This window comes from Lutra lutra, chromosome 14 (assembly GCF_902655055.1).
Source record: "Lutra lutra chromosome 14, mLutLut1.2, whole genome shotgun sequence".
NCBI lineage: Eukaryota > Metazoa > Chordata > Mammalia > Carnivora > Mustelidae > Lutra > Lutra lutra.
The window spans coordinates 8,058,677-8,130,100 of record NC_062291.1 but is presented as its reverse complement, the minus strand read 5'-3'; the positions used below and the strand labels follow the sequence as shown (position 1 = coordinate 8,130,100).

Below are 71,424 nucleotides of genomic sequence, written 5' to 3'. Positions count from 1 at the left end.
GCCGGGATCATGACCTGAGCCGAAGGCAGATGCTCAACCAACTGAGCCACCCAGGCGTCCCCAAAAATAAGATTTTTAAAAGATTTTATTTAGTTGACAGAGATCACAAGTAGGCGGGGGGGGGGGCGCGGTGTAGCAGGCACCCTGCTGAGCAGAGACCCAGATGCGGGGCTCAGATCCCAGGACCCTGAGATATTGACCTGAACCGAAGGCAGAGGCTTAACCCACTGAGTCACCCAGGTGCCCCAAATAAAATCTTTAAAAAAATATATCAAATAATGGTAAAGATAGGATTTAGCAGTAACTTCTATCTGCTGTTGGTAGGATTGGGAAGTGGTATACCTATTTTGGAAATGAGCTATAGTAATTTCGCTTGTAAGCATATAAGCTGGAGAAACTCTTATAAATATACATAGGGAGATAAAGAAAAAAGTGTTTGTGTAGCATTGTTCTTTAACTTAATCAGGGAACAACCTAAATATGGATTGCATTAGTTTCCTGTTGCCGCTCTAACAAATTACCACAAATTTAGTGGCTTAAAATAATACAAATTTATGATCATGTAATGCTGTAGGCCAGAAGTCTGAAAATGGGTTTTACAGGGATAAAATAAAGGTATCAACAAAGCTGTGTTTCTCCTGGAGGCTCTGGGGGAGAATCACCATTCTTTCCCTTTTCCCGGCTTTTAGAGGCTGCCGGTGTCCTTTTCCTTTGTCTTAAAAGCCAGTAATGTAGCACTTTCTAGTCCGACTCTGACACTGTCTTCCTCTTACAAGGATCTTATTATTGAGTCTGCTTAAATAATCCAGTATTAACTATCATGTCAAGATCTTAATCACATATGCAGAGTCACTTTTGCCATGTACTGTAACATATTCACTGGCTTCTGGAATTATGGCATGGATATCTTGGGGGGCCATTATCCTGCCAACCTTACAGGTCAACAATAGAGTAAATACACTGTGATATTTTCATATAATACAACATTTACAGCAGGGAAAATGAATGACCATAAAACTCATTATGGTGGGTAGCTGTCAAAATGTTAGCAAAAGAAGCATGTCATTAATATTAAAGTTCAAAAACCAAAAGAACCCTCTATATTGTTTAGGGATATATCCTATGTGATGAAATTGCAAGGAAAAGTAATTAACAGAAATAAGTTATTCTACCTCCAGGGGGAGGGAGATGGCTATAATTAGAAAGGGACTTAAAAGATAATAGCCATATTCTATTTCTATTTTTTTAAAGATTATTTATTTTAGAAAGAGAAGGGGTGGAGGGTGGGGAGAGCGGGAGAGCAGGTTCCCTGCTGAGCAGGGAACCTGCAGAGACAGCCTGAGGCTCCATCCCAGTACCCTGAGATCATGACCTGAGCTGAAACCAAGAGTCAGATGCTCAGCTAAGAGGCACTTGAATGTTGTCAAGTGCTTTTTCTGCATCAGTTGAGATGATCATGTCACTTACCCTTCCTTTCATAATGTGACCTATGACACTGACTGTTTCTTGTATATTGACTCATTCTTGCATTCCAGGAATGAATCGCACTCAGTAATGGTGCATAATCCTTTTCATATGCTACCAAATTCAGTTTGCTAGTATTTTGTTGATGATTCTTGCACTGGTCTTAATCAGGGATGTTGGTTGGCAGTTGTTTTTTCTTGTAGTATCTCTGGATTATGGAGTAATGCTGGCTTCATTGAATGAGTCAGGGAGTTCTCTCTCCTCTTCATATTTCTGGAAATGTTTAAGAGGATTGGTGTTGGCTCTTCTTTAAATATTTGGTAGAAATCACCAGTGAGGCCATCAAGTCCAATGTTTTTCTTTGTAAGGAGACCTGATGACTGATTCAGTAGCCTTACTTGTTATGGATCTGTTCATATTTTCTATTTCTTTTTGGGTTAGTCTTGGTGAAATTTCATATTTCTAGGAATTAATCCATTTCATCTCAGTTATTTTTTACTACTCAGTGTTCACAGTATTCTCTTATAACCCTTCCCTATCTATAAAATCTGTCGTAATGACCAACTTTCATTGTTGCCCTTAGCTGTTTGAGTATTCTCTCTTTTTTTAATTAGTCGGTATCACTAACGGTTTGTCAGTTTTTGATTTTTGAAGAGTCAACTCTTGATTTTGGGGATTTTCTCTGTTTCTACTCTCTATTCTGCTTATCTTGTTTTGTTTATCTTATTTTTATTCTCTATTTTGCTAATTTTTATTATTCTTTTCCTTCTGCTAGCTTTTGATTTCATTTGTTCTTTTTTTTCTAGTTCTTTATGGTGTAAAGTTAGGTTGCTGACTTGGAGATATTTCTTCTTTTTCAATGTCAGCATTGATAGTTATAAATTTCCCTGTTAGCACTTATTTTGCTATATCCCATAAGTTTCGCTAGGTTGTGGTTTCATTCCCATTTGTCTCAATAAATTTTCACATTTCCTTTGTGATTTATTCCTTGACTCATTTGTTGTTTAAGGTAATGTTCAATTTCCACATATTTGTAGATTTTCCAGTTTTCCTTCTGAAACCTTTCTGGTTTCATTTCATTTTGATCAGAAAAGATAACTTTTCACAATCCCCATCTTTCTAAATTTTTTAAGACTTGTTTTATGGGCTAACATCTGGTCTATACTGAAGAATGTTCCATGTCTTTTTGAGAAAGTTGTGTATTCTACTCTTGTTGGATGAAGTATTTTGTAAATCTCTGTTGTGACCAATTGGCTTATAGTCTTGTTGAGGTCCCCTAATTTTTACTGATCTTCTGTCCGATTATTCTGTTTGTTATTGAAAATGTGGTATTGAAGTCTCCTTCTTTTATTCTACATCAATCTATTTCTCCCTTCAGTTCTGTCAGTTGGATATGTAGGTGCTCTGATGTTGGCTGCACATTTATTTATAATTCTTATATCCTCTTGGTGAATAGACCTCTTATCATTGAATAATGTTCTTCTTCATTGCGTGAAACACTTCTTGCCTTAGTCTGTTTTATCTGATATTAGTATACCCAACCCTGGTCTTTTGGTTACTAATTGCATGGAATATCTTGTTCTATCCTTTTAACTTCCAAGTCTATGTTTGTGTCCTTACATCTCAAATGAGTGTGTTATAGAGAGAATAAAGTTGGATCCTGGGTTTTTTTGTTTTGTTTTTTGTTTTCGTTTTTTGGTATCATTCCGCCAGTACAGGCCTTTTGATTGGGGAACTTAATTCACTTACATTTAAAGTGGTTACTGGTAGGATGGCCTACTATTGGCATTTTGTTATTTGTTGTCTTTATGTCTTAACTGTTTTGTTCCTCCTTTATTGTCTTCTTTTGAATTTAATTTTTTTACTCATTTTGATTTATACATTTTGATTTAACTTTCATTTTCTTTTCTGTAAATTCCATAAATATTTTCTTTGTGATTTCTATGGGGAATTGCATATAATATCTTAAAGTTATAATAACCTGTTTTTATCTGATATTTAACTTTATTGCATACAAAAACCCTTCTTTTAGCTCTTCTCCCCACACCTTATTTACTTGTTTATTTATTCACCCACACTTTACCTTATTGATGTCACAAATTACATCTTTATATATTTTGTACTTAGTAACATAGATTTATAAGCATTATATATACTTAAATATTTACTTATGGCTATTTGTTGTTAATCTTGTAGAAGAATAAAAAAGTGGAGTTATAATGGATGTCAGTAATTTCTCAATAAAAGTGGAAAGGAGTAACAATTCAAAATTACAATAATACTTTGCTAGTTTTTGTATTTGTCCGTGTACTTGTCTCTCCTGGAGAATCTGATATTTTCATATGGTTTTGAGTTGCCATCTAGCATCCTTAATTCCAACTTGATAGACTTTCTTTAGCATTCCTTGTTGGGCAGGTCTAGTGGTTATGGACATTCTCAGTTTCTGTTGTTGATCTGGGAATGTCTTTCTTTCCCACTCATTTTTGCAGGACATTTGCCTAATGTTGAATTCTCCCTGACCTGCCTTTTTGCCTCAGGAACCCACTGATAGTTTTACAGAGGCTGCCCTGTATATGATGAGCCACTCTTCTTTTGGTATGGGTCTGTTTGTGTTCATCCTACTTGGCATTTGTTAAGCTTGTATTGCTATATCCACAACTTTCCTCAGACTTGTGAAATGCATGGCCATTACTTCTCTGCCTTTTTCTCTGTCATTTCTCCCCTGCATGTCCCATAATGTTATATTGGTCAGCTTGATGTACTCCCATCAAAAGTCTCTCAGGCTTTGTTCACTGTTCTTCCTTTTTCTCCATTTACTCTTCAGTCTCAATAATTTCAAGGGACCTGTATTCAAGTTTGCTGAGTCTTTCTTTCTGTTTGCCTCTGCTATTTAACCCCTCAAATGATTTTTTTAAATTCAGTTTTGTATTTTTCATCTCCAAAACTTCCATTTGATTGTTTCTTTTTTTTTTTTTTTTTAAGATTTTACTTATTTATTTGACAGACTGAGATCACAAGTAGGCAGAGAGGCAGGCAGAGGGGGTGGGGAGAGCAGGCTCCCTGCTGAGCAGAGAGCTGGATGCAGGGCTTCATACCAGGACCCTGGGAACATGACCTGAGCCGAAGGCAGAGGCTTTAACCCACTAAGCCACCCAGGTGCCCCTCCATTTGATTGTTTCTAATAATTCCAAATTCTTTGTAAATATTCTCATTTTGCTCATATATTTTCTTGATTTCCTTTATTTCTTTTGTCCATGTTTTCCTTTAGCCTTTAGAGCATATTTAAGGCAATTGTTTTAAAGCCTTTCTCTAGTAAGTTCAAAGCCATTGTTCCTTTAGGGATGGTTTCTGGAGATGTATTTTGTTCCTTTGAATGAGCCATATTTTACTTCTTCTTTGTATAGCTTGTGATCTTTTATTGAAAACTGGATATTTTTAAAAACAGCCCCCTCCCCCAGGCTTTGCATGCTGGCTTCATGCAGGGGAGACCCTTGCTAATCAGCCTGGCATGCGCTTTTCTCATGCCTGTGTTGTCCCTACATCTGTGCACATGCTCTCTTCCCAGGTCTCCCACTGGTATGGCTGCTTTTAATGTCTTCCTCTTTATAAGGCTCACACCCTTGCTCATTTTAGGGATGTTAGCTGTTCTATTTGTATTCCTCAATCAATAATCACTTGCTCCAGATGTCTGTGTCTGTAATTACCTTTAGGATGGTTTTCGCAAGTCGTACCTGCTGCTTCCAGTGATTTCTCCCCTTCTGAGCTGTGAGCCACTTTTGGTTGTCTGAACTCTGTGTCAGGTGTCCCAAGACCAGTCCCTCAGGTATCCTCTAGACAGGTTAGAAATCAAAGGGTCGCAGATTAGTCCACTTTGCTCTCTCTGGTTTGCAAAGGGGACTAGCTTATGGCGACTACTCTGCTCCAGGTGTTCTGCCCAGAACGGTCACGGCATTTCTGCCCTGCCACATGTGGCTCATTCTTGACCAAGCACTCACTTGGTTGCTTTGACTCTTTGGCCATTCCCATAGTTCCCAAAGGTTATTTTGGTCAGTCTCTAGTTGTGTTTTTGGTGTTTCTGTGGAGGGAACAGGCCTGGAGTTTTCTTGTGTGTCATCTTGCTGACATCACTCTCCTGAATTTTTAAGTAAGTTTTTAAAATATCCAGTCTATTTCAAAATATACTGGTGCATACATGTTCATGTTCTGTTATTTTCGTCTCCCAGTTTCCATATTTTTAAAATGAAAACCGTGTGAGTGGGTTCCAGTCACTGCTGGAAGAAGTCTTTACCCTGCCAGCCTGATATGTGTGATGCCTAAGAGGACCCTTAAACTGATTGACCGTGTGTGAGTGGAGAGGCTCCTCCTTGCACACAGATGCACTTCCTGCACTGAGGGCTGGTATCCTTCTCTCCAGATGCTGCTGGAAACACCACGTGTCTGGACACTCATGGCATGAAAGGGCACTGCCAAGGGGTTCCAGTGACTTTCCCCCTTCTGTGGCGTGAGCCACTTTTGGTTGTCTGAACTCTTGTTGAATGTCCCAAGGCCAGTCCCTCAGGTATCCCCTAGACAGGTTAGAAATCAAAAGGTTGCAGACCAGTCCACTCTGCTCTCTCTGGCTTGCAGAGGGGACTAGCTTGTGGTGACCACTCTGCTCAAGCTGTTCTGCCCAGCACGGTCATGGAATTTCCTGCCCTGCCACATGAGGCTCATTCTTGACTGGGCACTCACTTGGTTGCTGTGACTCTTCGGCCATCCCCATAGTTCCCATATGTTATTTTGGTCAGTCTCTAGTTGTGTATTTGGTGTTTCTGTGGAGGGAACAGACCTGGAGTTTTCTTATGTGTCTTCTTGCTGACATCACATTCCTGAATTTTTAAGTAAGTTTTAAAAATATCCAGTCTATTTCAAAATGTGCTGGTACATACATGTTCATGTTCTATTATTTTTATCTGACAGTTTCCATATGTTTAAAATGAAAACACAGTGTTAGTGGATTCCAGTCACTTGTGGAAGAAGAGGTCTTTACCCTGCCAGCCTGGTATGTGTGATGCCTAAGAGGACCTTTAAACTGCACAGGGATAGGGTCACTTCTACAGGGACCGAGTGACCGCCATATAAGTGGAGAGGCTCCTCCTTGCACACAGATCTGCTTCCTACACTGAGGGCTGGTATCCTTCTCTCCAGATGCTGCTGGAAACACCACGTGTCTGGACACTCATGGCATGAAAGGGCACTGCCAAGGCTCCCGGGTACCAGGGACCATCCCACTGGTGCTCAGGCCATGACAGTTACTGTAATAACACACTGGCAACCAAAACAGCCTTCCCTCCTCAGGGGAGGTTTGTGGGAAGTATGTGACACTGACAGAGAGCTGGAACCCCACCTGGGACGCAACACTCAGACAGGCTCCTCCCATGTCCCTGCTGACCTCCAACCATGTCCTGTGTGCCTCTATCACTGGCTCTGCAAAGCCCCTCTGCCCTTCCCTCCTCCAGCCCATTTTCAGGCACCCACACTTCCCATTTCCTATGAGATATTTCCTGAGGGCCAGCTGGATGTGACCATCACCCAGAGGGGAAAGCAGTGCCATCTTGGGGACTCACTAAATTACCCCTTCTGTGGGGCACATCCTCACAGCCCAGGGACCCCAATAAATGGCAGCAGGGAGGCCACTGTCAAAGAAGGGACAGGTCCGCAGGCCCCCTCTCAGGGCCCTCTCCAGGGCACCCCCTCCAGAGGAAGGAGGGACAGTCCTCTCTCTGACCTCAGCCTGTGGAGGGTCAAGGACTCGGCATCCACGTGAGTCTCTCAGGGTGCAGGCCCTCCCCCCGGGGAGCCCTGGGTGAGCTGCATCCACACGAGAATATGTGGACCCTGCTTCCCCTGGTCCCCACCCACGCCCAGCTAGTCACTGGAACTCTGCCAGATGCTGACTTCATGGCAGCTGGTTGGAAAAGAAGGGAAACCCAACAACGACAAAAGCCAGGCTGGACACCAGGAGGCAAACCACCTTGCAACTTTCCAAGAACTGGTCTCACTCCATTTCACTCAGTCCTGATCACTAATTAGCTCCATTTTCAGATACAGTCTGTAAAGATAGATTCCCAGCCCAGGTTCACAGCAGCCCCACTCCCTTCCCCCACTCCAGGCCCTGCAGGGTCATCCCACTGGAGCAGGTGTGGTCTGCACCCCGAAGCCTCCCTGGGTTCCCCTTGCCTGGGGACCGTGTCGCCCTTCCTGGCTTGGACACTCAGTACCCCTCACAGTGCGACGTCCTGACCCAGTTTGCAGGCTTGTCCCCTGGCCAGCCCATGTCCTAAACATCCTCCTGTGTCCTGGGGGCAGCCTGCCAGCCCCCTGTGTCCTCCTTCCAGCTCGGTTTCTTCCCTGCAGGTGTGCCCTGCCCACGTCGTCCCTGCTCTGGTGGCCTCCATCTAAACTCTGTGCTGTGGAAACCCCGCATCCACTGCCTCCTCCTCCAAGGAGCACTCCCTGACTTCGGACGAATGCACCTACTACATTTCACTCTGGACTCCAGGCTCTGGGGCTCCCGATCTGGTGGTGCTGGTTCCTGGCCCGCAACCCCAGCCTGCACAGCCCTGAAAGCCTGGCTCCGGCCCCTTGCACTTGATGTCCGGTATGTTTTCTCACCCGTCAGTCATTGGAATCTTGTAAGGAAACTATTTACTGCATTTTCAGGTGAAAGCAGCTGTCATCTCATAGAAAATAATCCTTTTAAATGATTCTTTGTATATAGAGCATATCGTAGTTTTGTCACTGGTGGGTGGGCAGGTCTGATGTAAAATATTTTACAGGATTCCTAGTGCCCAATCACAAGAGTGATGACAGAGGGCAAGGACAGCTATGACAGCTTCTGCAGAATAATTTTGAATTCATAAAACCCATTCATTATAAGACTGAAATGTCATGTATGACATAAGCCTATGGTGACATCTACAAGCACATTGTTCCGGATCCCCTGCCCTTAGATCCTCTCTGCACGGGTTAGCCTTTCAGCTGCATTCAGGACTTCTGAATTGTTCATGCTACAATATCCCGTAGCTTTATGGTTCATCTCATTTAGTAAAATGAGGCTTAAAAATCACACTTGAATAAATACTGAGCAAAGGTCAAACTAACTCTTTTCTTAATCATAAAAAGATAATATCAGGAACTCTGTCCTTTTTGTAAAGCATTCCAAAATTATATAAGTTAAATTATGTTTACTTTTTACACACTGTCTTTTTAAAATCAGTCATAGATGGTGAGTGATCTGAGGGACTGGCCCGCTCAGACAGAGCTGCATAGCCTCCTGTGCTAGATATCCTGACATCTTCTGATTCATGTTTTAAGAAGTTTCTTAGTGTTTTAAGAGGCAGAAGTATGACTTCTTGTGTCTCAATCATTTGTCATGCAAGGTCCTCCTTCTAGTGTATTTTATATAACTGGAATTGACTAGTCATAAGCCACGGCTGAGGGTCATGAGAACGGGGTCAGTCATGAGCAGGGAAGCAAGGATTTGGGGCAGAGAGGAACTGAGCTGTTGTCATCCACTGTGTAGGAAACGGGCTCTCTGAGTTCATCAGGCATCTAGGATGCAGGACACCTTCTAGAAATCTGGTTTAGTAATTTGCTTAGCTTTCCCAGACCACATGTATTTGTAATGAAGATTCTGTTTTCTGCCAATACCACTGTGTTGTGAGTGGGGGAGGTTAGTCCCCCTTGTGGGGTCTTTAAGGAACATTCCAGCATGGTTGTGGAAGTCACACACAGGAAAGCTAAGAAATGACTGGACTTGTTACGCTCACAGGTGCTAGGGCAGGAGGCACAACCGGCACTCCTTGCTGGTGGCTGCATGGCAGGCGGGCCCAGGAGGTGACCGTATCCAGCAGGTGCAGACCTGAACCACTGAGAACCCCTGGGCAGCTCCCTGTATTTCAGGTTGGGATGGCCACAAAGACTTGAGGGCATTTCACTGTTATGTCTGGAGTCCCTGGGTCACAGGGGAAAGTGAGATGGGGAACTTGTGACAGGAGCCAGCCTGACCACCCTGGTGGGCCCAGGAGGGGGCTCACAGCCTCTGCCTGGCGATGTTGAGTCATCAGGGAGAGAGGAAATGCTAACAATTTATGATCAGTCTTCACTCTTTATTCTCATTTTCAGCCTTATTTTCCTTCTCAGGTAAGAGAACCAAGACTCTGGTACTGCCCGGGACAGTTCCAAAATATATAAACAGTCTTTCATCACTGAAACTGACAGAGGGGAAACATTTCAGTTCATTAATGGTGACATGGAACTGAGATTTGTGCATTCTGCTGAGGCTCAGGGGTCCGTGGTGTCCGCAGGGCCCTGGACCCCAGCTCTTGGCCACCTGTCAGATTCTGTGCATCTGTTACTACTCTCTGAAAGAAAAGGACACTGCACCTTTCTGTTTTGATTCCTTTTACTTTTTCCTACCTGGCCTGGTTCAACAAATCATTGACCATGGGATTCCTGTGCTTTCCTCTCAGTCTATAAATCACAAGCACCCCTTCCCTCCTCCATAGTGGGGGCTAGCCAGGACGTCACTGTCCCTTTAATTTTGCATGAAAGAGTGGAAGTCCATGAAGAGTCAAAGATGTAGGCATGGACACTGCAGGACAGTCGAACTCTGCATTAGAGCTACTTAACAGATACTGTTTTCTTCCCTGGTTCGCCACTGTCTCACTAAGATGACATGTATGTCACATGTGGGCAGAAGGCTCTTATGACCCTCATTTGTAGCAGCCACCACTGTGTCCTGGGAGTGGGTGGCCAGGAGCTGAGGTGGGTGCTGCCCTGGCGAGGGGGAGGCAGGGAGCCCAGGGGAAGCAGTGCTAAGCATTCTCACAGCCCTTGATCTTCCCTCTTACTACCCTGGGCCATGCTAGGACTCTGTGGGCAGATCATGTGGTCTCCAGGTCTCTCCCAGTGGGTCCAGGTGAGAAGCCAGGATCCTAGAACACAGACCCCCAGGAGTCTGGTAAACTGGTGGTGGCACAGAACAGGGCAAGTAAGCCCAGTGATGGGACAGGCAGAGCCCCCACAGAAGCAGCAGAACATGTCAGCAGCTCCTCTGGGCTTAAGTGAACCTTCGAGAAACAGGCTTCGAATGGAAAACACCACCCTTGTATCAGGACACCCAAGCACACTTACATCCCTTTCAGTGCACAGCGTTCTCAAAAACACAAACTAAAAGGATTCGAGGTATGAGAACGGAATGAGAGAATTATATCTTTTAATATTTCCACAATATTTGAAGTGGGTTTGTAGAGTGAAAAAAGGTAGTCAAAGTATTTTTTTCTAAATCACTGCTTAAGCAGCTATAAACACTTAGAAGAAAAACAACCCAGGACAGAAATATAATAGAGACTGCACACATTCATGAATCTGTCTGACCCCTAACAAGCTTAGCTTGGGAGGTATGGAGCATTTCCTACATTAGAAGTGTAACTATAAGTTGTTAAAATGCCTACTTGAGCACAGTACAGAACATTTTTATGGCTTCACTTGAATGCTCACTTAAGAATTTTCTCTGAAATGTACTCAGAGCAGAGACAGTTAAACAATAAAAGTGAGGTATTCTAAGACCATAATACTAACTCAGGAATAGTTGGGGTAGAAACCACTGCCCCTGGCTCAGCCTTTCCGCATGTTACGTTTGTTTGTTCGTTTGTTTTTGGCGGGGGGGGTGGTAAGTTTTGAATGAAGGAAGGACGGTCTTTCAATGCTCACGGGAAGGAGTGCCAGAATTTTCTGCCTTTCTTTCAATGCGAAGCAGGCCTGTGAGGTACTAAGCTGTACCTTTCTCCTCCAGATCCTGGCTTCTTCTGATGTGGAATCTTGGCTCTCTCTGCTGTCCTTTAAACTCTTGGACATTGGTGAAATCTTGTCATGGGGTCTTTCTTTTAGTCAGAGTTTGTAGGGCTTCTGAGCCCATCTGTCCGTACCCTCCACATGCTGACATGGGTAGTTGTGGTATGAGACAAAGGGTAGTTTGAAGGCATGAGACAGATGAAGGGTTGACTTAAGACAGTCACTCAGCACCCTAGTCTTGATGTTTCTTTCTTGGTGTTTCCCCTGAGAATTCCTACTTAGTGTTTCCATGACTCAGCAGTCCTATTTGGTAGGAAAACCAAGGAGTATGTGTAGATAAAACCTCCTGTCAGTAAGTGCATTCCTCCCAGCAAGTGCCCTAGTGTGGGGGACATTGTTCCAGAAACTTCCCACCCTCAGTCTCAGCCTCTGGGGGGATGACCCCTTGGCCAAGAAACTTTCCAGACCTCAACCTCTGTTTTTCTTTCTTTCCACAAAAAACAGCCTGATTAACCTTAACACACAGGGTCATGGCATGGATTTCTTGAGATCCTGCTTATAAAAAAATCACATTTAGTGTCCTGGAAACAGATCTCACCACAGGTGAGACCTTTTCTTTAGTTGTCTGTCTGTATGGTTCAAGCCAGCAAAGAGGCTGATGGGGGGGTCCTCTTCCAGGCTCCATGCTGACCCTGGCTGTTCAACAAATAAGTTTGGATGAAGAAACGAAGGAGAGAACCTGACTTAAAAGAATGCCACAAAAGGGCGGTTCCATTTCAGAAAGGGACTTCTCCAGATTGAAAAGCTTTTATGGCTTATGGTAAATCAAAAGTTTGAGGCCTCGCCGGCCTCTTGGGCTCTGTGGGGAAGAATAGGAGGGATGTTTTGAGAGGCAGTGACCATTTCTAGGACTTTTCAAATCCTACATCATAGTTTTCCCGTGATTGCAAAGTCGACGTCGCTTACGTGTATCTTCCTTCTCCGTAGCTGAATCAACTGCAGGTCTCTGCTCATCTGCGTAAGCCTCAGGTGTGAGGCTTCAATCACTAATTCGCTGTCTTGCTTTCTTAGCATTTACATGAATGAGATAAATCTTTGCTTTTATTCATTTGTAGAAAATATCATGTATTATATTGGCATTTCTGAAATGTTTGTAGGAAAGGTTTGTGATAAAACGTGGGAAGATCCACTCTCCTAGATGAGGGAGAACTTTCTTCTAAAGGTTTGTCTAATGTCTGTGAAATAATCCAGAAGAGAGGTGGCAGCAAGCAACCTTGCTTTACGAAGCAGACAACAGCAACAGACTTTCCTGCTCTTCATCAGTTACATGGATTGATTCCTGGGAAGGTGGGAGTGGTTAGGGGAGTGGCTAGAGGAGGGGTTAGAGAAGTGGTTGGGAGAGGGGTTAGGGGAGGGGTTAGAGGAGGGGGTTGGGGTTGTGAGCGAGGTGCTCTAAGCCAAGGTCCTGACTCAGGGATTCATGAGGAGGAAACCCTCCACAAGCACAGAACATCACCATCATTACCATTTTGTGAATACTTTGGTAACGTATTTTCTCCTCTCTTGCGTACTTGGAAAGTTACTTCAAAAATCTCAGGAGCACCCAGCTGGCTCAGTCGATTAAGGCACCAACTCTCGGTTTCAACTCAGGTCATGATCTCAGGTCCTGAGAACCGGTGGGCCCAGGCTCACCGCTCAGTGGGGAATCTGCTTGTCCTTCTCCCTCCCTCCTTTACTCCTCCCCCTCTCCTCCCCCCCAATAGATAGAGTCTAGAAAACAAAATTTTCAGTTAATGTAAATTTCATGAAATTTTGGAAACTGATGGTCTTTCATTACTTAAGTGGCCAAACACCATCAGAAATGGATTGCGAGGATGCGTAGTAAAGCTCCTCTGTCACGGGGAGAGGCATGGTTCATAGTTGTGTGCACACAGGCTTCCGAGGGAGACCCCCATCATAGGAGTCGGCAGTGCAGGATACCTGCCCTCAGGGCGCCCTCCCCACTCCCCTGTTCACACTGGGGCGTTCATGGCCCCTGCCATGGTGTTTGTCACAGCCCAACAGCAACAGCTGCTGGGCATCTCTCAGTATGGGTTGGGCTTGGTCTCTGGGTGTTTCTGAGAAGGCCTTGCTGTCTACAACATGGATGAGAATAAGTAATGGTATCATGATAAGCAGAAATTTAGCCCCTGCCCCTGTGAGTCTCTGGCAGAGATCTCTGTGTAGGATCGTGCTGAGGGGTCTCTGTGGAGTCTCTGTATGGGTCTCCATCAGAGGTCTCTGTGTTGGGTCTCTGTGTGGGGTCTCCATCAGAGCGATGTGTGGGGGACCCTGGAGGACAATGTTGGGCTGGGAGTGGGACACGCGGCCGGGGGCGCCTTCTAGACTCCACCCTCCTTCTGGACACATCCCTTCCAGCCGGGGATGGGAGAAGCCCCACTTGAGGGCCTCCTGCCCCTCGGGGCTCTGGGGTAAGCAAGATCAGGAACCAGGCCAGTCCTTTGGCCTCTGAGTCCCCACCAGTCCCCTGGGAGCCATCCTTGGGCCACACGTGTACTTAAAGGTCACAGACCACAACTCCGTCTGGGGCCCCCAGTCCTCAAGCTTATCAAATTGTGCAATAATTAACTTCTCTGCCTGAAGGCCTTGCTGCCTCTGGGCACCTGGCCATCAGTGTGGGAGCTCAGATGGCTTCTGTACAACCCCCACCCCACTACCTCCAACCCCCCACCCTGGAATTGGCAGCTGGAGTAGGGTACAGACCCAGGGCCTCTAACTTCTTCCATCTTGGCCCGTCGGTGGCAGTGGGACACCAAGGGTCTTCAGTCGTCACATCAGGTATGGACACACTCCGTCCCTTGGCCTCCTTCCTGGCGTCCCACCCTAAGTGCAGGGTCCCCCTGTCCACAGCCACACTCCCTCAATCCCCCAAGAGGGGAAGGGGGTGCTGGTGGGCAGGCCCCTTCAGTGCCCTGGGCCTGGGCAGGCAGGTCCCTGGGGATCTCTGTGGCACCCCCCACACACACACCCTCAGCGCCGGGAGTGAGCTCGTCCCTTGCGGCTCTGAGTGTGAGAAGAGGGGCTGAGGGAGCTAAGACAGGATTCCCTGGGGTGAGAAGGCTCCTGGGGTGGCCCTCCTCTACTCTCCGCAAGAGACTGCGAGGGGTGGGGCAGGATTTCTCACCTCTGCCCTCAAGGCCTGCCTTGTGTCTCCCAACTGCAGGCCCCACTCTGACCTGGGATTCTGTCTTCCTGAAGTCTGAGCGGGATTTCTGCCTCAGCAAAACCTCCCTAAAGCCACACAAGCTCCACGTGGAGGGAAAGCAGGAGAGGATGGGTAGAGCGAGGTCCCGGTCTGGGTCTTGTCCACCTTGTCGTGGAAACTGAAGAAGAGGGAGGAAGGGGGCGGGGTGGACCCCGAGATAACCTGTCCTCCAAGGCCCCATTCATTCTGGAAGCCAAAACAGGTCCTTGGGGAGACCCTGATCCTTCCCTCCCATCACAGCAGGGCACACACAGAGGCTAGCACCACTTATGAGGGGAAAAAAAAAAAAAAAAAAAAAAAAAAACATTTATTTTGGGGAAGCAAAGTAATTGTGGCACGGAGAAGATATTAGCCCATAGAAGATGTGCTAATGTGAGAAAAAAAATATTTTCTCTGCACCGTTTGCGTTTTTTCTTGGAGGAAATTTGTCCTGCCAGGAAAGGCATGAGAAGCACACAGTGGCTGGCCAGGTGAAATGTCTCTTTGAAGGAGGCAGTGCCTGGGGCAGTGGGCCTGCAGGGTGCGGCCTGAAGGGCCCGGCACCAGGGACCGGTTCTGGCAGGGTCTGCTTGGGCACTCTGGCACCCTGGTGGGGAAGGGCCACCCGATCCACTCGGTCTTGTTGGCATAGTTGTGGCCCCTGGGGGTGCCCTGTGGACTGGCTGTCTCCCTCATCACTCTCCTCTGCTCTTGGTAAGAGAGAACCCTGTGGTAGGAGACATTGGGGTCTGCCGAAGCCTGGAGATCCTTTTTGCACCGGCCGACCTCCGGGACCCTGAGTCCCTGGTAAGGCAATATTTTCTCCTCTAGGATCCGCTCCACAGCCCTCACGACCACCTGAGCCTCGGCAGAAGCTCTCTCCATGGCTGACCTGCCCATGACTTGTCTCCGGCCCTGGGATGATGAAGGCTTGCCCTTTTGAAGGGAATCTTCCAGTCCTCTGCCTCTACTGGGAAAGAACCACTGGAACAAGTGCGTCATCCTTCTCCTGAAGTAGCTTTCCGGCGGCGCCTCTTCCTTCTTCAGCAAGATCTCACAGGCCTTGCTTCCCGAGGCTTCTCCTGACTCCTTGCTCTGGACTGGGTGTTTCACCTCACTGATCTGGAGGAGCTTCAGTTCGGACAGCTCTTTGGCAGGCGCTCTCGAGGGGGACCTCCTGGAGCTCTCTCTCTCCTTGGGGGTGATCCGTGACCTGCTCGGGCTCTTACATTGGTGCTGCAGTCCCAGGTGTCCTGGCTGCCTGTAGGGGCTCTGGCCATGGGATCTTTGGCCATGCACCACCTGGGAAGTAGATGTGTCTTCACTGGACCCGCTCTGGAAGCCAGACAGAGATCCCTGAGAAGCCAAGATGTCGGCAGCGATGAACATGTTGGACTGACAGTCTTGAAGGAGACGCTCAGTCGCACAGTCTTGAAGGAGGACCCCAGTTTCACAGTCTTGGAGGAACATGGTGGGGGTGGGATCACAAGGCTGGTTCTCTGACTCCATCAACTTCCGGGGCTCTGATCTCCTGTGCCATGCCTCAAGGCATAGCTCTTTGGGGTCTCGGGCGACCAACTGTGTATGTTGCAGGGGGCTGTCACTTTTCCCTGAAGACCCTGATCTTCTCCCCTTGCCACGGAGGCCTTGGTTGTTGGCCAGCACACGGGGTTCTAAGGTGACTCCCCAGGCAGGGGTCTCCTTGACCTCTCCCACCTCCCCGGGCTCTTTGGCACTCAAATCCTGGGCCTCTAAGTTCAGCTCTAGCACGGTCACATCCCGTGAGACCTGACCCCCATTGACCCTCCTTGGCTCCTTTGTGGCCATTGCTGGACTTGGACTTGACTCCAAGTTGCTGTTCATAAGAGTCCTAGAGGGAGTTTCACTGTGCCAGATTCTACCCACAAAGCCGTATATGGAGGTCCGAGAAGGTGGACTGGCCCCCTGTCCAGCCAGAGGGCCACCCCCAGGTGAGGACCCTTCCAGAGCCTGCTGGATTTCCTCACACGTAGGCTGGGGAACACCGAGGGCCCCCCCCCAGGGGGGGTAAGACTCTTTCATCACCTCTCCTTGATAGGGCTGAGGAGGATTTCCCAAGAACTTGGTGCCTGAGCCAGCCTTGGATATGCAGGTTGCTGAGCGGGGTGGGAAGGACTGGGAGAGGAGGAAGCCCTTCTTCAACTTGAAGAGGTTTATAGTCTTGAGAACCTTGAGGGGGAGGCCCCACCGGTGCTTCACCCTGAGCCTTATGATATGTGCTTCTAGCATCCGCTGAGCATATGGACTGAGGATGGAAAAATCATGGGAGGATTCCCAACACTTGGAAAGCACTGGCTTTCCAGGGTTCCCATGAGGGCTTGGCTTTCCGGGAAGGTCCGAGGCGTGGTGGGCAGCGAGCCTGGAAGGTTGAACATCCAAAGGCATCTGACCCTCTCTGAACTGCCCCAACTTCCTGAAATGGGCTCTCAGGTCCTTCTCTGGGCGCTTCTTTTCTGTGCTGCTTGTGGAGGGCTTCAAGTCTGTGTCTGACTCCTCACGATTTCTTCCTGGAGCCTTCTCTGGAGAGCCTGTTGCGCCCCTGTGTAGATCTTTCCAGATCCTCCCTGCACTGGACCTTGAATCCTTGCCCAGTCTTTTTCCTGGCACGGTCCTTCCTGGGTACCTGGACCCAGTCTTCTGTGTGGCCTGGCAGCTTCCATCCGTAGACTCAGACTCAGATGTGGGACTGTGCCAGCTGTGTGCCTGGGGCACCTTCTGGAACTCTTGGTGAGGCTGTATGTTCAGGTGGACCCTGCAGGAAGGGTCCCTTTCTTGCTTCATGAGCCTCTCCCAAAGGTGCCAGTCTGGTTGCTCACAGAGCTCAGAGTCGATCAATTCTCCAGGAAGGACAGAGACTGACCTGTGGCCCTCGGGGGCTTGGCCACCCTGGGGAAGGTCAGGAGGACCTTGGCTAAAGACTTCCTGAGATCTTTTCACCACAGGGGGTAACTTGCCCCTTTCTAGTTGCTTCTCCAGAAAGTGACATTCCAGGTTTTGAACAGCAGATGACATGTAAGACCATGTCTTCTGGGCTACAGGGCAAGACACCTCGCAGCTACCCATCTCCGGTGGTAGAGAAGAGGGTCCCACTGGGACAGAGGGTGCAAGGCTTGCCTGGGTCTGGGGCTCAGTTAGAGGTGGGAGCTGAGGCTGATCCAGAGGGAGGGGCTGAGGCTGAGTCAGAGGGAGGGGCTGGGGCAGGGGCTGGTCCAGAGGGAGGGGCTGGGGCTGAGTCAGAGGGTGGGGCTTGGGCTGAGTCAGAGGGAGGGCCTGGGGCAGGGGCTGATCCAGAGGGAGGGGCTGGGGCTGAGTTAGAGGGAGGGGCTGGGGCTGAGTCAGAGGGAGGGGCTGGGGCAGGGGCTGATCCAGAGGGAGGGGCTGGGGCAGGGGCTGAGTTAGAGGGAGGGGCTGGGGCTGAGCCAGAGGCAGGGGCTGGGGCTGAGTCAGAGGCAGGGCCTGGGGCTGAGCCAGAGGCAGGGGCAGGGACTGGGACAATCTCAGGGTCAAGGATTGGGGCCGGGCCAAAGGGTCAAGTAAGTCGTGGGTCAGGGAGAGGCGTGGAGCCACATTGCCCTGAATCTGGAGTGGCAAGGCATGAGAGAGCTCATTGAATATGACAGAGGGGAACTCCAGTGGGGGATCGGTCACCCTGACAGTGGCCATCAGGGACTCGCTGTGCAGAAAGGGGAGACCCCAGAAGAGCTGGAGGCATTTCTGCTCCAAATTGTCCCTTGGAATCTTGGGACGTGGGGGCTTGTCAGGACCGAGCAGCTGTTTTGCTTTGTCACTCATGCTCCAGAAGGACGGGCAGCCCATGGTGTCCTGCCCATCACCTGGGGACTTGAACGTTCTCCCGAAAGAGGTCAGCTGGTATTTTGACCTTTCTTTCTTTTCCTTCTCCCTCCAAAACTTCAGTTCTTTTCTCTTGGCAGTGAGTATCTCCAGAAGCTTCTGGACATCCGGGTTGATGGAAGGGGGAATGCTAGTCTCTTCCTGTCTGTGTGTGGGGTCTCCCCAGAACAAGGCCTCTGGTGGGCCATGGGACAGAGGCGCTTGATGGGACTCCAAGCATGTTGAGGTGGACAGGTTCCAGGCATTGGCAGGCGCCTGCCACCAGGACAGGGCCGAAATGGGGCAGCGTGAGCGGCCCAGGCCCAAGATGGCTGGGACAGGAGAAGCTGACCTGTCAGCTGGCCAAGGTGTGTGTGGAGCCGGACTCTGTGGGATGGGGCATGGTGGGGGTGCCCTTGAGTCACACTGAGGGAGAGTCAAAGGAGAGTCCGGCTGCTCTGGGGCCAAGGAGGCTTTCAGAGGCCCAGGAGAGGCCTCCGAAGGAGGGAGACATGGCGGGGAAGGGGGAAGAGCAAGTGGCTGGTGTGAAAAGCCATCCGGGGGGAGGAAAGGCTCCGCTAGCCAGGAAGTACTCAGGGAGGAGTGTGAAGCAACAGAAATTGAGGTCATTGGTCCCGCTGGCAGGGTGGAGGCCAGAGGCCGAGGGGACCCCGTCAATGGAGTTAGGGCAGGTGATGGGGCCACGGTGGGAGCAGCATCTTCCACAAGCTCCCTGCATGGCTGATGGGCTCCAGCTGGCACCCCTCGGCGCACCTGCCCAGGGGCTGCTTGATGTAAGAAGCGGTGAAAGCCCCCCTGGTCAGAGAGCCTCACCAGGCAGCTGTGAGAGACAGGAGGTGCGAGCTGCTGCTGTAGCAGTTGGGGCTGGGAGCGGTCCCCAGAGCCCTCCACGCCCCACACCCACATCACAATGCTCCTGCTGTCCCTCAGCCTGGGGCTTTGGTCACAGTCTGTCCCCACTGCTCCGCCCAGCCCCCCTGAACAGCCCCAGAGGCTGTTCCCTGCAGCCCAGGGGTCACACCATAGACTCGGGGAGGCCCACCCAGGGGAGAAGGGGGCAGATTCTTTACCTTTGCAGGAGGGAGAACAGGTCTTGAAACTCTTTGAGATAATCCAGAAATTTTCTGAAACCTGAAAACAGGAGACTGGGTCACAGCAGAAGGCGGGGTCCAGGGATCTTATGGGAGGCTGGGTACAATGTCTCTTTAGGGGAGACCTTTGGGGGATTGGACTCGGGAGCCCCAAACAGCACTGTTCAAGGCCACATGCCCAAATGGTGATTACAGGATTCATGATGGGGATCACTTTGTCTTTTCCAAAGTGCTTCCTTGTTCATGACTTTGCTGGGGGAGGAAGGACCACTTAGCCTCCAGAAGAATCTAAGCAGAGTTGAACAGCTTGTCCACAGTGGGAGCGGGAGGTCCCGCCCCCAGTCCAGGCCCTGGGGCCCCTGGTGAGCGATACCCGTTTCCAGCCCCTCAGGGCTTTGTTCTGGTGCAGAATCTGGGAAGCCTCCGGGTTCACTCTCCCTCCTCAGAGTCCCCAACCCCCACCCAGGGCTCTGTTTCCTGAGGGATGGGCTCAGGCCCTGGTGTCCTGGAGACAGTGGGACTGGGCCTTCAGAGCGGGGGCCACAGTGTAACTGGGGTATGCAGGGGTGAGTGGCGGACACTCACCTTTCAGGGTCTGATGTTTCTTGCTTCTGTTGCTCCTTCTCTGTGGCTCCACTTGGTACTGAGATAAGAGAACACAAGGAGGCTGGGACCCTCACCCCAGCAGCAGATGACCCAGTGCTCAGGGGCCTGACCTCCGCTAGAGAGGCAGCTCTTAACCTCCGGTCCTTGGCCACTGGTCACTGTGTTTGGGATGCTGTCCTGGACCCCTCCACCACCCCTGGACTCCGGCCCGAGATCTTCAGGGCCCTCTAACCCTTGCCTGGTCTGGCTTGTTCTGGATGGATGGTGGTCTACTCTCTCCTGAGAATACCCATTCTATTCTTTCCCCTTTAAGGAGTCTCTCCAGTGACTTGGAAACGTGGAAAGAATAATAGAAAAGATGATAGAATTACACTCTGCTGGGTCTGGGCTGAGGGTTCCTTACCTTCCTGCTCTTCCTGTGTCTCTTGCCTGGTGGTGAGGATGGATCAGGCTGGAAATAGGAAAGTAAGAAGACGAAGAGCCCCAGTCCACATACGAAGGCAAGGATGGCATTAACTGCCCAGAATGTGGGACTGGAGCTCAGCCAACCATCAGTAAGGAATTCCTGAGGGAAGAGATAATTCTCCATCTCTTCCCTCTGAAAAGCATTAGCGTCCGATCGCACTGCTGCCTTCAGGTAACTGAGCCCTGAGAGTTAGTGACCGATCGCACTGCTGCCCTCAGGCAACTGAGCCCTGGGTGTGTACTTGCAGACACAAGCCCCATGCCCACATCACAGTGCTGTGGTTTGGTCACAAAGCGCCCTTGAGGGCAGGTAAGGGACACAAGTAGCCGGGCCACATCCCCGTCCACCACTAGCCCTGTAGCTCTGTCATCCCTCCACCCTCCCAGGCCTGACATTCCTACCCACTCACTGTGCTAGAGACAGACCTTTGTCAATTTGCCTTTCATCCTGCGTGGAGCTCAGAGAATACCTGTTCCCCTTGAGATCTCCAGTTGTGCTCCATCAGTTTCATAGCTTTTAAAAATATGGAGTTGTCCTTGGAATTTTGGTTACTTCCCAGGAGCTTTTTGTCCTCTGTCTGCAGCTCCAGTCTCCCCACATATGTTCCTGCCTTGCATCACCCTAGGAAAAATGAAACTCAGATTTCTTTTGTGCTGCTTTAGCCGTGTGCAATTTGAAAACTTCTTAAGATGTTTTATTTCAATTATCTTCACTAACTTCAGCTAGAGGGACTTAGAAAATTAATGACTATTCAAAATTTACAGGGCTAAGGAAGTACAAAACAAATTAAAATAGTTAAACCTCCCAGGTATGTTTCTCAGTCCTTTCTAGCGTTTTTCCCTCTGAGATGAGCAGAGAGTAAACCCCAGAAACACTTTCACAACATTCTGTAGAGGCACACATGTACATGCTCACGCACATTCCTTAACAAATTCAGCATTTTCAAATCTTGGAATCAAGTTTCCGTTTTGTTTTGTTTTTGCTTTTTTTCAGTTCAAAGATTTCCTTTAGTAATTCTTGTAATTTTGTGTATCTGAGAATATCTTTATTTTGCCTTCATTTTTGAAAGACAAATTTGCTAGGTATGGAATTCTGGGTTGATAACTTTTTTAAAAGATTATTTGAGAGAGAGAGAGAATGTGTGCATGTGTACACAAGCAGGGGGAGGAGCTGAGGGAGAGGCTAGGAGACCCCTCACTGAGCAGGGCACCTGACATGGGGCTTGATCCCCGGACCCTGAAATCATGACCTGAGCTGAAATGAAGAGTCAGATGCCCAACAGAATGAGCCACCCAGGCACCTGGACAAGTTTTTCTCTTTCAGCTTTTTGACTAGTGTCATTTCAGGGCCTTTCCCCCACTGGTTCTGATTGGAAGTCAATGGTTAATCTAATGCAGTCCTCTGTATATGAAGGGACGTTTTTGTCTTGCAATTTCAAAATTTCTCCTTTGTTTTTCCATGGTCTGACTGTGATATATCTAAGAGCAGATCTGCTTGTTTTTATTTTACTACAGGTCAATATTGACTCTATAATTAAGGATTTCCATCAAAGTTGATAAGATTTCAGCCATTATTTCTATAAATATTCTGTCTTCCTCCCCATTTCTCCTTTCTTTCTGAGAACACTCTTTTAAGTAGGTATAAGTCCACATTTCTGCCAGGCTTGCAGTGAACTGCTACCCGAGAGCTCAAGTTTCTCAACATTCACGTTGCTGTCTAGAAAGTAGCTTGGGTTCTGAGAATGTCTTGGGTATGGAGTGTTTTGCTGACACGGTGGAAAGCTGCCTGTGTGATCATGTCATGCCTGTGCCCATGGGCTCTAACTGTGGTGGGGCTGTGAGTTAGAGCCATCGCTTTTGAAAGTGCTTCACCATGACCTGGGCCAGGCTGAAGAGAGCAGGCCTTTTGAAAGAGTATTCTGCTGCTAGAGTTAGAGAAACCCCGCCATTTTGTAGTAATAGAAAACGGGGACCAACCCAGTTCCATCGAGTGGAAGGTATGTGCTCTGCAGTATCATGCTCAAGTTACAGTGAACTACAGTGAAACATTGTAAGTGTAAATTATGTAGACATGCTACTGAGGAAGAGATAAAAGCGACTTGCAGAAAAATTGTGCAGGATTGTTGCATTTGTTCTAGTTTCAAAACTATACAAAATCAAATACAACTTAGCGATGTGTTTACTTTGGTAAAAATATAAAGTAAACACAGAGAATAGTGAACAGGACTGATGGACAGGGGGAGGGATGTACAGACGACTCCAAAGATGTGGATGATACCGCATTTCTTAGAATGGTTGGAATGTGTATGGTTTTCTTTTCCTTATTCCTTACATCTTCTATGTAATTCATAATTGTCAGCTTGTAGCTTTTAAACACTAAGATACACTATAATGTAAACAACCCCTTTGGAAATAAAATTAGACCTAGCAAAAATAAAATGGCCAACAGGAAGGGAGGAGAAAAACAAAGATGCTTTGTGCCCTGCAGGGGTCTTTGTTGCCAAGACCTTAAAGATCCCAGTGTGACTTTCAGTTTTGAAACCTCCCCACTGCCCTGTTTATGACAAGCTGAATCCAACTAAGATCACTTTCTGATGGTTCCCAAACCTAAAAGAACAAAATGCAGGCTTTTAATTCTTAGTGGATGGTACTTGCTTCCTCCTGGCTGGAGATTTTCAGCAGTAAATGAAGCTATTGGGCTGTGGCTGTTAGCAGGCTGCATTCTGACTGTGCTAGGCAGCAGGACCTGGGTCTGGCTGGCCCATCACCCAGGCTCGTGGAGCAAGGTGACCGTGACTCGACAGAAAACAGATCAGACGAGGCCTCACACTTGTGGATGGATTTTATTAAAGCAAAGAAGAGGAGGGAAAATGTGTTTGAATATAGGCCAGGAACATTCAGGCTAACAAGCCCTGAGCTTGCCAAGTGATGGAGAAGAAGGAGCTTTTCATAAATAAAACATGGGGAAAAGTAAACACTTGAGATATATAGCAGCTTTTGGAGAAATTTAGATGGGGCTTTCATGTTTGGAACATTTTGCTTGTTTAGTTATAAACACTGATCTACATATTTATGTGTAATGTGTATCTTTTTGTAAGAAAAGCAGTGTTTTCATGTATTTACGCTGGACAGACATCTGAAGTGCACTATTACATGCCTCGTAATGACACTGATGCTCACAGAGATGGATTCCACTCCTGTTTTCCTCTTCCTGGTGCTTCATCTGATACATAATAAAATCTCCAATGATAGAACACAGGGTGTACCACTCTGCCTTTTCTGTGATGAATGCCAAGGTTTGAGAAATGTTTTACCTGGGGGTGCTCACTCAACAGCCCAGGTTGTAGCACTGAGCACATCTGGCCTCTGTGTCATTTCTTCAAATCCGGGAAGGTCAGGTGAGGACCTGCCCAAACTCTGGGCCAGAGAGACACAAGTCCCAGATTACAGAACATTCCCTGAAATAGACAAGAACTTCCAAATGGCTCTGCATTTCTCCCAGGCTTATGGTGAAACCTTCTTAATATTTATGTTAGTATCTAGAGAAGGAGTTTAGCTTCCAATATAAATATTTTTGTAAATAAAGCAAGTGCAGTGAGACCTGAAGGATTTTTTTGGTCCCTTTCACTGCACAGAGGATGTTTCTGCTGCATATGCTCTCTAGCCTTTTAGCTTTCTAGGATTAGTGAAGTTGCAACCACTTTGCCTCCTACCTGAGTCTTCCATCGACAGAGCGAACTGCACACATTGGAGGATATGATAATGTGTTCCGATCATCAGATTGGCTAAGCTAAAAAATGCTGGGGAAGGAGCAGGATCACAGGTGCTCTCATATGTGCTGATGGGGTGCGAGTGGTGTCATCCACTCCAGAATATTCCAGGAGGAGCTATTGAATTTTAAAAATGGGTTTACGTGCATGTTCTCAGAGCACTGAAAAGTATGGCGCACAGAAAAGGAAACCATCAACATGATGAAGACAACCTACCAAATTATCCCAGGATCAGAGCGGGATATGCACAAAAGTTTCAACAATTTGGGTTATTGCCATCTTTAATTGACAAGGAAGTGACAGTCCTCCCTAGATATGATGTTGGGAGATTTTTTTTTAAAGATTTTATTTATTCAATTGAGTGAGACAGAGAGACAGACAGAGAGTACAAACAGGGGGACAAGCAGAGGGGGAGGGAGAAGCAGACTTCCCACTGAGCTGGGATGCCGACACAGGCTGGATCCCAGGATCTGAAGATCAGACAGAGGCAGACACTTAACCATCTGAGCCCTGACCCCCAATTAGGAAATTTTTATGAAATGGTACTAATTAGCTTCTTGGATCCTCAAAAGACCAAGGAAGATGAAGTGAATCTGAAGCAGGCTGTACTAGGACATTGGATCTTGCTGAATGTCAAGTTGGTAATGTCAAGTTGATAAGACCTGTTCTGTTACACAAAGGCACTTATAGATTCTGATTCTGCCATTTACAAGAAAACAAATGATGCATGGCTCTTCCTTGACAGTGAGATAGTCATTGGTATTTGTAGGGGGCAGGAGCAGGAAGTCGCCAGGGCTCCTCTCTCTGCCAATGTTACACTCCATTACAGCAAGTTTCCATTAAAATGCACTTCTGTGGGCCAACTGGACTCGGACTAACTCCCTGGCCCCAGCGACCCCAGCTACAGTCACTTGCCCGACTGGCTGGTTACGTGTGTTTCCACCTGTTCCATTGGTTACATGAAAGTATGGGAATGCTGTGTGGTCACGCTTTGTGGATCATAGGGGTGCTCGTCCTTCTCTGGAGAACACAGAACGCAGAGCATGAGTTTCCCCAGGTCTGGTGTAGAAATGGATAAATCTGTGCTGTGGCTACATTCCCTCTACCCCTTTTTTACCCCTAGTTCCTAATACAGTTTCAGTTAAAAAAATATTTTGAGGGCGCCTGGGTGGCTCAGTGGGTTAAGCCGCTGCCTTCGGCTCAGGTCATGATCTCAGGGTCCTGGGATCAAGTCCCGCATCGGGCTCTCTGCTCAGCGGAGAACCTGCTTCCTCCTCTCTCTCTCTCCCTCTCTCTCTCTCTCTGCCTGCCTCTCTGCCTACTTGTGATCTCTCTCTGTGAAATAAATAAATAAAATCTTTAAAAAAATTATTTTGAGTAAATGTGTGCTCTCTGAAGCTCCTAGAGGTTCTTGCAGCTTTATTCAACAGCATAAACCCATGGGTCACCCCCAGTTTTCTCACGAAGCTAAGTGCTGACTGTCCCTTCAGGTGGTACATAACATCCAAAATGGAAAATAGTATTTAAACTCTTCAAAGATTATTGCTTTAATTAAAATGTACAATTTACTTAACAATTCTTAGCTCTGGCCCTCTCTCTAATAGTCCCAGGAAGATAAGCCGTAGTCCATGGCATGGCCCCTGAGTCATGTCCATAAGTAGACAGCACCCCCCAGACACCATCACAGTCAGCCAACATCAGTCAGTCAATTTTCAGCCAAATTGACAAGAAATCCTGAAGCACCAGAAATTGCCTTACCAACGCATTCTCTGATGCCAGGTTCATTGCTCCTGCCTGTTTCCATGTTCATGCTCTATGTAACAGCATTCATTCCATACCTGTGCCATAAATATTCAGAAGAAAGTGTTTATGAGAAGATGTCCTTGGAAATACTTTCCAAGGGAACATTTTTTTTTTAAAGATTTTATTTATTTATTTGACAGACCGAGATCACAAGTAGGCAGAGAGGCAGGCAGAGAGAGAGAGGAAGGGAAGCAGGCTCCCTGCCGAGCAGGGAGCCCGATGCGGGGCTCGATCCCAGGACCCTGAGATCACGACCTGAGCTGAAGGCAGAGGCTTAACCCACTGAGCCACCCAGGCGCCCCTAAGGGAACATTTTTTAAAGTCGACAGATTCTCCCCCCCACCACCCGAAGTTTGGCATGTTTTGGAGGATGGGTTGTTCTCCACTTTCTTCATTGTTTTGAAATCAGATGTCATGATGACTCACTGGCCTTTCACTTTGTTTAGCTCTGCAGCCTTTCTTATCATTCTTTAAAAAAAAAAAAAGATTAATTTTTTTACTTGGGAGAGAGTGATATAAAGCACAACAGGGGGGAGGAGCAGAGAGAGAGAGAGAGAGAGAGAGAGAATCTCTAGCTGACTCCCTGCTAAGTGTTGATTAGCCAAGCTAACCCTGAGATCCTGACCTGAGCTGAAATCAGGAGTCAGGCCCTTAACCCACTGAGCCATCCAGGTTGAGCATAAGCCAGCCATGGGTGTTTCTTTGTTACGCATCTCCACCCTGCTCAATCTGACCCACTTCTTATGGTGTTCAGGGAGCTAGTCAGATCTCCCAATCTGTCCAGGGAACAGCTGACCCCGGAACCATGCACCCTGGACCCTGTGTGAATTCCCAGGTGAGTCGCCTGGCTCCGAGCTTCCTAACCAGGCTCTTCTCCGTGAGAGGATATTGCACTAGTTTGGGGGTGAGAGTCATTCTTAAGAATCACAATTGTGGCTGACACTGCTGTTCTTTATGCTCAGGCTCAGGCTGAGTGTGTGACAGATGGCCTATCAGCAATTCTCTGAAGGCAAGAAAACCACGCCTGAGTTCTTCAGTGGGTAGCTCTCTGCCAGAGGATCAAGCCCAGACTGGCCTGCTCAGAGTTTGGAGAAACCCAGCATCCTGACTCCATTGCCTCCAGGAGAAGCATATCCCATGCTCATGTTTTGTTGATATCTGGTTATATGTCCCTTCTTAGTTGCAGTTGTGTATGTTTCCTATTTGATTAATTTTATTCTTATGATCACTTAGCCTACTACTCCATGCAGTTACTGGATTTTCATTTTGTTTTTTGTTTTTTTTTCTGGGTTTTGGTATATAGCCTAGTCCTTTTCTATACTTTCTTTGAAGGTGCTTGTTGGGAATTTACTAGAAACTTCTGTTAGAATTTTTATAATTAATAACCAAGGCACATGCCAATAATTTCTGTGTAAATATGATGCCCATCTTCCATTCTTTATTCATCATTTTCTTAATTACAAATGTGAAGTACTTTCTGTAGTAGGGTTCTAGAATGTGTATGTGTGTTTACTGAGAGAGAAAAAGAGAGATTTATTTTAAAGAATTTGCTGACTGTGAAAGTTGGCATGTTTGAATTCTGAAGATTGGTGGCAGACCAAGCTGATGTGGCAATTTGAGTCTGATCCCTGCCTGGAGGCAGAACTCCTTCACACTTGGGGACCCCAATCTTTTCTTTTAAGACCTTCAACTGATTAGATGAGGCCCACACACGTTATGGAGCATAATCTGCTTTTTTCAAAATTTAAGTGAAAATCACATATAGAAAAATACCTCTGCAGTTACATCCAGACAGGTTTTTGATCAACTATCTGGTTCCTCTGGCCTACACAAGTTGTTACATAGAATTAACCATCACAAATATGCATCGTATGTTCTCTGATGAGGGACCAAGAGAAGGAAGAAAACAGATGGATCAACAGAAAAATACTCATAACAAAATAAGGAAGAAATACTCATAAGAATTAGAGTCCTGGAATGCCTGGGTGGCTGAGTTGGTTAAGCTTCTGATTCTCGGTTTTGGCCCAGGTCATGCATGATGTCAGTGTCGTGAGATTGAGCACCACATGGGGCTCTGTGATCAGCATGGAATCGCTGGAGATTCTCTCTCCCTCTGCCTCTGTCCCACCCACCACTTGCACTCTGAACAAAGAAACAAATGAACAAAATCTTATGAAAAAAAGAATTAGAGTCCTTATTTCTGTAGCTGGTCACATGGTATTCTGGTATTCTACCTGCTACTTTGGCTGCTCGTTCTACATTACATTTGCTGTGAACAAGCACCTCAGCTGGTCATGATTCTTTATCTGGTGGAGTGACCCAACCCTTCATTCCTGAGTTTTCTGGACTACCAGTAGTTCTGCCTGGATTGGGCAGCTGTCGTTTTTCACTGACTTTCATACCAGGGCTTGCTGGTTCAAAGGAATCTCTATACTACAGACATGCCCTCCATTTCCTCCACGGTGGATTAACAGTCTCATTTTTCTGTGTAGTGGATCATTAAACACCTTATCTCTCATCATGTCATCTGTGAAGAGATAAGGATTTGGGCAGAAAGCTCCTATGAATTGGCTGGAAAACACCCGGCAAACACGCTTCATGTGCTGCAAGTCTGCAGCGCCGCCCCCTGGGCCTGGCCTGGGATCCCGAGTTACACCGGCTTGAACCCTGTGAGAAAGCCCTCAGTGGGTCAGGAGCTGGTGAGGCCACCGCCTCCTGCTACTCAGCCTCCTGGGGCACCCTCCCCGGTGCAGGCAGATGGGACCTGGGCCCTCACCCTCACTTAGATGTTCAGCCTTCCTTTTCCAGGGTCCTGTCCATCGAGCCCTCCAGTTGAGGAACCTTGAGTCACAGCCCATGGGTCCACATGTCAACCAGGAGGAAATGGTTCCTTTCAGAGCTGCGGAATACCCTCAGAAACTTTCATGTAGCCACTGAGGCCATCCCCAGCCATCAGCACCACACTGGGCCAAAGAGTCAGAGGCTGACGCCCGGCCACACTCCGTCCCTCAACTGTGCTCCTGGAAAGCTCCCCAGTGCAGGGGCCCACGGGTGGGCAGCGTGTTCTCGGCATGCTTTCCAGATGGCCACGACATGCACTGAGCGAGAAAGGGCTCTAGGCCACGTGAGACAGTGCGGTTTGAATAGTCACCCAACGCCGGCCAATTCTCATGAGCTCTCTTCCTAAATCGATATTGATATCGATTTGGGCAGGATGCTTATGAGAATTGGCTGGAAAACCTGTGGCGAATTCACTTCATGCACCACATGTCTGCAGGGCCACCCCCTGGGCCTGGCACAGGATCCTGAGTTGTCCCGGCTCGAACCCTGCCAGTAAGCCCACAGTGTGTCAGGCACAGGCGAGGCCACTGCCTCCTGCTACTCAGCCTCCTGAGGTACCCTTGGTGGCGCTGGTAGATGGGGCCTGCCATGCCCCTAGGCCAGGGCACTGACCCTCACCTGGTTTATCAGTCTTCCTTCTCCAGAGTCCTGTTCCTCGAGACCTCCAGTTGGGAAACCCTGAGTCACATCCAGTGAATCCACCAGCCACCAAGAGGAAACAGTGCCTTTCAGAGCTGCGCAAAACCCCTCAGCGCACGAGAAACCTTCACGCCCGCACTGAGGCCATCCCCAACCGTCAACACCAAACCGGGAGGAAAAGTTGGAGGCTGATGCCTGGCCCCAAACCCTCCCTTAAATCTGCTCCTAGAAAGCGCCCCTGGGCGGGGGCCCTCGGGTGAGCAGGGTCATCTCAGCGCGTTTTCCGGATGGCTGCGACATGCACCATGCGAGAAATCGCTCTAGGCCACGGGGGATAGTGCGGTCCCAATTGCTGCCCAACACCAGCCAATTCTCATGAGCTTTCTACTCAAATCAATGGGGGACAGGGCAGTCCAAAGGGTCCAGAAAGCTCTTTGGACTGCCCTGTCCTCCGTGGCCTAGAGTGCTTTCTCGCTCGGTGCATGTCTCGGCCATTGGGAAAATGCACCGAGACAACGCGGCCCACCTGGGAGCCCTGGCACAGTGAAGCTTTCCCAGAGCAGAGCTGTTGGAGGGGTTTTGGCCGGGTGTCAGCCTCCAACTTTTCAGCCTGCTGTGGCGCCGTAGTTTGGGGATAGCCTCAGTGGGGGCATGAAGGTTTCTCTCACTCCGAGGGTTTTCTGCAGCTCTGAAAGGTACCATTTCTGGTTCGGTGGCAGGTGGACTCATGGCGTTCCCCAATTGGAGAGCTCAAGGGACAGGACCCTGGAAAAGGAAGACTGAAAAACCAGGTGAGGGTTCAGGCCTGGGCCTAGGGGCATGGCAGGCCCCATCTGCCAGCACCAGGGAGGGGACCCCTGGAGGCTGAGGAGCAGGAGGCCTTGGCCTCACCTGCACCTGACTCACAGAGGGCTTTCTGGCAGGGTTCGAGCCAGGACAACTCGGGATCCTGGGCCAGGCAGACATGCGTCACATGAAGCGAGTTTGCCGGGGGTTTTCCAGCCAATTCTCAGGAGTTTTCTGCCCAGATTGATATCGATTTCGGCAGAAAACTCGTGAGAATTGGTCGGCGTTGGGCAGCCCTTCGGACTGCCCTGTCCCCTGTGGCCTAGAGCGCTTTCTTGCTCAGGGCATGTCTCAGCCATCTGGAAAACATGCGGAGATGACAGGGCCCACCCAGGGGCCCCAGCGCAGAGGAGCTTTCCCGGAGGAGAGTTGAGAGAGGGGTTGTGGCCGGGCGTCAGCCTCCGACTTTTGACCCGCCGTGGCGCCAGAGTTTGGATATGGCCCTGTTGGGTCACAAAGGTTTCTCTCGCTCTGAGGCTTTTCCGTAGCTCTGAAAGGCATCGTTTCTGCCTGGGTGGCAGGTGGACTTGTGGGGTGACTCAGGGTTCCCCAATTGGAGAGCTTGAGGGACAGGACCCTGGAAAATGATTCACCTTTCTCCGTATCTTCTCCAACACTTGTTGTTTCCTGTGCTGTTAATTTTGGCCATTCTAACTGGTGTAAGGTGGTATCTCAAAGTGGTTTTGATTTGAATCTCCCTGATGGTAATGATGATGAACATTTTTTCACGTGCCTGTTAGCCATTTGTATGTCTTCTTTGGAGAAGTGTCTGTTCCTGTCAACTGCTCATTTTTTGATGAGATTATCTGCTTTTTGGTGTTGAGTTTGAGGAGTTCTTAATAGATCTTGGATAACAGCCCTTTGTCTGTACTGTCATTTGCAAATATCTTCTCCCATTCCGTGGGTTACCTCTTTGTTTTATTGACTGTTTCCTTTGCTGTGCAGAAGCTTTTGATCTTGATGAAGTCCCAAAAGTTAATTTTTGCTTTTGTTTCCTTTGCCTTTGGAGACATGTCTTGAAAGAACTTGCTGTGGATGATGTCGAAGAGCTTACTGCCTATGTTCTCCTCTAGGATTTTGATAGATTCCTGCCTCATGTTGAGGTCTTTTATCCATTTTGAGTTTATCTTTGTGTATGGTGTAAGAGGATGGTCAAGCTTCATTCTTCTATATAGAGCTGTCCAATTTCCCCAGTACCATTTATTGAAGAGACTGTCTTTTTTCCACTGGATATTTTTTTCTGTTTTGTCGAAGATTATTTGATGATAGAGTTTTACGTCCATATCTGGGCTCTCTCCTCTGTTCCACTGGTCTATGTGTCTGTTTTTGTGCCAGTACCATGCTGTCTTGGTGATCACAGCTTTGTAGTAAAGCTTGAAATCAGGCAACATAATGCTCCTGGTTTTGTTTTTCTTTTTGAACATTTCCTTAGCAATTTGGGATCTTTTCTGGTTCCATACAAATTTTGGGATTGTTTGTTTCAGCACTTTGAACAATGCTGGTGGAATTTTGACAGGGATAGAATTGAAAGTTCCATGGAACCGGGATGGAATTGAAAGCTCTTGCAGTACAGACACTTTAACAATGTTTATTCTTCTGTTCCGCAAGCATGGAATACTTTTCCGACTTTTTGTGTCTTTTTCAATTTCTTTCATGAGTATTCTTTAGTTCCTCAAGTACAGATGCTTTACCTCTTTGGTTAGGTTTATTCCAAGGTATTTTGTGGTTCTTGGTGCTATAGTAAATGGAATCAATTCTCTAATTTCCCTTTCTGTATTTTCATGGTTAGTGAATAAGAAAGCAAGTTATTTCTGTGCATTGATTTTGTATCTTGCCACATTACTGAATTGTTATATGAGTTCTAGTAGTTTGGGGGTGGAGTCTTTTGGGTATAAAGTATCACATCATCTGCAGAGAGAGAGAGTTTGACTTCTTTCCCAAATTGAGTGTTTTATTTCTTTGTGCTGTCTGTTGTTTCTAGGACTTCTAGCACTATGTTGAACAGGAGTGTTGAGAGTGAACATCCTTGGCGTGTTCCTGATCTCAAAGGGAAGGCTGTCAGGTTTTTCCATTGAGGATGATATTTGCTGTGGGTTTTGCATATAGATTTGATGAAGTTGAGGAATGTTCCCTCTGTCTCTATACTTTGAAGCATTTTAATCAGGAACAAATGCTGTATTTTGTCAAATTCTTTTTCTGCATCAGTTGAGAGGACCATGTGGTTCTCTCTTACTGATTTTTTCTGTCACGTTGACTGATTAGCGAATATTGAACCACCCTTAAATCCCAGAGATCAAACCCACCTGGTCATGGCGGATAATCCTTTTAATGTACTATTGGATACTATTAGCTAGGATCTTGTTGAGAATCTTGGTGTCCATATTCATCAGGATATTGGCCTGAAATTCTTCTTGTTCATGGGATCTTTGCCTAGTTTGAGGACCAGGTTAATGCTGGCTTCATAGAGATGGGAAGTTTTCATTCTCTTTCTATTTATCTCTTTTCCTATTATTTTTCTTCTGTTTTCTGTTTATCTAAAGAACCACTTAAGCCTTGGCATGGGGTCATCATGTGAAAGTTCCTACAAATGCTAGTATGGCAAATTTTTAACTCAGGTTGACTGTATTTCCCCAATGGCCAGTCTTACAGGTAATGCCCAGAAGTCAAGACAAGGATTGTGAGTAATGAGCATCCACTTGGACCCAGGCACCAGGCAGGAACTGTAGGAGTCATTTCTTTCTACATCCCACTTAGCAGTACCCATTACATACTCCAATTTAGGGACGAGGTCTGTAGCTTCAGAGCCCTGCTTGGGGTCACCCAGCGACAAAGAGGCTGAGCAGGGGCTAGAACTGCTGTCTCTCTGCCATTGGACTCTGTGTTCCATCCACAACTCACTCCTGGAGCTCAGAGGTGCAGAAAGTTCCACAGGCCTGGAGACCTCACTGAATCCAAGGGGTAGTCGTGCCACCTCTGACTGGGGCTTGTCCCGGGTCTGTTGTCTGATGATACTGTGGCTTGGCACTAAGGACTCTCCCAGTACCAGCCAGCCTTTGTCTGGGTAGGAGGAGGTTTCTCCCTGGGTACAAAGGTTCATGTAACCTCAGAGTTGAGAAGTCTCTTCTGAAGCATCTGGATGCAACCTTCTTGTGAGGTCAGGCCCACAACGCTGGAAGCCCTGGGTTCAAATCCTGTCTGTCACTCAATGTGGAGCATGAAAGAGGCAGTTTCTTAAAACCTTGGTTTCCTTCTTCATCAAACAGAGACAGCATTTCTACCTTCCTCATGGAATTGTTAGGGGGATTGACTGACATGATTCATTCTCTCAAAAGATACTCAGTAATCCTTAGCTTTGCCTGTTAAAATTAGCCCACTGGGAGCACATTGCTGTCATGGGCTCTGGGCTTCTGCCTTACTGTGTCCCTTCAGCCTGCCAATCCAGGCTCCCCTGACTCAGTTGTCCTTCCAGAAAGCCTTCATCCCCTCCAGTATGGGATCCCACAACACTGGGGCTCATCCATCAGACCCAGGCCAGCCCTGGGACCAGATGTCACCGAGAGCTTGTGTCCAGAACATGGACAATCCTCATTGTGGAGACTGGCAGGCAGGAGCCCCCTCAGCTGTCACCTGTTTTTGGAACACATATTGGTGCCTTGTGATGGGGCTCTTTCCCCCCAAAGCAGGGAAATGAGCTGCCCTCAGTTCCATCATGACTGTCCCACTTTTCCCCCACCATGTAATCATTGGTACATAGCATCTTGGGCCTCCTTGGATGCCTGGGTCCCAGAGCCTTTTTGTAGTTGGAAGTGAAAGTATTTTATGGGCATCATTTTGGTTTTTATTGGACCTATTAGTAGGATGAAGCCTGGCCACTCCCTGCAAGCCAACACAAAGCCTGTGCCATGGACCAATATGGCAGTGCCCAGCCCATGGCAGCCTTTCCCCTAGTGCTCAGAGCTCTCCTTTCTCACTGAGTCCCACTCACTGGTGTTTCTCTCTCTTCCTGGAGAGAGAGCCCCAAATGTCCTCTCTCAAGATGTACTGTCTGTGCCTGGTTAGCTCCATGTTATGGCAGAGAAGACAGGAATTACTGACGATGGCCTCTATTACAGCGTCAGATCAAGTGGACTCCCCTTTACCCGACTTTGTGGGAGGAAAGGGGTCTCAGCAGGAAGCTGAGGGATGCCAAGTTTGGGGTTGGAAGGGTCAGGGGGTCATAGCTAGAGGATCCTGAGGGGTGTTGACGAGCTGTGTCTAGTGCCAAAGCCCCCGGTTGAGGCTCTGTCCATCCTGCAGCTTCCATGAGCAGCCAGTGTGTTTTGTAAAGGCCTCTCTTGCTCACCCAAGTTCAAGTGGTTCTTGCTGTTGCCACTAAAACTACAACTGGATGAACACTTGTCTGTAACCCACTGACATGAACTGTCCTTAGAGGTTCCTCCCTGAGAGGATGGGGTTCAGCCAGGAAGGACAGGGATCAAGCTGAGAGGAGTGGCCTGGCCTGCACCCCTCTGCTGGCCTGGAGCAGGGTCTGGTTGCTCTAGTTAGAATCTGAGTTATGAAGCACGGGGGGCTGGAGTGGCTGGAGTGTGTCACCAGACAGGACATGGGTGAGGTGTGTTCCAGGACACAAGGCAAGGAAGCTTGTGGGAGAGGACAGTTGAGGAGCATCGTGCGCAGGCTCTTCCATGCTCTATGGTCACTACCAATACCCCGATGGCATCACTGGTGGCTTGTCCTCCTCATGATTTCAGTTCTCATCTATAGAACCCAGGATCCTTCCTTTCCAAAGCAATGCTTCTCTTTAATAAAGAGGGCATAGAGGAGCCAGCAGCCAGTCCCCCCAAAATGTGGTTAACGTGTGTTCCAGTATTGGTGTTTATAGGAATAATTCCTAAAGAAACAGAGATTTATAGCACAGGCATGCTTATCACTTACATTATGAGAGTCAAATAATTGGAAATGGCCTAGTTATTCAATGATGGGGTCTGCTGAGTGCTGTCACTGAGAATGCCCAAGGGGACAGCAGCGACAGTGCCTGTCCACTGTGGGGACATACAGTAGAACAAGAGCTCAGCCCTGGAAGCTTCCCTGACCCACTCTGCCACACACACACACACACACACACACCCGCTACCCTTACAGGGAAAGGCAGGGAAGAAGGACACTGTGTTATGGGCAATTATTTCTTGGTAGAAGGAATGTGCTTTCTTTTTTTCATATTTAAATCATTATTTACTAAATAGTCTGTATAAAACTTAAAGAACTTTTTACCTTATTACCTAACTTATTAGCAATAAATGAGAATATTTAAGATACAATTTTAAAATTTTATAATATGCCCATTAGAATAGTTTAAATGTAGACTATCCAGGAAAATGAAAGAATTGAAAGGTGTCTCATGGACCCAGACATTTCTCTTGTGCTTTCTGCTTTTCGAGGCATCCTTGTAAAAGGGAACCCTATCACAGATAATGAAAATAGTTCATTTGGGGGCTTCCTGTGATCTTTGTTCTTTCAGGAACATTCCTATGTAATAAAATGTTATTTGTATAAAAAAATTTAAAAATGTGAATCACTCTTATGATCTGCAGACAGACACAGATGCCCATATTGTAGGATTCCGGGCACATGAAAAACCAAGACGAGGTAAAGTACCAGAGACAGAGAGAAGAGCAGTGGTTTCAGGGACTGGGGTGAGGGAATGAGCAGTGAGTGATTAGTAGCACAGGTGTCTCTGTGATAGAAATGTTGTAGAAGTAAATGGTTGTGCTAAACTCTGGATGTACCGAATGAGACCTTGATATACCATTGAAAAAGATCTGAGTAAAATTTTATGTAAACTCAAATTGTAATTTATTTAATGAACAAAATCTATTAAGGCATTACACAGTTGTGTATGAAACACAAATATTATAAAGAAGGCAATGACAGGGGAGGGGGAGGCATTGTTTGGGGCTGCAGCCTACACCACCTAATGCTCAGGGTCTAAGGCTGGTTGCTCCACTGAAGCAGGTGGTGGTTTATGCTCTTCAGGAACCCCAGGAACAGGGGCAGGACCCTGCTGGACCTCCAGGTCAGGCAAAGGGGTTGATGGCTCTTCCATCTCAGGAGAGTGAATTAGAGCCCTGACTACCACCTGCACTGGCCCCAACAGGGCAAGTGGTGTCGCTGCTTTTCCTGATGGAGGAGCCACAGCAGCAGGGACGGGGTGGGCCAGCTCAGGCTCCAAAGATGCAGCAGGTGCCACAGCAGGTTCTGGGACGAGTTCCTGGATCAGGACCTTGCTCCGGGGCTGGTGCTGTAGCTTCAAGAAGAGATAGTATCATCAGCATGACCGACTTTCCTTTTGCCTTATAATAAAAGGAACTTTTCCCACCACTCAGTGTGGTCTGCGTTCAAGACCCAATTCCTGGAAGGTCTCCCCAACTGAAGCCCATGGGAACAGGGATCTGAGACTACTCACTCCACTCGGCCCAACCTGTGGCCCACACTGTCTCCTTCTCAGGCTCACATGAGCCACCCCCAGTCCTCCTCACCCCCAGGCTCTAGCTCTGTGGGCTCAAGCTGTTGCAGCTGTGAGAGCAGAAGCTGAACATGGCACTCCAGGTCTGAGCCTGGCATATTAAGCCCCAGGAATGCCAGCAGCATATTCAGGCTGGGTCATTCTGGGGGCTGGAAAAAATCGCCAAGATATTGTTCTAGCCATGTGCTCAAGATGGAATAGAGTGCCCTAGGGACAGACACCTAGGAAGAGAAGTCAGAGGACAGGGCACCCATCCTAACCAATATCCCAGGGAACCCCTGGGGGAAACTGGGCCCCTGGGTTTCCAGTTCTTGTCAGAGTCCAGTCCTAGTCCTGGTCCACCTGTGATCTGGCAGTCCTGCCTGAGACAGGCCTGGTCACAGACAGCAGGCTGCCAAAAAGGCACTGTGAATGGGAGTCCTTGATTAATGGTGTGACCATTTCTGTCCTTATCAGGGGATCTGGACACACTCCTCAGTCTGTCTCCTTGCCCACTTGCCACTTGAATTCAACTGCATGTGGCGAGGAGGGGTGGTGTCTGGCGTCCTCATTACCCTCACTGCACATGCCACTGCCCTGTGAAGATCCAACCAAGGAGGGAACTAAGGGACTCTGTCTGTAGCCAGGCCTTCCCAAGACCCTCCATTGCCTCAAACGTTACCTCCTGTATGCATGTGCTGCCTTATTCACTAGGTGCCATGAGTGGGTCTCCTTCCACTGACACTAATATCCCACAGAGTGTGGGATGTCTGCTCCCTTAGCTCTCACTGGGTCTCCTGAGAACCATCCGAGAACCCAGTGTCCAGGTTCCGACAGAATGCTGTGTGATGGTTCCTAAATCCTTAGTTCAGGGTCCCGGAATTGGGGTAGAGATAGGGCCAGGAGAGGGCAGGGATGGAGAATGACCGTCTTAGGGGTTCAAGATGTCCTCCATTCCCCTATGCTCTCCCACAGTGCTCACGCACCAACCATATCTCCCCAGGACAACTTCCCATTTTCCAGAAGAAGATCTCAGATCTTTACCCTAAAGCACAAATAACAGATGTGTGGTTGAAGGTCCAGTAGCCCCTCTAATTTACAGTACCTCGCTTGCCTGGTGGAGAGGGAAGGCCCTCCTTTATCAGCTAAAGCTTACTCACATGTTCCACTTCTCCTGGGCTCTTCCAACCTCATCATAGCTGGAGAAAATGCACCCATATCTAGAGGAGGCCAGGGGACACCACATGAAATGTCCTGTGGATGCTACATCTCATCATCTGACCCCCTACTAGTCTGTAGCCCTGGGGTGCTGCCTGTCTCTGTAGTGATCCCATTCAGCTCCAAGATAAATGCCTCTACTGAGTGGGGCTTCCTGAATGCTTGATGAATGAAGGGGCCCCAACCAACCATCACAGATATGTGAGTGGGCCTGGCCCCTTACTCACACCCATGATCCCCAGATGGAGTCTCAGATCTCCCTTTAAATGGCAAAACAGCCCAGCGCAAGACCATAGTGATAGTGAAGGATGAGGCAGAGGCTTCATCATGAGTAGCAGGAGAATGCTAAAATTTCCTGACCACAGGCCCTCTAGCAGACTTTTCCACAGGAGCAGACACTCATGTGCACTTTCCCTACAAGACCCCACTGAGTCCCTATAATAACTCTGCCCCAGGTAGGAGCAAATTGAGGCTTTGTGAAGTTTGGGGACATGCCAAGGTATCACAACGAGGCATTGGCCAAATCACACAAGGCAGTTAGGGGCAGGGTGCTCATCTTGCAAATAAGAGGTCCAGCACATCTTGGATGGTGGCAAAGGCTCGGTATGTACCCAGGAACATGTAGACATACTTAAGATCTCTTCCTAGGAAGGCAGGCACCAGGTGTTTTATTTCTGTCTCCAGCGTGTTGGCCCGGTTGGTCCGTAGCACAGAGGTCTCATTTCTCTTCCTGTTTGATCCATTTTTACCATGAGGTGAATCAGAGGAGACATGAGTCAGTGCTATAGCCACCAGGAGAGCTGGGGATTGGAGGGCAGACTGAACCCCCAGAACTCAGTGACTTGTGTCAAGAGGTGGGACAAGAGGGCCCACAGTCCTAAAAAGAATAAGGTAACTCAGTGTTTCATTGGGTTAAACATAAGGCTCTTGGTTTTGGTTCAGGTCATGGTCTCAGTGTCCTGAGACTGAGCTCATCATAGGGCTGTGTACATAGGGCAGTGTCTGCTTGAGGATTCTCTCTCCCTCTGCTTCTCCCCACTCTCCCCCTGCCTCTCTCTCAAATCTGTCAATCAATCAATCAATTAGTAAACCTTTAAGGAAAAATAAAAAAATGTTCTTGGCATCTATAAAAAGAATTGAAGGAAATGATGTCTGAACTTGATAGTATCTCAGGTCACTTGTGAGCTGAGTATTGATAGCACCTCTCTGCATGAATGGCATGGATCCTGTGATATCTGATAACATATCCCATTCTTGGGATGAGAACACAGAGATGTTTTAGGTGAGAGGACCTAGAATATTAGGGCACGGAGGATGTAGGATGCAGTACTGTGTGTTGGTGACAGAAGGGGATCACATCAAAGTCCTGCATCAGTAAAGGGCTCAATGGCTTTGATAAATGACTGGCCTTCAGGAATAGGGTGCAGTACAGTGAGGTCCTATTCCTGACCCTGGAGGGGCCCCAAAGATGTGTTCCATCAAAACAAAAGGGCAGAGCAAGAGACATAGTACCATGGGCCCGAGGTCCCTTTGGATAAAAGTCTCCCAACTCACCATGATCATTTGCAAGACTTGCAGAATTTGGGGAAGGGCTATTGGGCCAATGGGGACACCTGGGAGCACGATTTAGGAAAATCCATAGCATAGTGCAAACGGATTCTAGATAAATGGGATGGGACATGGTTTAAAGCCTCTTTAATAATATTCCTATAAATATGTGGACAATGACTCTGCTTCTATCCAAGGCATGGGCAGGACCATGAGGGCAAGTTTGGGGAAGAGATGGGTCTGGATGGCTTTGTTGGTCTTCAGATCTAGGGAACTCTATTCCAGACACACCACACCCCAGTATGCACACACCTCCACCAAGGAGAGAGAAACGTGGCACAGCTTCAGGGCCTTGGATGTGCTCTGGCACAGGTAAAAGTCACCTTAGGAATCCTCTTTCCACCCTGCCCACCATGACATGGGTGTGAACAAGAAGGGATCACCAGGGTATCCACTGTGCTCAACTTCCCCCAGCCCATGGGCGGGAAACCACACATAGCCCTCTTTCCCTAAAACTTAAGAGGAAGGAATGGGGCTGCCCTTGGATGGTTCAGAGAGGTGGGCGTCACCTAGTCTGCTCAATATTAAGTACCTTATAGCACCTCCTGCCAAATGCCCTGAGGCATTGGGGTCGAGGTTTGAGCCAAAGTCCCCAGCATGTAAGACGCCATTCCCCTGGGGTTTCTGGGAGCCAGAGCCCCGGGAAGTAGGCAAGAAGCAAGAGAACATCTTTCCATATCAGATGTCTCCAGCCAAGTAACTCTGATACTGGACTACACTAGAATGTGGTTGCCTGGTTGCAGGGGTACCAAGTTCTGTTGGGGTCTGTGGTCAAGGAACTGACATCACTGCCTGGGATCCCCTACTGGAGTCCACTCCTTGTTTGGCACCTACACAAACAGTGCTCTGGTCTGCCATCTCCTCATACCCTTTCTGCATGCAAGGCCACATCTGTAAGTAGTGACAACAACACATCCCTCTCCACAGGCCCCTAGGGAAGATCTGGGTGCAGCCAGGGCCTCAGCTTGGAAACACACCTGGTTTCAGACACAACTTTCTATTCTTACCTGTTTTTGACCCTGGATAAACCATTGTGCCTGGCAGGGATGGTCTTCTGTGTAAAATACAGATGATTCTAGCATGTCCTTCTACCAGATATCCATAGGCGTAGGTTGGATAATATCTATGGTGTTAGAGGAGTAGTGTCACATGTAGGAAATATCTCCAACCAAACTTCCTTCCTCTTATCAACTTCTTTGAATCTGCTTCTAATCAGATCCCACCCCACAGTCCCGACTGGTTTGTGTGTTTTTGTGTGCACATGCACACTCGCTCCTGTGTGCATGCAAGTGTTCATCAGTGCTCACATCCTGGAGTCCCAAAAGATGACAGCCCCACCTACAGAGGGGTGGGCAATAGCTTCCGAAGACCTTAGGCTTCTAATTTTCAATGCAAATCCTAAAGAAGGGACTGGAGCCTTGGCCCTTGATGGTCAGAATCCACCCTTACCCCTAGAGACTGCCTGTCCTATGAGGCAAGCCATTACCTCCTTTCCAAATGGTGTGACGTTGATAGGGGTCCATTCACTGAGTTGCCATGACCTGGGGTCCTCCTCATACAAGAACATGAAGAGATGTCTCCTATCTAGGATATCAATGATCACCCTCAGCCCAATACTGTTTCCATGTCTATAGCCACTTCCTTCTAGACAACCTTTTCCAGAGCCCCCAGTGAATGACTAGGTACATCCAGGACCCCACCTTTGAGGAAACTCAAAGAACTGGGTTCATGCCTAGTAATCCTTCCTACCAGCTTGATTCTGGGCAAGGCATGGATTCTGCAGGGATCATCACCTTCTCCCTGCAGGGGCTCTACTGGTTCCCCAACTCCTCTGTATACATCCTTTTGTAAGCCCCTCCCCTGAGTGTGGTCTGGATTTAGTGATTCACTTCCATTCCACAGAACATGGCAACATGACCCAAAGGCCCTGCTGAGATTTATTTATAAAAGCCCATTGCCTAGCCCCATGTTGACTCTGACACATGTTCTCTCTCAGATCCTCACACTGGAGTATAAGCACTTACGTTGAACCATGACACAGAGATATGCACATGGCCTAGCACTGTGGGTCAACAACAGAGTGAAGAACTCAGGTCTTTGAGATGGGCTGTATCTGGCCAATGCCCCTAAGTGAGTCAGGTTCTCAGTGAAGCAGGTCCTCTCTTGGTGTTGTCAAAAGCCCCAACCAGCTGAGCACTGCTGGTTACTGACCCCCTGAGACCAAGAGACAGTGTTTGTGGGTTCAGCCACTGAGTGTGGGGAAATGTGGTCACATAGCACTGGGAGTATGGCACTGATACTGTCAAACTGCCCTGGGCCGTGGCCCTCCTACCTCCATCTCTGCTCTCTTCCTCTGGCCACCCTGGCCCCCTTTCTAACCTCCACTCTGGGAACATCAAATTCTGCCTCCAATCCTCTGCTGCTTGGTGCCCTCTGCAAGCCTAAATACACTCAGATTTGTGCAGGACTGTCTCCTTCTTTTCCTGCCACAGGAATTCTCAATGTCATCTCAGCACAGCCTTGTCACACCCCTCACCTGGTGGAGCTCAGGACTTAGTTGTAGTCCCTTGCTCTTTTCCTATGGCACAATTGCTCTTTTCATTCACATTTTTGTTTCTCGTTTCTCCATCTTCTCCTCTAGACCCTGAGCTCGTAGAAGGAGAACCTGGTTGGCTGATTAGCACTGGCACCATCTGAGTGGGCAGTGCCCAGTGGCTGAATGAACGGGAGACAGGATCCATCCCGACACCGACCAGCTCCATTGTTTGAGCCTCATTCATTTTGGCCATGTGTAAGTCCTTTTGTTTTCTTTTCTTTTGTTTTTTAAGTTAACTATGCCTGATGTGGGGCTCAAACTCCTAACCCGGAGATCAAGTATCCTACTGACTGAGGAACCCAGGTGCCTCTTTGGTCATTTTTAAAGGTTTTAGGCTGATAACTATTGAAGTTTACTTGGTGATTTCAACATGTTGTAGGTATATTACATTATGCTAAATTATCAAGTAACTCCCCAAATTTGGTAGCATGCCACAGATTTCCCCCCATGATAGTGCTGAGGGGCTTTTCAGATTAGGAGACTGAAATCCTTTCTGTGGTCTTTCAGGAACGCAGAGTCCCTCCACCATGGGCATTCTCACTCCCTGGGTTGTCATGCACCTCTGATGCCATCAGCACAAGAGGAAAGATGACAAAGAAAAACACACAGGAGGGTGTTTCCAGCCAGGTCTTGAAGGCCCAAATGTATACTTTTACGCTCAATCTTTTATTTATTTTTTTAGGATTTTATTTCTTTATTAGAGGGAAAAGAGCACAAGCAGGAGGGGGAGGAGCAGAAGGAGGGGAACCAGAGAGATGCTGAGGTGAGGAGAACAGGGTGTTTCTGATATAGACCTTTGGAGGGAACAGCTTAGGCCCCACAAAGCAAGCCTCCATCAACTGGTATTCCAGGAGTAATGAGTACTCTCAGATCCCTGTGCTCATGTCCTGCCATCAGAGGAGACCTTCCAGGGATTGCTTCATGGACTCAGGGAACACCGAATGGTGGGAAAATTTTCCTTTATTTAGGAGGGACATGAAAAGCCAATCATGGTGATGATACTTTTCTCTTCTTGGACCTACAGCACCAGCCCCAGAAGAAGATCCTGAACCACCTCAGAGCTACCTCTAGCTCCCAGTGTGGTGCCTGTGGCAGCTTCAGAGCTCGAGCGGCATGGGTGGGAATAAGTTGTGCAGATGATATGGCTGTGGATACAGCAGAGGGGAGACACCTACCTGAAGGTGCCTACTGCAACGAAGTGTGTGATTGAAACACTTAGGAGTCTACTACTGTGGGGGGACACTCCTGGCTTAAAAGTGTTCAAGTGGTGGAGCTGGGTGGAATCCCAGGTGTGACAGTATGATCTCAGGATCCTGGGGGTCACAAGAAGAACAGGTGGGGTCCGAACGCCTCAGAGTTTCCAGACATCAGTTAGGGAAAAATGGCTGAAAACCACGAAGCTAGATCCTGGCTTTCTGCTGTGTAGCCCTATACTCTGAATCACAGCATGGTAGGGCATTCACTTTCCTGGGAGGGGTCCAGCAAAAAACAGAACCATGGCAAGACCTCCAACACCCCGCAGGTATGGTGTGGGTCTGTGCCACAGGAATCCATAGAAATAGGAGTTGGGTCTGACTGGGTGGTTCAGATTTTTTTTTTTCCTTCTGTGAGGGCTCACTGAAGAACTGGGGTGCAAATTTTCATTTCCTGGGTAGAAAGCCAGGTGCAATGATACTCATCTCACCCATTGGCGCTGCAAGCCTTCAGGGAGTAAAACAGCGCCAATCCAGAGCTGCTTACGTGCAGGCCTGTTTCTGCTGCTTAGGAGAGCTGCTTTTGTGCTAGTTGAAGTACACTTGAGGATCAGGGCAAGGGATCCCTTCCCTAGAAGACCATCACAAAAACCTCACTCCTCTCAAGTTTACTGATAATAGAGGGCTGCAAAGCTTCAGAGCTTAGGGAAAACACTAAGTAGCACTCCTTGTATTTTTATTTTGTAGCCTTTTTTTTTTTCAGGTTTTTCATCTCTTTTTAAATAATTTTTATTTAGAGAGAGTGTGGTGGAGGGTGTTTGGAAGAGGCAGAGAATCTTCAAACAGACGCCCTGCTGAGCTCAGAGTCCAACTCTGGGCAGGATCCCAGGACCCAAAAGTAAAAGACCTGAGCTGAAACTCAACAACTGAGCCACCCAGGCTACCCTCCAAGAATATCTTTAAATGAGAAGAAATTAAAATTAGATAAATCGTAAATATGTAAGAATTAAAAGGAAGAATAGGAGAAGGAAGAGAAATGAGAATGACAAGAGCAGAGGAAGAGTAGTCAAGAAGATTATGAATTTTACTAAAGTGTGGCATGAGACAAAACTAGAAAGAAAGAAATTACTTTGTTAGTAGTATCTTTGTGGTATGGCCAAATGTGTTTTGTTTTTATTCTACACACTTTAAAAAATATCTTCCTATTTTTAAAGCATGCATGAATTATTTCAATTTTATCTTTAATATTGAAAGAAAAGATGTTATATAGTTTACTTTCTCAAATGTCTTAGGACTTCTGGCAGGAATTCTCCTCAACCACACTGCATCACCAAGGGTCTTGGAGGTGATCCTTGACTGTGTTCTCGAACATGAACCAATAAGAGTAAGCATTCCTGCATCGTGTTTCTTTTATTGTCCTTACCACAATGACAAATACTTACTAATTTAGTTATATACATATTAAATGTCTTTTTCTCTCTCACTTGTCAACTCCAAAAGGGCAGTCACCTTTTCTGTTTTATTCACCAATATATAATCAATCGCCTAGCACAATGACACATTAGGTAGAAACTCAATAAATACCTTGCAATGAATAAATATGTAAACCAAGAAAATGAAGTTGTGTCAGAGTTTGGAAGTATAATTGAAAATCTATAAATACAAAATAAAATTTGATTTATTGGAGCAAATGGTTGCAAATTTGTTATCACAAAATGGGCCATTAGTGTCCAGATTTTTTTTCTTTTTACTACTCTTTCATTACTGTTTTTCACTAAGATTTGCTGTTCCCCAAACTGAAAAATGGCCATATCATCTGAGAAAAGAATAACTAATTGTTTTTGACGTAGTGTAAACACCAGAACCAGCACTAAGGTGAGGCAATTGATGCATCCAGAGCACACGATGTCAGGAGACATTCACGCCTAGGTTTGCACAAGCCTCACCCATGAACTTTCATGACACTGCAAGTGAGTGGCCCCTTCAATTTTGTACCCTAGGGGCCTCACTTGTCTCATTCTGGTATCTCTGTTAATTTATCTATTATTTATTCTTTCTATAAACTTATCCTTGAAAGAGAAATGAGTGCACCTCCAGGCTATTTCGGCTAGCCAACAATAGGTTCATGAATGTCCTTCTTTTCATACACAGATTTCTTTCCATCTCTTGACTGCCTGCCAAACCCACATAACAAAACTTCCAGGTTCGTGACAACAATCTATTTCCTTTCCTCCAATCCCATACTGCTAATTGTGACCAAGCTTACTGGCTGCACTAAACATTTTGCTATCCAGCCTTAGCCTGGTGTGTAATGAGACTTGTTACTCTTTTCTTCTTCATCACTTTGTGCAGGCCACAGATTACAAATGAGGTGTTGGGTCTCCGTGCATAGACACCTTTCTTTGCCTTCAACATACTTAATGTTAACTACTTCCCAACATTTAAAATTATCAATTTTATAGGAAAATCCAGATGTACAAAATCTCAAAAATGAAAAAAACACATTTTAGAAGATTTAGAAGAGGATGTGCATGTGCATGAGTTGGAGGAGGGGCAGTGACAGAGGGAGAGGAACAGAAATCTGAACAGACCCCATGCTGAGCAGGCAGCCCCACATAAGTCTTGATCTCACAACCCTGAGATCATGACCTGAGCCAAAACCAAGAGTTGAATGCTTAATCAGCTGAGCCACCCAGGTGCCCCATGAAACACATTTTTTTTTTAAAGAAAATCTGACAAGTGTCTTTTAACACATTGCTCCAGTTAGCTGGAGCTTTCTTAACATTCAATTGAAATAAATGCCTTTCTTAGAAGCTGCCAATGGGCTTACCACAGATAAAATGTTTGTTCTCAGTTTTCAGTTAATTTCAGATATCCGAATTTTCCAATGATACCTAGCCCTCATATATGAAAACTCTATTGACAGTGGGATGGGGAGACCCCCCCCCTTTCTAGCAAATGTAAGTTACTGCTCAACTCACTCCAGAAAACACAAGATCCCAAACATTTCCACATTATGTTTATAGACACAAACTCGTTAGGCTAAGAAATGTCCCTTTGACATTCCAATCACCCATAGCACTGGTATTGTTCTTTTTTTTTTTTTTTTTTTAAAGATTTTATTTATTAATTTATTTGACACAGAGAGAGAGATCACAAGTAGGCAGAGAGGCAGGCAGAGAGAAAGGGGGAAGCAGACTCCCCGGTGAGCAGAGAGCCCGATGCGGGACTCGATCCCAGGACCCTGAGATCATGACCTGAGCCGAAGGCAGCGGCTTAACCCACTGAGCCACCCAGGCGCCCTGGTATTGTTCTTTTTATTTTATTTTTAATTTTTAAGAAAAAATACTGTAGTATCAATAACATACTATATTATATTAATGTTTCAGGTGTACAATAGAGTGACTTGATAATTCTGTACATTACTTGATGCTTACCATGATAAACGTAGTTACCATCTGTCACCACACTGCATTGTTACAGTATTATTGAACATATTCCCTATTCTGTACTTTACATTTCTGTAACTTATTTATTTTATAACTGAAAAAAATTTACCTCTTTATCCCCTTTATCTGTTTTTCTCATTCTCCCACCCATTTTCCCTTTGGCAATCACCTGTTTGTTCTCTGTATTTAAGAGTTTGGTTTTTGTTTGTTTTTCAGATTCCACATAAAACTGAAATCGTATGGTACTATGATTTTTATAGTACTGTCACTCCTCTTAAACTTCACATATCTTGTCTTTTAAAATCTGTACCACAGGGGGATGGAGAAAATACCAAACTTGTATCCCATGTAATGTGTGTGTGTGTGGGGGGGTGTACAGTGTACAGGATAGAGAGGTAGAGGATCCCTGGTTCAAATTTCAACATTGCACATTCCTATCTTGCTGTCCAGGAGTCACACCTATAATGTCTTTACCGAAGTATTCTTCCAGCCAACAATTCTTGTTCTCTCCAGATCATGCTTTTCTTGTGTCTTTCAGTGTGGATGGGCTGACAGTTTTCTGAGTATTCAAAGTCTGATTCCTTTTTGCTTAACAACTATTTAACAATTCCTTGTTAAAATCATCTCTAAGCTCTTGCACTCTACTATGAACTGTAACAAAAATCCAGATTGCACCCCTGACATTTTTTTTTTTTTCTTAGAAATCTCCTCAGGTAATCATTCAAGCTCATCACAAATATGTTCTGTTTTCCAGAAAACACTAAGCACAATTCAGCCAAGTGCTTTACCTCTTTATAAGATTGCCTTTCCTCCAGTTTCTGATAACATTCTTCATTCCCATCAGAGACCACATGAGCATCACCTTTAAAGGTTCATACTTCTACTGACAGTCTCTTCCAGTCAATGTAGGCTTTTCTAACATGCACCTTGTAACTCTTCCAGCCTTTCCCCATCCCACTTCCACAAAGTCACTTCCATATTTGCAAGTATTTGTTACAGCAGCTCCCTACTTTTCAATGCCAAAATGTCCATTAGGTTGCTAGGATTGTGTTAACAGAATGCCAGCCACCAGATTGGGTGGCTTTAGCAAAAGAAATTTATTTTTTCAGAATTCTGGAAGATGGAAGTTCCAAAATTAAGGTATCAGAAGGTTTGGTTTCTCCTGAAGCTTCTCTTCCTGGCTTGGAGACCGGACCTTCTTGCTGTGTCCTCACATGGTCTTTCCCTATGCAGGTTCATCCTTGGTGTCTCTTCCCATTCTTATAAGGGCACCTGACTTATTGATTAGGATTGGATTAGGATTTAATTATAATTTAATTTAAGCTACTTAATTATGATTTAACTTAACCTAATTGTTTCTTTAAAGGATTTATTTTTTAAAAAGGTTTTATTTATATATTTGACAAAGAAAGATCACATTTAGGAAGAGAAACAGGAAGAGAGAGAGGAGAAGCAGGCTTCTTGCTGAGCAGAGAGCCAGATGCAGGACTCAATCCCAGGACCCCAAGAAAAAAAAAAGTGTGTGTGTGTGTGTGTGTGTGTGTGTGTGTGTGCAGATATAGATATAGATACAGATATATCTAGATAGATACATTGATATATTGATACAGATATAGATATAGATATAGATATAGATATAGATATAGATATAGATATAGATATAGATATAGATATAGATATCACATCTTCTTTATCAATTCACCTGTTGGTGGACATCTAGGTTCTTTCCATAGTTTGGCTATTGTGGACTTTGCTGTTATAAGCATTTGGGTGCACATGCCCCTCCAGATCACTACATTTCTATCATTAGGGTAAATATCCAGTAGTGGGATTGCTGGGTCATAAGGTAGCTCTACTTTCAACTTTTTGAGGAAACTGCATACTGTTTTCCAGAGTGGCTGCACTAGCTTATATTCCCACCAATAGTTGAGGAGGATTCCCCTTTCTCTACATCCTCACCAACACCTGTTGTTTCCTGACTGGTTGATTTTAGCCATTCTGACTGGTGTGAGGAGGTATCTCATTGTGGTATTGATTTGGATTTCCCTGGTCCTGAGTGATGTTGAGAACTTTTTCATGTGTCTGTTGGCCATTTGGAGGTCTTTGTTGCAGAAATGTCTGTTCATGTCCTCTGCCCATTTCTTGAACGGAGTATCTGTTCTTTGGGTGTTGAGTTTAATATGTTCTTTATAGATTTTGGAAACTAGCCCTTTATCTGATATGTAATTTGCAAATGTCTTTTCCCATTCTGTTGGTTGTCTTTTGGTTTTGTTGACTGCTTCCTTTGATGTGCAAAAGCTTTGGATCTTAATGAACACCCAATAGTTCATTTTTGCCCTTGCTTCCCTTGCTTTTGGCAATGTTTCTAGGAAGAAGTTGTTGTGGCTGAGGACAAACAGGTTGCTGCCTGTGTTCTCCTCAAGGATTTTGAGGGATTTTTGTCTCACATTGAGGTCTTTCATCCATTTTGAGTCTATTTTTGTGTGTGGTGTAAGGAAATGGTCCAGTTTCATTCTTCTGCATGTGGATGTCCAGTTTTCCCAGCACCATTTATTGAAGAGACTGTCTTTTTACTATTGGACATTCATTCCTGCTTTGTCAAAGATTAGTTGACCATAGACTTGAGAGTCCATTACTGGGCTCTCTACTCTCTTGCATTGATCTGTGTGTGTGTGTTTGTGCCTGTACCATACTATCTTGATGATTACAGCTTTTTAATAAAGCTTGAGGTCTGAAATTGTGATGCCATCATCTTTGGTTTTCTTTTTCCACATTTCTCTGGCTATTTGGGGTTTTTTCTTGTTCCATATAAATTTTAGGATTATTTGTTCCATTTCTTTGAAAAAAGTTGATGGTATTTTCATAGGGATTCCACTAAATGTGTAGATTGCTCTTTGTAGCATAGACATTTTCACAATATTTGTTCTTCCAACCCATGAACATGGAACATTTTTCCATTTCTTTGTGTCTTCCCCAATTTCTTTCATGAGTACTGTATAAATACAGAGTACTCAGTATTTCTGGGTACAGATACTTTGTCTCTTTGGTTCGATTTATTCCTAGGTATCTTGTGGTTTTGGGTGCAATTGTAAGTGAGACCGACTCCTTAATTTTTCTTCCTTCCATCTTGTTGGTGTATAGAAATGGAACTGATTTCTGTGCATTGCTTTTATATCCTGACATTTTACTGAATTCCTGTATGAGTTCTAGCAGTTTTAGAGTGAAGTCTTTTGGGTTTTCCACATAAATTATCATGTCATCTGCAAAGAGTGAGAGTTAGACTTCTTCTTTGCTCATTCAGATGCCTTTTATTTCTTTTTGTTGTCTGATTGGTGAGCTAGAACTTCCATGACATGATAAAGTAGAGGGAATGGACATGTGGAACAGGTGCGCAGAGGAAGCAGAGAAGGCAAGTTAAGTTTCACATATACTTTGCTGCTTTCCTATGTTTTTAATACCACTGCATAAGAATTTTTGATCTTTTAACTGAAAAGCACAGGCAAGGTTTAGTGGTTGTGCTAGAAATAAAAATCTTTATTAGAGCAAAAAGGAAGCCCTCCAGGAAGCAGCCCACTTTTGAGGTGCAGATCTCATGACAGGACTGACTTGAGTGGAGGAGTGGGGGGAAAGAAAGGGTCATCTTCCACTCCTGTTCCATGAGACCTGAGACAACCAGCTCCTCCCTCGGCCCACGTCTGTGGAACTCAGACTGTTCATCCCTGAAAACCTAGAGTCTTCCCCTTCCCTTTGGATTATTTCCCAGTCCAGAGGACCTGATCCTGAAAGCTGACCTGCCTGTCACCCAGGTGAAATGATTCTGTGTGCTGACAGATCACCCCCTCAACACAGAGCAGCAAACAGGCCCTAGTACCTTATGCATCTGATCCTTGGGCATTCTAGGGCTCAAGGTCATCTTCCAGGGCCTGAGAGGTACCCCCACACACACCCTGCTGAGCCCCTCTTCCATCCATCACTGTGACACCTGTGGATTCCTGCTAGTTCTATAGATTCTATCACTGCTCAATAGAGCAGCCAGCCTGGGCCTTGGAGGGGCTGGAGATTGCCCATTTCCAGGGGCTTCCATCAGCCATGAGGCCAACAGGAGAGCTGCCTATTGGCTCCCCCATGAACACTCCTCTCTCCCAAGTCAGCTCATGTAGTGCCAGTTATTTCCTTCCTGAATTGTGTGGACTTGGAATGCATTTTGTTGAATAACCATTACACTTAATGTTGGAAGTTTACTATTTTTTAAATGTAAAATCAATTAACATAAGCTGTCTATATTAAGCAATATTAACTTCCAGTTGTTTTAAAAATTTGTTTACATAAAATAAAAAGCACTCCAGTCCAAGAAAGCTCTTGATTTATTATGAAACAATTACCCTAGGGACTGCCACTGAGGTCATTCTTCCTCTCACAGAACCTTAGTGATGCAAAGTCATCATAGATTGCCTGTTAACCATCTGTCCTCACATTCTTTCAAGACATTTCTTGTCCTATGTTTGGTCATCCCTCTTCGAGGGGTCATGGGAAAAATATAGCCTGAGTTTTTGCATAATGACTTGAATGCCAAGACATTTATTCTGTATAAATCAGGTTTTCTAGCTATAAAATCCATGGTTCACAGTGTCTTCCCTTCAGTGTCTTTCAATACATTACTCCATTTTCTTGTGGTACAAAATACGGCATTCAGAAATGTGGATTACATTCTCATTTCCTTTCCTTTATATGTCATCTGCTCCTTTTTCCCTAGATGCCCAAGGATTTCCTTTTTTCTTTACATTTTAATTAAATTTTGCATCTCAATTTTAATTTCATTTTTCTCTCGATGATTTTACTAAACCTGCCATTTGTCATTCTGAGTCAGTGCTCAGGGTACTCTGTTAATAAACAGTTTGAAAGGATTTATTGTGTTTACAAAAAATTCTGTATTATGACTTTTAACATTTTTGTGTCTTTGCTTTCTTTGTTTTTCCCAGAGGCATTCCAAATATTCACTTCCTGTCCATAACTTCACATTTTGATGTTTTCTCTCAAATCTTGTAGTCTCTTTCTTAGTTTCTTTTTTAGCACTTATCTGTTCTCACTTCCCATTCTCATACAGCACTGTCTGCTGCCTTGCGTTTACTACTTTACATTTCACTTAGGAAATGATGTTTCGATACGCTGCTGCTTCTTCCCTGAGGTCTGTACTTTCCTCACTGAGTTTTTCTAACTCTAATTTATGGTGTCATTCAGTATCCTGTTTCATTTCCCTAATGCCTTTTGCTTCATTTTGGGAAAAAAAGCACATGAAAGTAGATGAAGTTTGTCAGGAATTGATGCCTTCATTTTCTTCAGTGGAGCTATTCTGAAGGTACTCCCCTTTCCTCTTACAACCCTCTGCATGGGAGTCCATAGCACTATTTTTCTGTCACAAAACGTGTTTTCTTGGATTTGTAGAAAGCAGTACATCTCAAGCAGACTTCTAGCCTCACAGAGCTCTCTCTCTCCCATTGTTGCTCTGAAATGCTCAAATCCATGGCAGCTTGGTTCTGGAGATTTTCTAGCTGTATCCCCCTACCCCTCATTCATTGGGGTCTGCTCTCTCGCTACTTCTACTGCAACTGTCCTTCACCATTTTGGTTCTGTTCTTTAATGTAGTGAGCAGCCTATATAACTTAGAAGGGACAACTGCCTTCATCTTCCCCAAATCTATAGCCACTCTTTTACATGGTTATCTATTTTCAGATTCATTTAACATTAAAGTGATTGTCAAATATGTACATGTGTTTACATTATTTCATTTTAGAATTTCTTCTAGGCTTATTTTTAATAAGTAATTTATTCTTATACATATTAATTTTTAGGGTTTTTTAAAATTTATTCTAGTTGTGGATTTTCTTTGCTTTTTGTTTTTTATATTTAAGTCTTTTGATTTTAGAGTTGTCAATTACATTTCATTTCATTTATTTTAAAAGGTAGAGTAGATCAATTGATTTAGTTAATACAATCTTCTCTGCTAGGTTTTTCAAAAAGAAAAAAAAAAAAAAAAAAAAGAACAGGGGACGATCCCAGGACAAAGAAGCTTACGCTCTCAGGCAATCTTCCCTGTCATCCTGAGTCAGCAGGTAGATGCTCCATGATATGGGGAAAGGAGGTGGTAGATTTGGGTCATCTAGCTTTCCAAATTGAGCATTAGATAATTGAATTTCAGGCCAGGGGAAAGACAGTTGGGGTTCTAGTATTTCCAGTACACCACCCAAGGGAGAGCCTCCTCCAGAGTAGGGCCTCCGTGGTAGAAAGAACCCAATCTCTTGGCCACACTTGCCAGGACCTTCCCCTTGACAACAGGCAGCTGGGGTCAAGGATGAGAAAGACTGTCATCCTGCCTCTCCCAAGAGGATGCTGTAACCCTTGAACTGGGAGACAAAGAGCCCTGTGTCCTTGGCTGCAACCATCTGGAGTGGACTTTGTTTCATATTGAGCTGGGGATGGGGAAGAGAGGAAGAAGGTTGTGGTTCAAATGTCACAGACTCCTACCGTTCTTACTAAGTAGGTTTCCTTGAATACATTTTCTTCATTTGCTATATGTACATAGGACCATTTGTGGACCCTCTCATTTTTAAAAATCATCTTCACCACTTTCACTGGACAGTTGGTCAAGAGACCCATGATGGAAATGATAGTCCTAGCTGGTAGTTTTGAGATTATTATTCAGTAAATGAAAGTGAACACAATTGCAATGAGTAGAGATATTTAAAAACTAACAGACACAAGGAAATGATTAGAGGTCTATGAAAAGTTTGGCATTTACAAAGTATGAAATCTTTGTCCATTTCTGCTTTCTCTTATATCTTCTGCTTCTTATTTCAAGAGCTTTGTTTCCTTTCATTTTTTTTTTTTTGGACCATATGCTGGTTTTTATTCTTGGCAAAACTAACTACAGTAATTTCCTTATACCAAGAATGACTGTATCCTCCTTTAGAGCAGCTCAGCATTTGTGTCTTCCATGAGGCTGGAGCCCTATCAGTCATAGTCCACCTCAAACCACATTCATAGCTTGATGTTGGTTGACAGATCCCTAGCTAGTCAGACTGCAAGGGCACATCGGCCTGTTCCTTTGCTGTCTCCTTTCCACTTCTTCCCTGCAGGCTCCTGAGTTTGAGGAGAACAGTGTGTCTTATCTTGTCAGGCTCCTTGGGGTCCCAGAGTAATACGTGCAGAATTCCCCATAAATTTCTTACGATGGTTAATTTTGTATATTGACTTGGTTTATCTCATTGTGTCCATATATTTTGTCCAGCATTATTCCCAGATATTTCTGTGAGAGAGTGTTTTTTGGATGTGATTAGTACTTGAAACAATGGACTTGGAGTAAAACATAAGACTTCCCATAATGTGGGTGAGCCTCACCTCATCAGTCAAAGGCCTAACTAGAACAAAAGACTAACTGCCCCAGAGGAAGACAGTTATTATCCCAGCTGATCACTCCAAACTTGAACTGCAATATTTTCTCTTCCTAGGTCACCAGCCTAAGGACATTTGGACTTTGTGTTAAAGTACTGTGGGATTTTAACTTATGGAGGTGACTGTGTGATGACACAAAGATGCAAATGGGATTGAGGTATTTTTGTTATTTGCATTTCCCCAGAAGAGGGTCATGCCACTTCACACAGGAATCTGGTCAGGAAACAGAAGTGGGAGTGAGGTGAAAGCATAGCCCAGAGCCTTTACGAGCCTTTACAGGGGTTTCCATGGACAAAGCAAGGCGGAGCAGGGGAAACAGTCTTAGACTGGCCAGTTTGAGTAATGTCAAGCATCTTTATGTATAAGGGTGGCCTTTAGTTGTCTGACTTCTACCTTTGCTGTGATTTAGAATGAGAGAACTATTGGTTTTAGTTTGTGAGAGTGAGATAAAGGAAGTGTTGAAGGTAGGGCCTTGGGATTGGTTGGTTTGGATATAAAAGATATGTAACCAGGTGATTATTATCTCCACGAATAGAACAACTTCTCCTGGCTTCCTTACCTTCTCCTTATCTCCAGAAAGATGTCTCATCACCATAAAAAACAGAAAATGAAAAACATGATTAATATAGCCTTGAATTGCAATATTAGCTCTTCCAGGGTCTGAGCCTGCCAGCCCAACCTGCAGATTTTGGATTACTACTCTCCATAATCATGAGCCAATTCCTTAAAATAAAACTAACACACACACTCTCTCTCTCCCTCCCTCCCTCCTTATAGATATATAGATATAGACATAGATATAGAGGCTATATATTTACTTTTAGACATCCATTGGTTCTCTGGGGAACTCTGACTAATGCAGCTACCTTCCTGTGGCCTTTGCAGATGTCTGTTGAAGGCCAGGAATATCCTTGCAGCAAAAACAACTTTGGGAATCAGATATTCTGATTTTATTTCAAGTGCAGGCTTTCTCAGCATTTGGCCTTCTACATCCCTGCTCTCTTTCTTCCTCTGCAATTCCTTTATGTAGACATTTTTTAAAGGGTTTTTTTTTTTTAATTGGTGTTTGTTTGTTTTTTCTTGTGTGTGTTTATTTAAATTCTGGTTACTGAAAGTACAGTGTAATATTAGTTCCAGATGTACAGTAGATTCAACACTTCAATACAACACCCTGTGGTCATCAAACAAATGCCATCTTTAAACCATCATCTATTGAACTCATGACCCACCTGTCCTCTGGTACCATTCTATAATGGTTTGCTTGTTCTCTATAATTTTGTTTGCTCTCTATAATTTAGAGTTGGCTTTTAGGTTTGCCCTTCTATACAAGTTTTATTTATTTATTTATTTGTTTGTTTGTTTGTTTTTGCTTAATCTCAATGCCTAATGTGTCTCTCAAACTCACAACCCCAAGACAAAAAGTTGTATACTCCACTAACTGAGCCAACCAGGTGCCCCATGGAGATTATTTTAATGAATGATTTAATTTCTTTTTTTTTTTAAGCATCAGAGTGGAATCTAGTAATTTCGACCGACCCGCCCATAGCAGATACCTCCTGTCTGTCCCTAAAGACAGTCTCCACCCATCCCACCCCTTCTGTGGTGTGGAAGTGGTAGATAGAAAGGCCTGACAGTTATCTATGCTCTCTGGCTGGGTGAGTTCAGCCAGTGGGGAGCCCCAGCTGAAGATCTGAGGAAGGGATTAGATGGCCCCTTTTATTTCCATGAAAACCCTATTTGTGGGGCTTCCTCAGTCAGTTGTGTCCATCAGCTGCTAATCTCTACTTTTCATTTTCCTTCCCATGTTCATTAGGATTAGCAGTGGTGGGGGAGGTTGGGACAGTGAGGAAGGGGGTGAAAAGGGCATGGGAGGCATGACAAAAACTCTGTTGCTGCTCCTTATGCCAGGCTCCTGTACCAGCTTCCACTTCTCCATATCCCCCAACCATATCTCGCTAATTAGTTCTTTGGTAAAGAAATTGCACAAATGGTCCTACCATAAGTTTGCCAGCTCCAAAGTCGATACTTCTGTTATGTCCACAGAAAGTACCAATTGCACACCTCTTTGATCTGTTTTTATCCTACTATTTACCCTATCTATGTGCAATCTAATTCAACCATTCTGTTTTTCATATGCAATATTTTGACTTGGTTTTTTCCTGTAGTTTTCTTGGGTCTTATTGCTACTGATATTTTCCTATATCCAGAAGGATAGATTTATTCTGTTTATTAATTTTCTGGAGTCTGTCTACTCTAATAATTCTATTTCAAATGATATTTAACGTTCATTCTGTTGGATTTCTTATGTGGTCATCGTACATCCCAGGTGTCTAGTAATTCTTGCACGTGTGCTCATATTCCCCATGGGTTAGCAGCTGGAGGAGGACACTGGAGAAGGACAGAAGTCCTGATGAATTCAGAGGGGAGTGAGGGTGATCCCAGAGCAGATGGACTCAGGCACCACAAAGCCAGTCTTAACCTCTCCTCCTTACTGCCACCTGCCACGCATCTCCTATGGCAAGTGACTCAACTTTAAAGGTCTTAGAAGAAATTACAGAGGAAAGACCAAGTCTCTTCAGGTAGTACTCGCCCTGCAAGAGGGGGTTGAATGGAGGCACAGGGGGCACATAGATGGCTGTTTGGACCTACACACTAGTTGACATGGCCACCCTGCAACATACTGGCAGCTGAAAAATATTAGGAAGCATTTGTCACAGAGAACAGAGTAGTTGAAAAGACTTCTTCAAGCCCATCCTCTTGCCGCCCTACCCTCTTCCCCCAACTACAGGCCACTTCAGGATTGCCTTTGGTTCCACCAGGTTTCCTCAGTGACTCTACATTTTCTTCTAACCTCCTCTGCTCACCCACCATTTCTCTGGGGATGTGAGCCAACAGCCCGTGGGGAGCTCCTGATGGCAGGCCTGGTGAAAACCACTGCAGTGGCACTCTCAGCCTGTCCCCCAGGTGGAGACTCACAGGCCCTGCAGACCTGCTCTGCACCCTGACATCACTCTTGTTACTTAGGATCTTTCCTTGCCACTGACCAGAGCTATATTTGGGGCAGTCAGCCCAAACCTCTCATTATACTTCTCACAGGTAGCCAGAGAAAGGGAAACACACAGGGCCTTGAGGTGCCTGAGAATGGCCTGCATTAGAGGGAAGACCTCTGAGCTCCTTGAGGAGATCTGAGTTGGAATTTGTGTTCTACTATTTACTACCCACATGACGTCAGACAAGTTAATTGACCATGCTAAGCCTCAGGTTCACATCTGTAAAAAGACATCAGTCCTGGATACTAATACGGAGCATTGATGCTTGCCGTGGATAACAGGGTACCAGGCTGAGGTGGAGCTGTGCTCTGGCAGATCTGCAGAGTGGACGGGAAATGAATTTGTATCTATGAGTTAGGGGATTCCAGCACTTCATGGAGGAACAAGTAGTCACACCACTCCATGCTTCACACAGAAACATACCTATTGGCAGACAAAACAGAAGTCTCTATTTGAAAGAAATCCAATACAGAGTTGAGGAACATGGCTGTTCCAGGGGAAGCAGGTGGCTAGTGCTCCAAATCTGAACTAAGTGCTGACTCCTACCTCAGGGCTCAGCAACCCGGGCATGGAGACCCATAACTGCGTCTACTTGCAGGGAGGGAATTTTTTTTTTTTTTTTCTCACTTCCAGATACTGCTGAGCTGGGAAGGAAGCATCCGCATGAGTAGCAGAGACCTTACTCCGGTAAGATGCTGGTGATCATGTGCATGTGACTTAACCTGTTCTCACCAGCTGGTGAGAGTCTAGTGTGAGGGACAAGAGTGGAAGGAATTTGCACAGAATACCTGATGGCACATTGAATCAGTGGGTCTGCAATGGTTGGGGGATGCTCCCTGATCAGCAAGTATTCAGGTTGTTGGCCTGTGGTTGTGAGACCCTGCTGAGCTTTCTGCTAAGTAGTTAAGTTTCCATGACCCAGGTATGTTTGTAGGGGGCAGCTCAGGACATGGCTTTGGGCTCAGTGCAGACCCAGCAAGTCCAGGGTCAACCAAACCACAAGTTATGTCAGATTCCCAGGGGTGGTAGGCTGGGCCTTGAGAGACTGGGGAAAGACAGAGCTGTGGGTACAAGGGGAATAGACTGAGGACTAAATTCTGAAGGTTTGAGTAGAGCTCTGGAGAGAAGCTGACCTGAGAATTTATACCTTAACCTGTGGCCAGGGTCCTTCACAGTCTACTTCAAAGGAGCAGAGACTCTCAGTGCTGGAATTAAACAGCAGGGCACATCAAACTATACACCTTCATTTAGTAGAGACGACTTGGCTTCCTTCTAATACGTAAGAGGGGGAATGTTGGATGATATGGTCATTCTTTTTTTTTAAGATTTTATTTATTTATTTAAGAGAGAGACAGTGAGAGAGAGAGCATGAGAGAGGAGAAGGTCAGAGGGAGAAGCACACTCCCCATGGAGCTGGAAGCCCAATGCGGGACTCGATCCTGGGACTCTGGGATCAGGACCTGAGCTGAAGGCAGTTGCCTAATCAACTGAGCCATCCAGATGCCCATGATATGGTCGTTCTACTTCTATTTTTTTTTTAATTTTTTTATTTTTTTCAGCATAACAGTATTCATTATTTTTGCACCACACCCAGTGCTCCATGCAATCCGTGCCCTCTACAATACCCACCACCTGGTGCCCCCAACCTCCCACCCCCCACCCCTTCAAAATTCTCAGATCGTTTTTCAGAGTCCATAGTCTCTCATGGTTCACCTCCCCTTCCAATTTCCCTCAACTCCCTTCTCCTCTCCATCTCCCCTTGTCCTCCATGCTATTTGTTATGCTCCACAAATAAGTGAAACCATATGATAATTGACTCTCTCTGCTTGACTTATTTCACTCAGCATAATCTCTTCGAGTCCCGTCCATGTTGCTACAAAACTTGGGGATTCATCCTTTCTTTCTTTCTTTTTTTTTTTTTTTTACAGCTTTATAAACATATATTTTTATCCCCAGGGGTACAGGTCTGCGAATCGCCAGGTTTACACACTTCACAACACTCACCATAGCACATACCCTCCCCGATATCCATAACCCCACCCTCTCTCCCAACCCCCTCCCCCCATCAACCCTCAGTTTGTTTTGTGAGATTAAGAGTCACTTATGGTTTGTCTCCCTCCCAATCCCATCTTGTTTCATTTACTCTTCTCCTACCCCCTCAACCCCCCATGTTGCATCTCCTCTCCCTCATATCAGGGAGATCATATGATAGTTGTCTTTCTCTGATTGACTTATTTCGCTAAGCATGATACCCTCTAGTTCCATCCACGTCGTCGCAAATGGCAAGATTTCATTTCTTTTGATGGCTGCATAGTATTCCATTGTGTATATATACCACATCTTCTTTATCCATTCGTCTGTAGATGGACATCTAGGTTCTTTCCATAGTTTGGCTATTGTAGACATTGCTGCTATAAACATTCGGGTGCACGTGCCCCTTCGGATCACTACGTTTGTATCTTTAGGGTAAATACCCAGCAGTGCAATTGCTGGGTCATAGGGTAGTTCTATTTTCAACATTTTGAGGAACCTCCATGCTGTTTTCCAGAGTGGTTGCACCAGCTTGCATTCCCACCAACAGTGTAGGAGGGTTCCCCTTTCTCCGCATCCTCGCCAGCATCTGTCATTTCCTGACTTGTTAATTTTAGCCATTCTGACTGGTGTGAGGTGATATCTCATGGTGGTTTTGATTTGTATTTCCCTGATGCCGAGTGATATGGAGCACTTTTTCATGTGTCTGTTGGCCATCTGGATGTCTTCTTTGCAGAAATGTCTGTTCATGTCCTCTGCCCATTTCTTGATTGGATTATTTGTTCTTTGGGTGTTGAGTTTGCTAAGTTCTTTATAGATTTTGGACACTAGCCCTTTATCTGATATGTCATTTGCAAATATCTTCTCCCATTCTGTCAGTTGTCTTTTGGTTTTGTTCACTGTTTCCTTTGCTGTGCAAAAGCTTTTGATCTTGATAAAATCCCAATAGTTCATTTTTGCCCTTGCTTCCCTTGCCTTTGGTGATGTTCCTAGGAAGATGTTGCTGCGGCTGACGTCGAAGAGGTTGCTGCCTGTGTTCTCCTCAAGGATTTTGATGGATTCCTTTCTCACATTGAGATCCTTCATCCATTTTGAGTCTATTTTCGTGTGTGGTGTAAGGAAATGATCCAATTTCATTTTTCTGCATGTGGCTGTCCAATTTTCCCAACACCATTTATTGAAGAGGCTGTCTTTGTTCCATTGGACATTCTTTCCTGCTTTGTCGAAGATGAGTTGACCATAGAGTTGAGGGTCCATTTCTGGGCTCTCTATTCTGTTCCATTGATCTATGTGTCTGTTTTTGTGCCAGTACCATGCAGTCTTGATGATGACAGCTTTGTAATAGAGCTTGAAGTCCGGAATTGTGATGCCACCGACTTTGGCTTTCTTTTTCAATATTCCTTTGGCTATTCGAGGTCTTTTCTGGTTCCATATATATTTTAGGATTATTTGTTCCATTTCTTTGAAAAAAATGGATGGTACTTTGATAGGAATTGCATTAAATGTGTAGATTGCTTTAGGTAACATAGACATTTTCACAATATTTATTCTTCCAATCCAGGAGCATGGAACATTTTTCCATTTCTTTGTGTCTTCCTCAATTTCTTTCATGAGTACTTTATAGTTTTCTGAGTATAGATTCTTAGTCTCTTTGGTTAAGTTTATTCCTAGGTATCTTATAGTTTTGGGTGCAATTGTAAATGGGATGGACTCCTTAATTTCTCTTTCTTCTGTCTTGTTGTTGGTGTAGAGAAATGCAACTGATTTCTGTGCATTGATTTTATATCCTGACACTTTGCTGAATTCCTGTACAAGTTCTAGCAGTTTTGGAGTGGAGTCTTTTGGGTTTTCCACATAGAGTATCATATCATCTGCGAAGAGTGATAGTTTGACTTCTTCTTTGCCGATTTGGATGCCTTTAATTTCCTTTTGTTGTCTGATTGCTGAGGCTAGGACTTCTAGTACTATGTTGAATAGCAGTGGTGATAACGGACATCCCTGCCGTGTTCCTGACCTTAGCGGAAAAGCTTTCAGTTTTTCTCCATTGAGAATGATATTTGCGGTGGGTTTTTCATAGATGGCTTTGATAATATTGAGGTATGTGCCGTCTATCCCTACACTTTGAAGAGTTTTGATCAGGAAGGGATGCTGTACTTTGTCAAATGCTTTTTCAGCATCTATGGAGAGTATCATATGGTTCTTGTTCTTTCTTTTATTAATGTGTTGTATCACATTGATTGATTTGCGGATGTTGAACCAACCTCGCAGCCCTGGAATAAATCCCACTTGGTCGTGGTGAATAATCCTTTTAATGTACTGTTGAATCCTATTGGCTAGTATTTTGGCGAGAATTTTTGCATCTGTGTTCATCAAGGATATTGGTCTTAGTTCTCTTTTTTGTTGGGATCCTTGTCTGGTTTTGGGATCAAGGTGATGCTGGCCTCATAAAATGAGTTTGGAAGTTTTCCTTCCATTTCTATTTTTTGGAACAGTTTCAGGAGAATAGGAATTAATTCTTCTTTAAATGTTTGGTAGAATTCCCCCGGGAAGCCATCTGGCCCTGGGCTTTTGTTTGTTTGGAGATTTTTGATGACTGTTTCAATCTCCTTACTGGTTATGGGTCTGTTCAGGCTTTCTATTTCTTCCTGGTTCAGTTGTGGTAGTTTATATGTCTCTAGGAATGCATCCATTTCTTCCAGATTGTCAAATTTGTTGGCGTAGAGTTGCTCATAGTATGTTCTTATAATTGTCTGTATTTCTTTGGTGTTCGTTGTGATCTCTCCTCTTTCATTCATGATTTTATTTATTTGGGTCCTCTCTCTTTTCTTTTTGATAAGTCTGGCCAGGGGTTTATCAATCTTATTAATTCTTTCAAAGAACCAGCTCCTAGTTTCGTTGATTTGTTCTATTGTTTTTTTGGTTTCTATTTCATTGATTTCTGCTCTGATCTTTATGATTTCACTTCTCCTGCTGGGTTTAGGGTTTCTTTCTTGTTCTTTCTCCAGCTCCTTTAGGTGTATCTAATTTTTTTTCAAAGTATTTTCTACCCCCAACGTGGGGCTCAACCTCATGAACCTGAGATGAAGAGTCACTATTCTAACTGAGCCAGCCGTGTGCCCCATGTGGATTTTTTTTTGAGAAAACTTGATACTATTTTCCACAGTGGCTGCACCCATTTACAGTCCCGCCAACAGAGCACAGTTCCCTTTCCTCCACAATTTGGCCAATGCTTGCTATTTCTGGTCTTCTGGATATTAACCATTCTGACAAGTGTTAGGTGACATCACTTTGGCCTTTGATTTGCATTTCCCTGGTGACGAGTAATGATAAACATCGCTTCTTGTATTTGTTGGCTCTCTGTTGTGTTTTCTTTGGAAAAATATTCTGAACTCTACTGATTTTGTAACTGTTATTTGTTTTTGAGTTACTGAGTTGTATGAGTTCTTTAATATTTTGGATATGAAACCTTTATCAGGTAGTTTGCAAATATATTCCCTCTTCAGTATGTTGTCTTTTCGATGTGTTGATGATTGGACATTTCCTTTGCTGTGCAGAAGGCTTTTAGTTTGATGTAGTCCCAGCTGTTTATTTTTTTATTATACCCTTTGCTTCTGATATCAAATTAAAAATATCAGAGTCAAGAATGATCTCGGGTGCCTGGGTGGCTCAGGTGGTTAAGAAACTTCCTTGAGCTCAGGTCATGATACTGGAGTCCCAGGATCGAGTTCCCTATTGGGCTCCCTGCTCAGTGGGGAGTCTGCTTCTTGCTCTTACCCTCTACCCTCTCATACTCTCTTTCTTTTGCATTATCTCTCTCAAATAAATAAATAAATAAATAAAATCTTTTAAAAAAAAGAATGATTTCAAGAAACATTCTTCCAAAAAAATTGGGTTAATAGGGTTAAATGAATAGATCTATTCTAACACCTCTGTGCTCCATTGTTTTAAAAGGTTCTTGACTGGTTCAGTCAGCAAAGCATTTATCTCTTGATCTCAGAATCTTCAGTTCCAATTTTGGTCATGGAGATTATTAAAAAAAAAAAAAAGTGGGGTTGTTAATAACATTCTGTCCAGTTTTCATCTAGGTATTTTATGGGTGTAGCTGTTTTGTTGAAGTCTTTGTCGCATGTTGACTCTGTTGCTGTGGATGGGGTTGGATAGACATTCAGTTGCATTGCTTGGGAGGTTGCCCAGCGTTTCCAAAGCCACTTATTGTGGAGACGGTTGCTTCCCTATTTTATATTCTTGGAGCTGTTGTTGGAAATGAATTGACTACCTATGTGTCAGTTTCTTCCTGGGATTTGTACTAGGTTCCATTCATCTGTGTGTCTGTCTGTATATCAATACTATACCATTTTGATTTCTACAGCTTTGTAATACACGTTGAATTCAGAGAGCATGACACCTCCAGTTTTGTTCTTTCTCCAAATGGCTTTGGCTATTCAAGGCCCTCCATGGTATTATTCACTTTGTATGATTGCTGTTCTTATTTCCGGAAATGCTATTAAATGCTGATGGGGTTTGAACTGAACGTTTAGATTGCTTTTGCAGTGTGTACTTTTGGATTCCATATGTTCTCGGGACCCATGAGTGTGGGATGTCTAAAGACTTCATTCTATCTTCTTCGAATTCTTTAATGATTTATGGTTTTCAATATACAGGTCTTTCCCTTATTGATGAAAATACTTCATAAGTATTTTATTTTTTTAAGTGATGGTCAATTAAACATTCTTTTCTTTCTCTCAGTGATAACTTGTTATTGATGTATAGACATAAAACTCATTTTTGTGTATTGAATGTGTCCTTAAGCTTGACTTAATCCATCTGTTAGGTCTACGAGGATTTTTGTAGAATCATTCTGGGTTCCATATATCATACCATGTTCTCCTATTAAGTAAAAAACTAATTGGGAATATAGGTTGATGTCATCTAACTTGGAAAAAAGAATACAGGTATGCTGAGATATTGTTTACAAATTGTCTAAAATGTTTTGTGGTTAATGTAAGCAAAGGAATCCATAAATGTGTCTTGTTTCTATTTACTGTTTTCTTTCAACCGGATATACAGAGCTGTGGTTTGGACCAGTTACTCCCCCACACTTTCCCACCCTACAAGCTGTGCCTCTTGGGAGGCATCCACCATTCTCCCTACTTCCTGTCCTTTGACACAGGGCCTGACTCAGCTGCTCAGAAAATACTTCTCAAAAAAATACGCTTGGGAAGAAGCCTATTTTTTCATAGATTTCCTAGAAGGCATCCCCCAAAACATTGAATTTTACAGACTTGTTTTTGATCTTTCTGGGATCCTTGAAGATGTTGAATGTGGCTTCTTTTGCAGACAGGTCAGGGAGCCCTGCCGTACTCCTGCAATGTCTCCTGTGGCCACCAGAGGGGGGTGTGTGCTCCTATGGAAGACATGGCTCCACCCCTGCAGAAGGTAGAAGTTAGCCTCCTTTAGGACTTCCCTCACAATCTTAGACAACTTCTTCAAGGATTATTTACTGTAAAGATTCTTTGGGATCTACTGACAATTCCCTGCAAGTGACAACCTAAGGTACTGGAGTGACTAAACGGTGTCCCTTCTTGCACATGCAGATACATAAAATTATAAATGACTGAATGAAGGTGGACCCTCCCCTGACATGAGACACAAAATGAACCCCAAATTGGTCACAGACCTAAATTTAAGAGCTAAAACTATAAATCTCAGAGAAGAACTCCTGAGAAGAAATATTCCTGACCTTAGATTTAGCATCTGTTTCTTAAGGATGACGCCAGAATCAACAAGCGGAAGAACTGAACATGTGTAAATCTGTCACCAATGCAACTGCCTTTCCTCTGGGCTCCCCACGTGATCCCAGGCACCAGGTAGGAACTGTAGGAGTCATTTCTTTCTACATCCTACTGAGCTGTAACCATCACTATCTCTAATTTAGGGATAGGGTCTGTAGCTTCAGAGCCCTGCCTGGGGCCACCCAGCTTCAAAGAGTCTGAGTAGGGGCTGGAACTGCTGTCTCTCTTCCACTGGACTCTGTGCTCCATTCACATGGTCCCAACATGGAATTCAGAGTTGTGCAAAGCTCCACATACAAACACCCAGGACTGGAGACCTCACCGAACTCAGGGGACAGTGGTACCACTCTGGAGCTTGGCCTGGGTCTGTTGTCTGACAATGGCAGGTCTTGGCACTGAGGACTCTCCCAGTTCCATCCAGCCTTTGTCTGGGCAGGAGGAGGTTTTTCCCTGGGTACCAGGCCACAAAGGTTCATGTAAACTCAGACTTGAAAAGTCCTTTCTGAAGCATCTGGAATGCAGCCTTCCTGTCAGGTCGGGCCAACAAGGGTAGGCAAGGCCTTGGTTCAAATCCTGCCTCTGCCTCACTGTGGAGTACGGAGAGGGGCAGTTTCATAAAGCCTTGGTTTCCTTATTCATCAAACAGAGACAGCATTTCTACCTTCCTCATGGAATTGTTACAGAGATTGACTGACATGACTCATGTTCTCAAAGGACACACAGTCATCCCTAGTTCTACCTGCTTAGATTACCCACTGTGAGCCCACTGCTGCCATGGGCTCTGGGCCTCTGCCTTACTCTGTCCCTTCTGCCTGGCAAGCCTGACTCCCCCTGACTCAATTGTCTTTCCAGAAAGCCTTTATCCCCTCCAGTATGGGTGACCTGTCCCTCAGCTGGGATCCCACAACATTGGTCCTCATCCATCAGACCCAGGCCAGCCCTGGGTAAGGATCTCACGCAGAGCTTGTGTCCTGGACATGGACAATACTCAGTGTGGGGACTGTCAGTCTGGAGCTTCTTAAATTGTCATCTGTTTTTGGAACAAATGCTGGGGTGCCTTGTGATGGGGATCTTTCCCTCCAAAGCAGGCAAATGAGCTGCCCTCACTTCCATCACGACTGTCTCCTATCTCACCCTATCGTATAATCATTGGTACATAGCATCTTAGGCTTCCTTGCTTGCCAGGGTACCAGAACCTTTTGATGGTCAGAGTTGAAAGTATTTTCTGGAGGTGAATTGGTTTTTGATGGACCTGTTAGTAGGATGAAGCCTGACCACTCCATACAAACCTACACAGAGCCTGTGCCCCTGACCAATAGGGCAGTGCCCCAGCCCATGGCAGCACTTCCCCTAGTGCTCAAAGCTCTCCTTTCTCACTGAGTCCCCATTCACTCGTGTTTCTCTCTCTTCCTGCAGGGAGAGCCCCAGATGTCCTCTAAGATGTACCTTCTGTGCCTGGTCAGCTCCATCTTGTGGCAGAGAAGACAGGGATTACTACCATGGCTTCTCCAGAAGCTTCAGATTATGTGGACGCCCCTTACCCAACAATGTGGCAAGAGAGTGTTCTCCCCCTTCTTCTCACATGGTGTCTTGAGCTGGAAGCACAGCTTCCTCTCTCACACAAGCTGAATTTGAGGGATACCAATGTTGGGGCAGGCAGGGGTACGGGGCCATGGCTAGGGGATCCTGAGGGCTGTGGGCAAACTATATCCAGCGCCCAAACCCTTGGTAGATGCTCTCTCCATCCTGCAGTCCATGAGCAGCCAATGTTATTTGTAAGGTCCTCTCTTGTTCAAACAGGTTCAAGTGGCTTTTGCTGTTGCCACTAAAACTACATCTGGATGAACACAAGTCTGTAACTCACTGACCTGCGCTGTCCTTAGAGGTTCTTCCCTCAGAGGATCTGGTCCAGCCAGGAAATACAGGGAGCAACCTGATAGGAGTGGCCTGGTCTGCACTCCCCTGCTGGCCTGGAGCAGGGCGTGGTTGCTCAGGTTAGAATCTGAGTTAAAGAGCACAAGGGGCTGGAGTGGCTGGAGCGTATCACCAAACAGGGCCTGGGTGATATGTATGCCAGGATATGGGGCAGGGATGTTTGTGGGGGATGACACATGAGGGGGGTGTGGGAAAGCTCTTCCCTGCTCTATGGTCACTCCCACTACCAATGGACTCACTGCTGGTTTCTCCTTATGGTTTCAGGTCTCATCTGTAGACTCCAGGTTCCTCCTTTCCCAAGGAAGGCTGCCACTGGATAAAGAGAGTGTAGATGGAGGAGCCTGCAGCATGTCCTCCAAAAATGTGGTTAACGTGTGTTCCAGAAATGGTGCTTATAGGAATCAGACATAAAGAACAGAGATTTGTGACACAGATGTACTTATTACTTTAATGATGAGAGTCAAATAATTGGAAATGGCTCAGTTGTTCAACAGATGGTGCTTTGAGTGCTGTCACTGAGAATGTCCAAGGGGACAGCGGTGACTGTGCCTATCCACTGTAGGGACATCAGGTAGAACAAGAGCCCAACCCCAAACTCTCCCTGCCGCACCCCCCCCCAGTCTTTGCAGACACACATGCGTGCAAGCAAGCGCACACGAAATCCAGAGGGAAAAGCATGGAAACTGGACACCAACCATTATGGGTGATTATTTCATGGAAGAAGGCATGTGTCCTCATTTATTCATATTTAAATCATTATTTTACTACATAAATATTGTCTGCCTAAACCTAAAGAACTATTTACTTTATTTCCTGACTTGTTAGTAAAAAATGGGAAGATTTAAGATGTAATGTTAATATTTTTATAATATGCCCACTAAAATAGTTTAAACGTGGCCTATGCAGGAAAATGAAATAATTTAAAGGTGTCTCATGGACCCAGATATTTCCCTGGTTTCTGCTTTTCAAGGTATCCTTATGAAAGGGAACACAATTCCAGATAATGAAAGTAGTTCATTTTGGGGCTTCCCATGATCATTGCTGTTTCAGAAACATTCATGTAATAAAATGCTTTTTTAAAAAAAAATGGAAAAAAAAAGATTTATGTATCTTTCCTATGTTCTGTAGCCAAACACAGAAGTCCGTAATGTAGGATACCAGGAACATGAAAATCCCAGATGAAGTAAAGTACCAAAGACAGAAAGAAAAGCAATTGTTGATGGGACTGGCGTGAGGGAATGAGCAGTGAGTGATACATAGCCCAGGTTTCTCTGGGATGGAAATATTCTTCAAGTAAATGGTTGTGCAACACTCTTAAAGTACTTAATGGCACCTCCATATACCATTGAAAAGGATCAGAGTAAAATTTTATGTAAACTCAAATTCTACTTTATTTAATGAACAAAATCCATTAAGCAATTATACAAATGTAAACAAAACACAAAAATTACAAAGAGAGCAATGATAAAGTAAGGGAAACCATCCTTGGGGTTCCAGCTAGTAAGAGCTGCTGCTTGGGGGCTGCGGGTGGTGGTTCCACTGAGACAGGTGCTGGCTCAAGCCCTTCTCAACCTCAATAGCAGGGGCTAGACCCTGCTGGACCTCCAGGTCAGGAAAAAGAGCTGGTAGCTCTTCCATCTCAGAAGAGTGAATTAGAGCCCTACCACCTGCCCCGGTCCCAACAGGGCAGGTGGAGTCCCCATTCTTAACGTGTGAGCTCCAGCACCAAGGAGGGTTGGGACCATCTTTGTCTCCAAAGATACAGCGGATGCCAGAGTGTGAGTTGGGGCGATTTCCTGATGTAGGATGCTGCTCTGGGCCTGGTGCTGTAGCTCCATGAAGAAAAAGTATCATCAGCATGATTGAATTCCCATGTCTCTTCTAAATAAAGGAAACTTTCCCCACCACTCAATGTTGCCTGCATGCAAGAACCAATCCCTGTGAAGTCTCCATGACTGAAGACCACCGGGACCGGTATCTGAGACTATTTACCGCTCTCCGCCCGACTCCACTCTATGGAGGCTTGCTCAGTGAGGCCCACCCTGTACCCTCCTCAGGACCACATCAGTCACCACCAGTCCTTCTCACCCACAGTTTCTGGCTCCGTGGGCTCAAGGTATTGCAACTGTGTGAGCAGAAGCTGGGCACGGTGCTCCTGGTCTGAGCCTGGCATACTGAGCCCCATGTATGCCAGCAGCATATTCAGGCTGGGAAATTGTAGGGGCTGTAAAAATGTTCAGAATATTTTTCTAGCCATGTGTTCAAGATGGAGGAGATGCCCCGGGGATAGACAGTTAGGAAGAGGAATCAGAGGACAGGGCACCCTCCCAAATGAATATCCCAGGGAACCCTGTGGGAACCTGGGTCATTGGGCATCCAGCTTCCATCAGAGTCCAGTCCTATTCCTTGTCCACACGTGACCTGGCAATCCTGCCTGAGATAGGCCTGGTTACAGACAACAGGCTGGCAAGAGCCCCAATGAGTGGGAGAGCTTGATGAATGGTGGGACCATTTCTGTCCTTCATGGCAGATCTGGACACACTCCTCAGTCTGTCTCCTTGTGCACTTGCCACTTGAACTAAACTGCATGTGCCCAGGGAGGGGTGGTGTCTGGCCTCTTAATTACCCTGATTGCACACACTACTGCTCTCTGAAGATCCAACCAAGGAGGGAGCAAAGGGATTCTGTCTCTAGCCAGGCCTTCCCAGGACCGTCCCAATGCTTCAAAAGTTACCTCCTGTGCCCATGTGCTTCCTTATTCACTAGGTGCCATGAGTGGGTCTCCTTCCACTGACACTAATCTCCCACAGGGTTTGGAATATCTGGTGCCTATCCTCTCACTGGGTCTCCTGAGCACCCTCTGAGCACCCAGTGACCAGGTCCCAACATATTGCTGAGTGTGCTGGTTCCATAGACTCTCTTCTAGGTCCCAGGATTGGGATAGAGACACAGGTGGGAGGGTGCAGTGATGGGGAATGACTCTCTTAGAGGCTAAAGCTGTCCTCCCTTCCCCTCTGCTCTCCCACAGTACCCACACCCACAGCTCCCCTGGGCCCCTTCCTTTCTCCAGAAGAAACTCTCAGACCTTCACACTTAAGGAGAATCACAGATGTGTGTGATGAGGATCCAAGAATCCCTCCAACTCACAGTCCCCTTGCTGCTCTGGTGGAAAGGAAATGTCCTCCTGCATCAGCTGAAGATCACTCATGTTTCACCGCTCCTGGGCTATGCCCACTTCATCACAGCTGGAGGAAATGCACCCATATCTAGAGGAGGCCAGGGGGCATCACATGAAATGTCCTGTGGATGCTACCTCTCATTGTGCCCAGTATCACTGTCTGACTCCTGACTACTCTGGAGACCAGGGCTGCCGTCTGCTCTGCACAGGGATCGCAGTCAAGTCCTAGAGAAGCACCTGCACCTACTGCGGCTTCCTGAATACTTGCTGAATGAAAGGGCCCCAACCAGCCCGTCACAGGTATCTGAGTGGGCCTTGGGACACTCTGAACCCCGGGGATCCCAGCTTTCACCCCAGACACCGACCCCAAATGGAGTCTCGGATTGCTCTTTCAAATGGCAAAACAGCCCAACTCAAAATCATAGTGATAGTGAGGGATGAGGCAGAAGCTTCATCATGGCAATCAGGACAATAATAAATGAGTACAACCACAGGCTCTCTAGCACACCTTTGCACAGGCCCAGGCACCCAGGCGCACTTTTCTTTCAAGACTTCATGAGTCCCTAACATAACTCTGGCCCAGTCAGAGGAGCAAACTGAGGCTCGGGAAGTTTGGGGACATTTCCATGACTCACAGCAAGTGGTGGCCAAATCCAACTGGGCCGTTAGGGACAGGGTGCTCACCTTGCAAACAGGAGATCCAACACCTCCTGGGTAGTGGCAATGGCTCGTTATGTGCCCAGGAACATGTAGGCATAGCTGAGGTCTCTTCCTAGGAAATAGGCACCAGATGTTGTGTTTGCTTCTTTAGCAGGTTGGCCCAGGTTGTCCATAGCACACAGGTCTCACTCCTCCATATCAGTGATCCATATTTCGCCTGATGTGAAACAGAGGAGACATGAGTCAGTTCTGTAGCCACCAGGAGG

The 71,424-nt window shown here is 45.8% G+C and overlaps 1 protein-coding gene and 1 long non-coding RNA gene across 3 annotated transcripts; one reads left to right on the top strand and one right to left on the bottom strand.

The window, feature by feature from the left end:
- Positions 1 to 14,906: 14,906 nt before the first annotated feature.
- LOC125084684 (spermatogenesis-associated protein 31E1-like) lies at positions 14,907 to 21,140 on the bottom strand. Of its 2 annotated transcripts, XM_047702355.1 has the most exons (5): positions 20,537 to 21,140; positions 20,113 to 20,170; positions 19,507 to 19,567; positions 18,041 to 19,256; positions 14,907 to 17,776 (listed from the first exon to the last, which is right to left on the bottom strand). In XM_047702355.1, the coding sequence occupies exons 1-5, from the start codon at positions 20,720 to 20,722 to the stop codon at positions 14,915 to 14,917; spliced, it is 4,383 nt and encodes a 1,460-aa protein (XP_047558311.1). In that variant the 5' UTR covers positions 20,723 to 21,140; the 3' UTR covers positions 14,907 to 14,914. The 2 variants fall into 2 exon arrangements, with proteins under 2 accessions (XP_047558311.1, XP_047558310.1); XM_047702354.1 differs by lacking the exon at positions 20,537 to 21,140 and having other exon boundaries at positions 18,041 to 20,358.
- Positions 21,141 to 39,988: 18,848 nt separating this feature from the next.
- Positions 39,989 to 68,346, top strand: LOC125084697 (uncharacterized). The gene is made up of 5 exons (XR_007122674.1): positions 39,989 to 40,137; positions 42,467 to 42,616; positions 64,931 to 65,460; positions 66,802 to 67,379; positions 67,585 to 68,346. It is a non-coding gene; the product is annotated as an uncharacterized LOC125084697 (long non-coding RNA).
- The last annotated feature ends 3,078 nt before the right edge of the window (positions 68,347 to 71,424 follow it).

Excerpts from the sequence above, each read along its gene's own strand:
- LOC125084684 (XM_047702354.1), bottom strand. The coding sequence starts at position 19,729 with ATGAATCCTGTAATCACCATTTGGGCATGTGGCCTTGAACAGTGCTGT. Across the intron at positions 17,777-18,040 it reads TGCCTCTGGCTCAGCCCCAG|CCCCTCCCTCTGACTCAGCC; the intron begins GCCCTGCCTCTG and ends CCCCTGCCCCAG.